We start from the raw sequence: 70,102 nt of genomic DNA on the forward strand, positions 1-70,102 counted from the left end.
AGATGAGGCTTTCTTCTCCTGTAAAGATTTACAGCCTCGGAAATCCTGTACAGGGTTGCTATGAGTCGGAACCGACTCCATGGCACATAACAACAACAACCCAATCATTTGGTAGGAGTTAAGAAAACGTTTGATAGAAAAACCATATCAAGTAATTTCACAGTACCACGATATCACATACAAGTAAAATTTTGCTGAAGGTAATTTAAAAATGGTTGCAGCAGGGTGCATCAATAGGATGGCGCAGATTAAGGCAGGTCAGAAGAGGACATGGAACTAGAGATATCACTGCCAACATCAGGTGGATCTTCACTGAAAGCAGATAATACCAGAAAGATGTTTACTTGTGTTTTGTTGACTACACAAAGGCATTCTGCTATGTAGATCATAACAAACTATAGATAGCATTTCCAAGAACGGATATTCCAGAACACTTAATTGTGCCCATGCAGAATCTATACATAGATTAACAGGCAGTTGTTCAAAGGGAACAAAGGATACTGAATGGATAGGTGTATACCAGGGTTGTATCCTTTCACCACATTTATTTAATTTATATGCTGAACAAATATTCCAAGGAGCCGGATTATATGAAGAAGAATATGGCATTAAGATTGAAGGAAGATACATTAACAATCTGCAATAAACAGATGACATGACCTTGCTTGCTGGAAGTGAAAAGGACTTGAAATACTTACTAATGAAGATCAAACAATTTAGCCCTCAGGATGGACTGCACCTCAATGTAAAGAAAACAAAAATCCTCACAACTGGACCAATAAATAACATCATAATAAACTGAAAAAAGATTGAAGTTGTCAAAGACTTCATTTTGCTCGACCCACAATCAACACTTATGGAAGCAAAAGTCAAGAAATCAGACAGCATAATTGTTGCATTACGCAAACCTGCTGCAAAAAAACTTAAAAAAATTTTTTTAAAGATATCACTTTAAGGACTAAGGTGCATCTGTCACAAGCCATGGTATTTTAAATCACCTCACATGCGTGTGAAAGTTGGACAACGAATAAGGGACACAGTACAAGAATTAATGCACTTGAATTATGGTGTTGATAAAGAATACTGAAAGTGAGTCCCCACTGAACAGTTGTCATCTTGTCTAGATGGGTCTGGTAAAAAGAAATGGGGATAAGATTCTTATGATTCAGTAGTGAGTAATTGTTATCATGACTAATTGCGCTTGTCACAATTGTAAAGGTGGAAGATTTGTAACAAAAACAGGGGATTAGTTAATCTTACAGTCCAGAAATAAAGGACACTAGGATCATCAAGGAAGAAGAGTACAAGTGGAATGCAGGACCTTATCCAAAGAAGCAGCGACACCAGAGATGGATGCAGAGATGGGGACATGGAGAAGGGGAGAAGCTGAGGACTCTAGATTCATGGGAAGAGAGGGACTGAGAGCTGGTGGCCAGGAGGCAGACTTGCAGAATGTGCCCTTTGGTGGTATAAATTATTATATATGCCTGAGTGTTTAAAAAAAAAAAAGCTAAAATGAATAAAGAGAAATACTGTTAAATGATGGTACATGGCAGGGATTATAATCATTGTAATAAAACAAGGTGTATGATTTGTTGAATGTAAAACTGATGATCTGCCCTGTAAACTTTCACTCAATTCACAATAAAAACATTAAAAAAAAAAGAATATTGAAAGTATCATAGATAGATGTCCTAGGCATTAGTGAGCTGAAGGACTCCTGATATGGTGCTGTAGTATCACAAGGTAGGCAGTTCAAACCCACCAGTTTTTTCTCAGAAACCCTATATAGGGTTGCTATGAGTCGGCACAGTGGCAGCAGCGATGAGCTCAGGTGTAGCAATGATTGTGAGGGTTACTATGAATTGGTACCAACTCGATGGCACCTAATAGCAACATGAGTCAGAACTGACTCAACAGCACTTAACACCAAAGTGAGCTGAAATGGACTAGGATTCACCATTTTGAATCAGACAACCATATGGTTTATTATGCCAGGAACCACAAATTGAAGAGGAACAGTTTCACATTCATGTCAAAAAGAACATTTCAAAGTCTATCTTGAAGTATAATGCTATCTGTGATAGGATAATATCTATAAACCTACAAGGAATACGGAGTCCTAGTGTGGCGCTGTGGTTTAGTTAATGCGCCAGACTACAAAGCTGTTTGAACTGCAAGGCTGGCAGTTCAAGCTCACCAGCTGCTCCTTGGAAACCCTATACAGGGTCACTGTGGGTCAGAATTGACTCGACAGCACTTCACAACAACAAGAAGGAAGGCCAGTTATTACCTCTACTATTCAAATTTACACATCAACCACTAAAACCAAAGATGATGAAATTGAAGAATCTACCAATTTCTTCAGTCTGAAATTGATCAAACATGCAATCAAGATGTATTGATAATTACTAGTGATTGGAATGGGAAAGTTGGAAACAAAGAGGAAGAATCAGTATTTGGAAAATATGCATTGGTGATAGAAACAATGCTGGAGAACGATAGAATTTTGTAAGGCTTATTCCTTGCAAATACTTTTTCAACAACATAAAAGGGGGCCATACACATGGACCTCACCAGATGGATTACACAGGAATCAAATTGACGACATCTCTGGTAGCGCAGTGGTTACGAATCGGGCTGCGAACCGCAAGGTCAGCAGTTCGAAACTACCAGCTGCTCCGCTGGAGAAAGATGAGGCTTTCTGCTCCCGTAAAGATTTACAGCCTCGGAAACCCTGTACAGGGTCGCTATGAGTCGGAATCGACTCCACGGCACATAACAACAACAACAATGTGAAGGAACGATGGAGATGCTCAATATTATCAGCCAAATCAAGTCCAGGGGTTGACTGTAGAACAGAACACCAATTGCTTATATGAAAGTTCAAGCTGAAGCTAAAGAAAATTAAAACAAGTCACCAGATCCAAAATATAATCTTGAGTATATCCCACTTGAATTTAGAGACCATTTTAAGGAATAGAGTTTATGCATTAATGACCAAAGACCAGAGGAGTTGTGGGATGATATCAAGAATATCATACATTAAAAAAAAAAAAAAAAGGTCATTAAAAAGACAGGAAAGAAATAAAAGAAAAAAAAAAGGATGTTAAAAGGGTCTGAAACTTGCTCGTGAATGTAGAGAAACTTGCTCGTGAATGTAGAGAAGTTTTGTGGTGTAAAAGAGGGGAACAGAGAATTTCAAAGGGCATCTTAAGACAAAGCCAAGTATTATAATGAAATGTGCAAAGACCTGGAGTCAGAAAACCAAAAGGGAAGAATATGCTCAGCATTTCTCACGTTGAAAGAACTGAAGAAAAAATCCAAGCCTTGGGTGGAATTCTACAGACAAAATGAACTTCTGGTGTGGAACTGTAGGATTAGCACTGGACTGCGAATCACACAAGGTCAGCAGTTCAAACCCATAAGCTGCTCCTTGGAAACCCTATACAGGGTTTCTGTGAGTCAGAACTGACTCAGAGGCACTTAACAACAACAACTTACACAAAATGTTGAAGTGTTGATTGTGGAAACATCAAAAGAAGATGGAAGTAATACAGAGTCACTGTGCCAAAAAGAATTGGTCTATGTTCAACCATTTCAAGAGGTAGTTTGTGATCAAGAACTAATGGTATGAAGGAAGAAGTCCTAGCTGCACTGAAGGCAAGGGCAAAATACAAGGTTTCAGGGATTGACCAAACACAAATTGAGATACTTCAATAAATTGATGCAGCACTGGAGGTGCTCTCTAGTCTATGCCAAGAAATTGGGAAGACAACTACCTGGCCAACCAATTGGAAGAGATCCACATTTGTGCCCATTCCAAAGAAAGGTGATCCAATGGAATGTGGAAATCATCAAACAATACCACTAATATCCCATACAAATAAAATTTTGCTTAAGATAATTCAGAAGTTGTTGTAACAGCTTTTGCCTCTGGTCTTTTCTGCGACCAGCAGGCTGCGTGCTCAAGCCCACGAACTTGGGTTCCACGTCCAAGCAGCAGTTTGCAGGAGGCTGCACCAAGGCAGAGGAGGCGGGGCCAGAGGACGCGCCCCACGTGGTAGAGGAATCACAGCTGCTGTACGGTGCCTGCGTCTGGAAGTGGTTCAACGTGCTTATGGGGTTTGATTTCCTGTCCATGACTGCTCAAGCACTCAACTCCCCCGATTGACATCTTCCTGCACCAGCGCAAGCTGCTCAGGGAGGGCTTCCGGAGCCTGGAGGAAGGAAAGGCAGTGGAGTTCACCTTTAAGTTCACCTTTAAGGGCATGGAATCAATTCGAGTCATGGGACCGGGTGCGGTGTTCTGTACTAGGAGTAAAGACGGCCAAAGGGGAAAAACATGCAGAGGCACAGGTCAAAAGGAAACAGGTGCTAAAACTGTGGCGGTCTAGACCACCACGCCAAGGAATGCAAGCTGCTTCTGCCAGCGCATCAGCCCTATGGTGGCCTCATGACCATTGAAGGCCCAGCAGGTCCCCAGCTCATAAGAAAAGCTGGGGGAAGAAGAAGAGATCCACAGCCCTGACCTGCTCCCAGAGGCCCAGAATTAAGCAACAGTGTGTGGGAGGGCTGTCCTTTTGCTATGAAGTTTCAAGGAGCAGGCATCAATTGGCAGAGAGTGGAGAAAGTGATAGGGTGGGTGGGGGCAGCTGCCACGTATCTCAGCACATGGAGTCCATAGCATCCCTCCCTCTCCTTCTGTGGGGGGAAGGAGTGAGGCAAAGGAACTCTAAATATACTTTATCCAAATACAAGTAAGAACTTTAGGAGAAATCCCTCTAGAGTCTGACAGTTTTATCTGAGTCTCCACCCTCAGAATCTCCAGCTATTGAAAAGTGACCTGGATAGGGAGGCTTTCTTTTTAAATAAAAATACATAATTTCCCATGCCAGAATATAAAAAGGTTAAACAGGAGACCAGTCTGATGGTCCAAATCCCAAAGCCACTACATCATGCCATATTTGAGAAACAGCTTTGCTGGATATGTGATTCTTGGTTGGCAATATTTTTCTATCAGAGTTTTGTGTATGTCAACCCATTACCTTCTTGCCTGAATGGTTTCTGCAGAGAAATCAGTTTGGTCTTACTGGTTCTCCTTTGCAGGTAACTTTTCTTTTTTCCTAAGCTGCTCTCAAGGATTCTTTCCTTGTCTTTGAGTTTGGGAAGTTTGATTATATTTTGTCTTGGTGATTTTCTTTTGGGATCTATTATGTTTGGGGTTTGTTCAGCTTCTTGTATGCTTGTCTTTCATGATGTTAGGGAATTTTTCTTCCAGCAACTCCAAGAACTTTCTCTCTTGCTTTTTATTGCCTCTTCCTTTTCTGAAATTCCAATCATAAACTGGTCTGCTTCATGGTGTCCCACATAACTCAGGCTTTCTTTGGTTTTTTTATATTTTTCTGATTGCTCTTCTAGCATACTAGTATTGAGAAATTTACCTTCAAGTTCACTAATTCAGGCTTCCATTGCTTTGGATCGTCTCCTTTGCCCTTTCTGAATTCCTAGTATTCATCTTCTGGACTTCTAATAGAAGGTTTTGTATTGTTTCAAAATATGCATATATTTTATCTGTTTGTTCTTGCAGCATTTTCCTGAATTCTTCTAAAATTTTTAATGTGTTTTCCTTGCTTTCCTAAAACTTTCTGTCAACCGTTGAAGGTTCTTAAATATCCTTATTTTGAATTCTTTTTCAGTTAGTTCCATTACCTTTTTTCCCCCAGAAATACTTTCTGTCTCTGTATTGTGGTCATTTGTTTGAGCCATTCTCTTTTGTGGTTTTGTGTGTGTGTGTGGGGGGGGGGGGTTAAAAGTGTCTGTTGCCTCCAGGGCCTTATGAAATTGTCATATTTGTAAAAACAAACAGTGCAGCTGTTGGACCAGAGAGGAGAAATGTGTGTGGGGCTCCTGCAATTCAAGGAGTTCACAAGGTGGTTGTGGAAGGTATGTGACAGCAGAGCTCTTGGGCCTAGAAGAGTTCATATTGGACTCAGTGTTATCTATGTTAAGGCCACTCAGTCTGGAAGTGGTTTGTGGAGAGCCCTTGATGGAGCTGATTTCAATGTCTGTTTGGACCACATGGAAGCTGGGGGCAGGGTGACTGGTTAAATGCTGATATGGTGGCTCTTCAGCTTGTGTAGGTCTGAAGCTGAGCCCACCTGAATCCAGGCACCAAATGGCATACCAAATCAGCATAGCTGGACCCCACCTCACACTGGCGTTGTCTACCAACCACATGGCTCCGTACTTCTGGGAGGAGGGTTTATCTTGTTGTTATAAAATCTCCAGTGGTGAGATTTTAGTTTTCTTTACATTGGGGTACAACCCATTCCGAAGGCTGTGTCTTTGATCTTCATCAGTAAGTATTTTAAGTCCTCTTTGCTTTCAGCAAGCAAAGTTGTATCGGCTGCGTATCGCAGGTTATTTATGAATCTTCCTCCAATCCTGATACCACATTCTCCTTCATGTAATCCAGCTTCTCAGATTATTTGCTCAGCATACAGATTGAATAAGTATGATGAAAGAATACAACCCTGGTGCACACCTTTCTTGATTTTAAACCATTCAGTGTCCCTTGTTCTGTTCAAATGATGCTTCTTGGTCTATGTGCAGATTCCTTGTGAGCACAATCAAGTTTTCTGGAGTACTCATTCTCTGCAATTTTGTCCATAGCTTGTCATGATCCACACAGTCAAAAGTATTTGCATAATCAATAAAGCACAGGCAAACACCTTTTTGGTATTCTCTGCTTTCAGCAAAGATCCATCTGGTATTAGTAATGACAGCCCTCATTTCATGGCCTTGTCTGAATCTGGCTTGAACCTCTGGCAGTTTCCTGTCAATGATACGTAGTTACAGTCGTTTTTAATTAACTGTAGTAAAATTTTACTTGCATTTGATATTAATGATATTGTCTGATGATTTCTGCATCGTGCTGGAGCAACTCTCTTTGGAATGGGCACAAATATGGATCCCTTTCAACCAGTTGGCCAGGTAGCTATCTGTCTTCCAAATTTCTTAGCATAGATAAGTAAGCACCTCTGGTGCTGCTTCAGTTTGTTGAAAGATTTCAATTAGTATTCCATCAGTTCTCAGAGCTTTGTTCTTTGACAATGCCTTCAGTGCACCTTGGACTTCTTCCTTCAGCGCCATTGGCTTGTGATTATATGCTACCTCTTGAAATGGTTGAACATCAACTATTTCTTTTTGGTACAGTGACTGTGCATTTCTTCCATCTTCATTTGACACTTCTACATCGTTCAATATTTTGCCCAAAGAATCCTTAAGTATTTCAAGTTAGGGCTTGAATTTTTCTCCTCAGTTCTTTCATCTTGAGAAATGCTCAGCATGTTCTTGCCTTTTGGTTTTCTAACTTCATATCTTTGCATATTTCATTATAATACTTGACTTTGACTTCTTGAGCTGCTCTTTGACATTTTCTGTTCAGCTCTTTTACTTCCTCATTTCTTCAATTTGTTGTCTTTTCTTTCTTGTCTTTTTTAAATGTGCAAATACAAAACAAAAAAATATATACTCATTTAAATGTCCAAAGGGCACATTTTGCAAGCCAGCCTCCTGTCTGTAGGAACACAGCCTTTATCAGTCTATGAGCCTAGAGTCCTCAGCAGTTCTATTTTTTATGCCATTGCCTCTGCCACTGTCTATGCTGTTGCCACTTTTTTTTTCATTAACAATCTTTTATTATTTATGACTTTTGTTTTGCTTTATTTGAACATTGGTTTTTCACTCATCCTATTGTATTTTGTTTCATTGCAATGATTACAATCCCTTCCACATATCATCATTTAACATTATTTGTTCTATTCCCTCTGTTTTGTTTTTTTATGTACACAAAAACACTCAGAAAGATATAATCATTTAAACAACCAAAGGGCATATTCTGCAGCCTGCCTCCTGGCCACCAGCACACAGCCTTTCTCTTTCCATGAGTCTAGAGCCCTCAGCTGCTCTGCCTCTCCATGCTATCACCTCTGCCTCCATCTCTGGTGTCACTTCTTCTCTGATTAGGGTGCTGTTGTAGCTTTTTTGGATTGAATCTCATGCTACATTTATACTCTTCTTTCTTGATGGTCCTGGGGTTCTGTGTCCCTGAAATGAATGATTAACTACTCTGCCCTTTAGTTACATATCTTCTACAATTACAATGATAACAATCACAATTAATCCTGATAGCAATTACTCATAATTGAATCATAAAATCCTATCACCATCATCCCCCATCCCCTTTCACCAGATCCATCTGGAAAAAACGAAAACTAGTAGGAATTCTACCTTACCCACCTCAGTCTGAAACTAAGCACACGAATGAAAGCTTGTAAACCAGATACTTCATGCCTTTAAAGGCCCCACTTTTGATAGCCAATGTCTAAATTGCCTGCCACCATCAACCCAGTTCACTGAGGAAGCAAGCTTCTTCTTTGATATGAAGAATCCTTCTATTTTAGTTGGAATTTTCAGCAACTGAATCCATAAGCAAAGATCTAGTTCATCAAATTGTAGCAATTTACACTTCTCACAGTATCAAACTTCTTTATCTTCTTCTGATCACGTTCTAGTCAGCTAGCTATCCATGTTAGGTCAAATGGGTACTACTATCTGCAAGTTTTGGAGTTCATGCACCCTTCCCCACACTTCAATCCAGCTGGCCACTTCACTCTTAGCTCTATCTCCCAGTGGCTAGGTCAGTGTCCATGGGCTCAGGTGTTCACATATCTCCCTAAATTTCAGACCAGTCAGCTCTTCCTCTTCTCTCTGTCATCTCAAAGTCAACAGGTGTCAATGGAACATGGCCAAACTCAGCATGTCTTCACTGCTGCATTTCTCCCACTTCCACTCAAATCAGACCGGGTGGTCACCAGCAAGCATACTAGACTGTTTGTGGGTTCCCTTTGAATTTCAGTTTTAGAAGAGGGCTTCCCCTGATGGACTCACTTTTCTTGCCTTGATGCCTCCACCCCAAACACCTTGCTTGGTATTCTAACAGCCAAACCGTCTGCTTTTTTTCTGCTGGTCTTTCTTTCAAAAAGTATCTTCTGTTCTTCTAGCCATTCTGGATTGGTCAGCATGTCACTTCAAGTGGGAATGTCCCAACTCAGAAGGTTCCAGGTAGAGCTGAGGATTCCGTGTAAGGCCCCATACTCCACAAGAAGGCTATTTTCCTGGGCAAATTCTAATTCCCCATTTAGCTAATCCAATCAGTTATAGGCTGAAGACAAGCTTACAAGCTTTCTGTAATCATAATTCCTATCTGTAATATTTATTCCTATCACACTTAAATGTCTATTTTACAATAGGAGGCAGGGAAAACTAATATCCACAAGACAATCAAGTCCCTAAACTGTTTTCCCTTCCTTTACCCTTTCGGACTAATGCCTCAATCCCTGTATCACAGAACACTTTTGTTCCAAGGTTGTGTATAAGTCACTATTTACCTCTATCCAATTTAACCCATGCATACCTCCCTAAGTCTTCTATTATCTTCATTGTTCATCTTTCACCCTCCTTCTTCTTATGCATTGCCCTTTCCCTCCTTGTATGTTGACCTCCCCCATTACCCAAATACACCCCTATCTTGTATATTACTCTCCCCTCCTCCTCACCCCTGATAACTGTCAAAAATGTTTTAGTACAGAAATTGTTTCTTACACTTTTTTCTCTTAAGCTTCTACAGTAATGGTCTCATGCAATATTTGTCCTTTTGTAATTGACTAATTTCATGCAGTATAATGTCCATGTTATGAGGTCTTTTGCAGCTTCAGTGTTATTCTTCAAGGTTATATAGTATCCCATGGTGTAAGTACCAAAGTTTGTTTCTCCATTCTTCTGTTGGTGGGCACTTAGGCCATCTCCATCTTTTTGGTATCGTGAATAGTGCTGCAATGAACAATGGTGTGCATAGATCTATTCCTGTTCTGGCATGCATTTCTTATGCATATACACCAAGCAGAGAGATTGCCAAGTCATACGAGATTTCTATTTCCAACTTTCTGAGGAAGCGCCAGACCATTTTCCAGAGTGATTGAACCATTTTACAGTCCCACCAGCAATACAGGAGTGTTTCCACACTCTCACCAGCATTTGGTTTTTTGTTTTTTTCAGTTTCACTGTTAATGCTGGTGTGAGATGATATATCATTGTTGTTTTGATTTGCACCTCTCTAATGGAGTCCTAAGGAGCTCTGGTAGCATAGTGGTTATGAATCAGGCTGCTAGCCTCAAGGTCGGCAGTTCAAAACTACCAGCTGTTCTGTGAGAGAAAGATGAGGTTTTCTGCTCCGGTAAAGATTTACAGCCTCGGAAACCCTGTGCAGGGTCACTATGAGTTAGAACCGACTCCATTGTACTTAACAACAACAATAATGGAGTCCTGATGTGGCACTGTGAGTTAATGTGCTGGGCTGCAAAGTTGGTTTGAACCATAAAGTCGGAGGTTCAAACTCACCAGATGCTCCTCGGAAACCCTATACAGGGTTGCTATGGGTCGAAACTGACTCGACGGCACTTAACACCACCAATGGCTAATGATCGTGAACATTTCTTCGTATGTTTGTTGGTGAAGTGTCTGTTCATGTCCTGTGCCCATTGTTTAATTGGGTTATTTGTCTTTTTCTTGTAGAGGTGTTGTAGTTTCCTAAAAAATTTTAGAGATTAGCCTGTGTGATATGTCATTGCAAAAAAAATTGCCTGTCTGTGGGTTCCTTTTTCACTCTTTTGGTGAAATATTTTGATGCACATAAGTTTCTAATTTTTAGTATGTCCCAGTCATCTATTTTATTTTCTATTGTTTGTGTGTTTTTTGCAATGTTTGATAGTCTATGTATGCCATGTATTCGAGTCCTTATTTTTTCATTGCTGACCTTTATAGTTCTGGGATTTATATTTAGGTCTTTAATCTATGTTGAGTTCTTTTTTTTATGATTTGAGATATGGGTCTGGTTTCATTCTCTTGCAAATCAATTTCCAGTTTTGCCAGCACCATCTGTTGAAGAGACTACCTTTTCCACACTTAATGTATTTTGGTCCTTTGTCAGTGATCAGTTTATTGTATGTGGATGGATTTACTTCTCTGTTCTCAACTCTGTTCCATTGATCTATGTATCTTTCATTGTACCAGTACTAAGCTGTTTTGACCACTATGGCTGGGTAGTAAATTTTAAAATAAGGGAGTGAGAGGCCTCCAACTTTGTTCTTCTTCTTAAGTAGTACTTTGCTTATCTGAGGTCTCTTTCCTTTCCATATAAAGTTTGGCATAGTTTTTCCATCTCTTTAAAGAATGTTTTGGAATCTGGATTGGGATTGCATTAAAATCTCTAAATTCCTTTGGGTAGTATTGGCATTTTCACAATGTTAAGTCTTCCTATCCAGGAATATGGTTTATTCCTCCATTTTTGTAAATAATTTCTTTTGGTTTTGTAGTAGTGTTTTGTAGTTTTCCTTATACAGGTCTTTCGTTTCTCTGGTTAGATTTATTTCTAAGTATTTCATCCTTTGGGTGGCTATTGTAAATGGTATTGGTTTCCTAATTCCTTTTCAGAGCTGTCTTTATTAGTGTAGAGGAAAACAACTGATTCCCCCCCCCCCCCCCCCCAGGAACAAATCTAAATTTACTACACAGCCATAGTGATACCTAACCTATTTGATGGTAATTAACAATAAAACAAGTAAGTGAGGGTGCAAAGGGCAACTTTTGAAGGGTGCTGTTGTTGTTAAGTGCCATAGAGTCGGTTCTGACCCATAGCGACCCTGAACAGGGTTTCCAAGGCTATAAATCTTCACAGGAGCAGAAAGCCTCATCTTTCTCCCGCGGAGCAGCTGGTAGTTTCTAACTGCTGACCTTGCGATTCGCAACCACTATGCTACCAGAGAAACAGCTTCCTTTGCTTGTCCTCCAATTGTGTCTGAAGGTAAGGTACCACTGAACATTGAGTTTGAAGTAGCACAAAGGACCTACCTTGCCCTATGCTGCAAATTTTGGAATCACAAGTCAATTGGAAGTCTGCGAGATTTTTAAACAGTGAGATTCATAAAAGTAACTTGGACAAAGCAACATGATTAAGCGATGTTAAAACTTAAAAAAGGGGCCTTATTTTTACTTACGGAATCTTCCTATTAGACTTTGAACGCTAACATTTCTGGAGTTGGTGGGGAAGCGGCCAGGGTTCAAGGATAACCTTCTAATAGTTACATTTCATAAAAAGAGTGAAACATTTTTTATCACAGAGGAAGTCTGTTCTCAGGATTATCTTCGTAGTGATGCTTTCTCCTCAATCTCTCGCTTTCTCTTGTCACAGCTCTCTTCTTTCTTCTCCTACATTCCTCCCACCCTCCTCCTTTCGCCCCCATTGTCTCGACCCATTCCACGTGAGGCATGTTGGGTAGTGTAGTCGCCCTCACGGCTGACTGGGCCGGTTGAGCGGAAGGCCGTATCAATTCCGTATCCTTACATAGCTCAATAGATTTTAGGAAGTAGAATAGAGATTGAAAGATCCAGCCCGCTTAACCGAGGAGCAATCTGGGACCTGCACTTTCTAGAGCGCAGTCAGCCTTAGGGCAGAGTTCTAGGACATCAGCCTTTAAAGTGCCGCGCATTCTAATGACGTCAGACAGGCCGGAGGCCCTGGGATACACTGTAGTTCTTAAGGAAGGGCTTTGCCTCGCCAGCCGCTGCTCCGCTTTCGGACGACACTTCCCAGGAGTCCTCGCGAAGGCGCGCCGCGAGCCTCCGCAGGCCGTGATTGGCTGGCGAGCCGGCCGCACGCGGAGGAGCAAAGGAGGCCGCTCTGTTGCGACAGAGGCCAAGCAGCAAGGCCCTGTGAGCCGTGGAAGGGGCGCTGGAGGAAGGGTGCCAGCTGGTGAGAATGAGGGCAAGGAGAAGGAACGGGGTTGGCATGAGGAGGCTTCTGGGGAGAAGAAAGGATTTAGGGAGAGAGAAGCTGATGGGCGCGAGTAAAGGCTCAGGTTAGCGAGCGAGGAGACCTTTGGGGGACTCCTGTGGGAGGACGCGTGTTGCCGGGAAAGAGCCCGGGCCGGGGGGCTGAGTAGTGTGGAGGGGGCACGAGGGAAAGGAGGCTCGAGCCAGGGAGCTAGGAGGCAGCCTGAGTAAGTGAGACGGCCGGCTTGGTGCGGAGAGCCAAGTTACGGGGGAACCGGAGATGGGATCCGTGCTGAGAAGCAGAACGTAGTATCTAACTGGAAGTCCCGAAAGAAGGAGCGTTTTCAAAGTGAGACAGTGTATTGAGGTTCTGTGGACAAAGCCTGAGAGAACAGTTGCTAAGTTTAGGAGAGCGCTTAGGATCTCCGGAATCGGTTCGAGAGAACCTGACAAAAGTTGGGAGAGACTAGGCAGGGGCGGAGCTGCGTGCTGACACCAATAGGAAAATCCCAGAGGCATGGAGTAGAGGCCAGGCTTCCTTAGCAGTTTGTCTACAGTTTGGAGTGTCTGTTTGCCTTCCTCCAGGCTCCGTGAAGGAACAGTGACCTATACCTGTGGCTCATCACCATGCCCTCTGACCTGGCCAAGAAGAAGGCAGCCAAAAAGAAGGAAGCTGCTAAAGCTCGACAACGGCCCAGAAAGGGACACGAAGAAAATGGAGATGCAGCCACAGAACCACAGGTGGCAGAGGAGAAAAACGAAGAGTCCAATGGCAGTGAGACCACAGGTGAATTAAGGGAGAGGTGGGTTCTTGGGATGTTTTCTACCTTTTGCTGCCCTTTCTTTGCAGAGTAGGAATACCGATGCTGTGGCAATGGAGACTATAATTGGCTGCCACCAAACTTTTCATGCTAACCAAACCAGTAGAGGCAGAGGTGTGCCACCCTGTTACTGATCAAGAAAACTCAACACAGGACTCTTAAAGTCATTGGCAAGCAATTATGGAAATTATTGCGCTGCCTTATTAGATCACAAGGAGTTGGGTTTCCCCTACCCTTTGCTCAGTTTCACATGGCAGCTGGTGTACCAGGCTCTTTGCCATATTGTGCCATTGTTCTCCCAGTGACAGTGACTATATTAACGGAAGTAACGTTATTGTTAAGTGTGGTCAAGTTGGTTCCGACCTATAGTGACCCTGTATAGGGTTCCCAAGGAGCAACTGGTGATCTTGAACCACCAACCTTGCGGTACAAACCAATTAACCCACAGCGCCACACCAGCCTTTTTGTTATTTTTATTTTGGAAACTATTGAGTATTTCTCAAGTGTTGGGCATCGTGCTATACACAACGGCCTGTCCTTAGATAACAACAATGTAGATGGTAAATATGGTAAAGAATGTTCCAGACCCTTGACAATCCAAACCCATCCTTCTAATCTACCCACCAAAAACTTACTGATGGACCTTCTGCTCCATCCAGATTATTAATTGCCCCTCAGATAGTCAGCATATTTTTATGCTTTCCCAGTCAAACCCAAATTCAATATTATTTCTATTCTTTCTACCTCTCAACTCTCCTCACAGTAATTCCTATACTGTCATATATAAGGGACTTCAAAAAGTTCATGGAAAAATGGAATGAAAAGATAATGTAATTTTTCCGTGAACTTTTTGAAGCCTCTCCATATGTTACTTAACCTTTTTAATGTTGTGTCATTTGTTTTTTTAATTATTATTCATTTAAATTGTTTTATCTTTGAGTGAAAAGATCTTGTCTTGGGTAAATACCTTTTTTGTATGACCAGATTTGGTAGGTAGACACATAAATAGATGCATTGTCCCCTGCAGAAAATTCGTAATATAAGTTATGATTGTTGTTGTTAAGTGCCATCGAGTCGGTTCCGAACCATAGTGACCCTGTATATAGGGATTCCAAGGAGCAGCTGGTGATCTTGAACCACCAACCTTGCAGTTCAAACGGCTTTGCAGTCTGGCGCATTAACTCACAGCGCACACCAGGACTCCAAGTTATGATGTCAAGTGCAGTTGAGTTGATTCTGACCCATAGCAACCCTGTATAGGGTTTCCAAGGAGCAGCTGGTGAACTTGAACCGCCGACCTTGGAGTTCAAACAGCTTTGCAGTCTGGCGCATTAACCCACAGTGCCACACCAGAATTCCAATACTTGTACACCTCCTTCAAGCTGGAATCGAACCAACGATCTAAGGATACCTAAGCACATCTTGTCTACAGTCCTTCGCTCTACCAGCTGAGCTATCAAAGGGGATGGACCATTAGAAATTGAGAAAAGGGGGAGTTAATAATTAAGAGGAAAGAATTGAACGTTAGAAATTATTTCTAAAATAAGGGTTCTGGAGAAGGCCAGTACAAAAAAAGTCTATGGGGAAGTTTTATTCCTGGCCCAGGAACTTAAGATTGATGGGAATGGCTGAGCAGGATGAGTAGAAGTGGAATAGTGGGGTCCACAAAACTCTGATCAAGTTTACTCCAGATGATTTCAGTTAGGTCATGTTGTTATGTGCTATCAAGTCAGTTCCAACTGATAGCGACCCCTATATAGGATTTCCAAGGAGTGACTGGTGAGCTTGAACCGCTGACCTTGCAGTTCAAGCCAACCTTGCAGTCCAGTGTGCTATAAACTAGAAGCGAGCAAGAGAATATGATGCATAACTTTCCCTTAATTTTGAACTTCCCTTTGCCTAAGCAGGTGGAGATATTTAGACCAGGGGCCAGAAAACTCTTTTTGTAAAGTAAATATTTTGCTACTAAGGGCTTTATGATCTCTGTCACTTTCAACTCATAGGGAGCCTGTATAGGGATTCCAAGGGTGGCTGGTGGGTTTGAATTGCCAGCCTGATAGTCAGCAGTTCAGTGCTTATCCTGCAGTGCCACACCAGGACTCCTATTACAACTACTCAACTTTGCCTTTGTAGCAGAGAGCAGCCATAAATTATATGTAAATGATAGGTGTGGCTGTGTTCCAATAACAGATCATAAAGCCCTCAGAGCCAAAACATCTTTATTTACAAAATCAAGTAGTAGGCCAGATTTGACCTGTTCCTTTGTTTTTGTTTTTTAAGCCTTCCCAAGGAGTCCTGGTGTGGTGCTATAGGATAAGCACTCAACTGCAAGATTGGTTTGAACCACAAGGTGTTGTTTTTAGGTGCCATCGAATTGGTACCGACTCATGGCGACCTTATGCACAGCAGAATGAAACACTGCCTGATCCTGGGCCAACCTCACTAGTGTTGCCACGCTTGAGTCCATCGATGCTGCAATCCATCTTATTGGAGGCCTTCCTCTTTTTTTCTGACCCTCCACCTTACCAAACATGATATCCTTCTCCAGTGACTGGTCCCTTCTGACAGTGTGTCCAAAGTATGAGAGACGAAGTTTGGCCATCTTGGCCTCCAAGGAACACTCTGGCTGCACTTTTTCTAATACAGATCTGTTGGTTCTTTTGGAAGCCCATGGCACTTTCAGTATTCTTCTCCAACAACATAACTCAAAAGCATCAATTAATTCTTCTACGGTCTTCCTTATTCACTATCCAGCTTTCATATGCATATGAGGTTATTGAAAATACCATGGCTTGGGTCAGGTGCACATTAGTCCTCAAGTTGACATCTTTGCTCTTCAACACTTTAAAAAGGTCTTGTGCAGCAGATTCCCCTAATGCAATACGTCGTTTGATTTCAAGTCGTCTTCACTTTCAGTAAGCAGGGTTGTACCATCTGCATATCACAGGTGGTTAATGAGTCGTTTTCCAATCCTGCTGCCACAATTTTCTTCATATATAACCTAGCTTCTCAGATATAGGTTGCTCAGCATATAGTTTGAATAAGTATGGTGAAAGAATACAACCCTGTCGCACACCTTTCTTAATTTTTAACCATTCAGTGTTCCCATGTTCTGTTCAAACAACTGCCTCTTGGTCCAGGAACAGAGATTCCTCATGAGCACAATTAAGTGTTCTGGAATACTCATATTCACAGTGTTATCCATAGCTTGTCATGATCCACACACTCGAAAGTCTTTGCGTAGTCAATAAAGCACAGGTAAACATCTTTCTGATACTCTCTGCTTTCAGCCAAGATCCATCGGACATCAGCAATGATATCGCTCGTTCCATGGCCTCTTCTGAATCTGGCTTGAACCTCTGGAAGTTCTCTGTCAATGTATGATTGTAACTGTTTCTGTATTACCTTTAATAAAACTTTACTCGCATACATGATATCAAAAAGATGGTCTGAGGACTTCTGCATTCTGTTGGGTCACCTCTCTTTGGAATGGGCACAAATATGGATCTCTTCCAATCAGTCTGCCAGATAGTTGGTTTCCAAATTTCATGGCAGAGATGAGTGAGTGCCTCCTGTGCCACCTCACTTTCTTGAAAGATTTCAATTTTTATTCCATCAATTCCTGGTGCCTTGTTCCTTGCCAATTCCTTCAATGCACCTTGGACTTCTTTCAGAATCATTGGCTCTTGATCTTATGCTACCTGTTGAAACTGTTGAACGTTAATCATTTCCCTTTTGGTACAGTGACTCTGTGTATTCCTTCCATCTTCTCTTGATGCTTTCTGCATCATTCAATAATTTTCCCAGAGAATCTTTCAGTAATGAAAGTGGAGGCTTAAATTTTTTCTTCAGTTCCCCAGCTTGAGAAATACTGAGCATATTCTTCCTTTTTGGTTTTCTGATTCCAGATCTTTGCACATTTTGTTGTAATATTTGGCTTTATCTTCTTGTGCTGATCTTTGAAATTTTCTGTTCAGCTCTTGGACCTCCTCATTTCTTCCATTTGCTTTACCATCTCTACGCTGGAGAACAAGTTTCAGTGTCTCTTCTAACATACATTTAGACCTTTTCCTTCTTGTCTTCTCAGTGATTTTTTGCTTTCTTCATGTATTATGTTCTTGATGTCATCCTTCAACTCTTCTGGTCTTTGGTTTTCAGTGTTCAGTGTATCAAATCTGTTCCTCAGATGATCCCTAAATTCCGCTGGGATATAATCAAGATCATATTTTGGCTCTCGTGGACTTGTTTTCATTTTATTCAGCTTCAGTTTGAATTTGCATATGAGCAATTGATGGTCTGTTCCACAGTCTACCCCTGGCCTTGTTTTCACTGATGATATGGAGCTTTTCCATCGTCTCTTTCCACAGATGTAGTCAAGGTAGGTGGTTCAAGCTCACCAGCTGCTCTTCGGAAACCCTATACAGGGTCACTATGGGTCAGAACGGATTCGATGGCAGTTGACAACAACAAACTAAGAATGGTTCTTAAATTTTTAATGGTTGTGTATACACCTATATGGTTGCCATAGTTTCACCATTTGGCTCACAAAACTTAAGTTTTTTACAATTTTGCTTATATAAAAAATTTACTATAACCCCTGATCTTGACCGTAAGCTCCTCACTACTCTCCCTTCCTAGCGGCTGAACAAAGTGGGCTGTGGTATAGAAAAGACTTACTTTATCTCTTCAACTTGACCCTTATATGCCTTTCAGTCAAAAAGCACTCAGCAAGCACTTAAAGCACTGTGCTGGGATTGGAGGTGGATAAAGAGGAAATGTACTTTGGCTGCCATCTGTCTGGTGGTACAATCTCTACCCTCAGACCTGGCTCCTTGCAGGCAGAGTATGAGGCCTCATGGCAGGCTCAATAATGCTCTTACTCTGTCAATCTCCTGACAACAGGATGTGCAGAGCATGACCTAAGGCTCACCGTGGCCACACACTCTGTCCCTTGAAGTTGTTCTACCCAAGACTAGCTGTGCACCCTCTTCCCTTTACTACCCCATGTATCTTGTTCCTGAGGACGCACATACAGATTTTTCTCATTTTAAGGTTTCTACTCTAATCATTGCTCCTTGGAAACCCTATACAGGGTCGCTATGGGCCAGAGTCGACTCAATAGCACCTAACAAAAACAACAACTGTAATCATGCTGGTAATGTAGTGATTGCGAGTTGGGCTGTTAATCTCACTGTCAGCAGTTCAAAACTGCCAGATGAGGCTTTCTGCTCCCATAAAGATTTTCAACCTTGGAAGCCCTATACAGGGTTGCTGTATCACTATAATCCCACTATCACTATATTCACTGGAGTCCTGGTGTGGCAGGATAATGTACTGAACCACAAGGTCGGTTTGAACCTTAAGGTCTGTAGTTCAGACTCACAAGCTGTTCCTTGGAACCCCCTATACAGGGTTGCTAGGAGTTTGAAACTACTCAATGGCACTTCACAACAACAACTATAACTACTGAGGAAAACAGATAAGGATAAAAAGAATAGTGATAAATGACAGAATGCTCACAATAGTGGAACCTGGCATGTAGTTTCTGATCACCTTCCTTTTTGTACAAAGCTTATCAAAGTTTCCTTATCCCATTTCTGTTGCTTTGAAAGTGCTTTGTGGGTACTATCCTTTATGTAAAGGTAACATAGTAAAATAGTTAAACATACAGCTTTGGTGTTAGACAAACCTGGATTCCCATTTTGGTTCTGTTGTGTACTGGCTGTTTGACCATGGAGTTGGTTCCAACTTGTAGCAATCCTGTATAGTTTCCGAAGCTTGTAAACCTTTGCGGGAGCAGAAAATCTCATCTTTCTCCTGCAGAGTGGCTGTCAGCTCAACCCACCGACCTTGTGGCTCATATAGTCCAGTGCTTATCCTACTGAGACACCACACTTCCGCGTTTTGACCCTGACTCCATTATTTAGTCTCTTCATTTGTAAAATAGGGTCTGTGAAAGGGTGTGTTTCATAAGGGTTATGAGGATTAAATTAGATAGTAAAGCATCATGTAGCATAGTCCCAAGCACAGCAAATTCAATAAATATTAACCAGTAAATATTAGTCATTGATGTCAATAATTATTCCTAGCCTAAAGGTTGAAGGCATGCCTGAAAAATCATAGAAGTAATCCCCTATCTCACATGGTCAGTTTGCATTTCTGTAACCCTCTCAATTTGGGTATTTTTGGTTTTCCTGTCTGTGTGTTGTACATTTTCTCATACCCATTCCTTCTGGGTGGCATAATAAGTTGTTGTTGTTTTTCTCATTCCCCTCATGAATTCGGACCTTTGTTTTTGGCAGGTACTGACATTTTTATTTCAAACAGTTGGGTGGTTTTGCCTGAGGTATTCCTCACAGGTAGACGGTTCACTTTATAGCCTCCGGGATTGGGTTCAGATCCAGGTTTGAAGGGTGTCTAAGGGCCATAATACTGGAGGTTCCACCAGTCTCTCAGACTAGTAAGTTTGATCTGTCTGTGATTTTAATTTGTGTCCATTTTTCTCCTACTTTGTCCAGGACCTCTGTTGTGATTCCATTCAGAGTGGGCAGTAGTGGCATCCAGGCACCATCTATATCTGCCCTTGAGGTCATGGAGCCTGTGGTTTGTGTGGACCTTTAGCCCTTTCGACTAATTATTTACTTGTGTCTTTGATTTTCAACATTCTTCTTTGTCCAGTAAAAAGACACCAATAGTTGTATCTTAGATGGGTACTCAGAAGCTTTTGAGACTACAGTCTCTACCCACCAAGGATATAGAACATTGTCATCGTGGACTGCGTTATAACTTCTTGAAAGCACCAACTAGAAGCTCTTTATGTCCTGGAACAAAATAATTGTATCTCTGTAGTATCTGCTTTGTCTTGGACTTTAAAGCTAATTCTTTATCACATACTCATAGAGGTTAACGTAGGTGTCTAGACATTTCCCTTTTGGTATTTATATCATCTAAGAAAAAGAATTTAGAATGAAAAAGACAATTTGCAAAGTAAAAGTGTTTCAGGAAACATATTAGGGAATATATGTACATAACACGTATTTTGTTTAGAGCTTGTTAAATATTTGTCTGCTCAACATGATCTCAAGCCCAGGTCCTTTAAGGATGTATCTGTTTGTGTAGAATTGACTCTGTTTTACAGGCCTTTTCTCAAAATGCTTTTTTGTCCCCAGAATTGGATTTGCTGACTAAGGAATTAGAGAACTTTGAAATGAAGAAAGCTGCTGCTCGAGCTGTCACCGGTGTCCTAGCTTCTCACCCCAACAGTACTGACGTCCACATTATCAACCTTTCACTTACCTTTCATGGTCAAGAGCTGCTCAGTGACACAAAACTGGAATTAAACTCAGGCAGACGTTATGGCCTTATTGGCTTAAATGGAATTGGTGAGGCCCTTGGAAGGCAAGGTGGGAGGTATCTCTCCTTCACTTCTCTGTCACTCAACAAGTATTTATTTAGTACCTGCTGTGTTCAAAGTAAGGAGTTTACAGTATGAGTGGGAGATCAGATATGCCCAGGAAAAAGAAAGTAACAATGTAGAGCATTTATAATAAGTGCCAAGTAAGTAGGTACAGAGAATAGGTGCTGGAGGGGCATGGTGGTGCTGTGTGCGCTTTCACAGAGGAGGTAGGACAAAACTTGGAGGAAAGTTGGGGAACTCTTCCCATAATGGGGGTTGGTAACATTTGAATGAATGAAAGGAAGTAAGGGTACTCAATCAAGATGGTAGAATACTGGAATTGGGTCCTTGCTATAGGGGAATGGTGGGAACCAATGGTGTTTCCTCTTCTTCATTTCTTGCTTCCCCTCTCAGGAAAATCCATGCTGCTCTCGGCTATTGGAAAACGGGAGGTGCCCATCCCCGAGCACATCGACATCTACCATCTGACTCGGGAGATGCCCCCCAGTGACAAGACACCCTTGCAGTGTGTGATGGAAGTGGACACAGAGAGGGCCATGCTGGAGAGGGAGGCTGAGCGACTGGCTCACGAGGATGGTAGGACTCAGAGCCAGGGGAGGCAGGTGCAGGCTCCTCCAGGGAAGGCCCAGGGGAGGCTCATGGTCCTCTGCTCCCACAGCGGAGTGTGAAAAGCTGATGGAGCTGTATGAGCGCCTAGAGGAGCTGGACGCTGACAAGGCAGAGATGAGGGCCTCACGGATCTTGCATGGACTGGGCTTCACACCTGCCATGCAGCGCAAGAAACTAAAAGACTTCAGTGGGGGCTGGAGGATGAGAGTTGCCCTCGCCAGGTGAGTTCTTCCCTCCTGCCCACAACACTCCTGGCAACATTCCCATCTGTTTCAGGGTTGAATGCTCATTCTAGTGGAATAGTTTAGAATGGGGTCAGTGACCAACACGTGCCAAATGAGGGAGCTTTTTATGAGCACAGACATGGACAAAGTAAGAGGGTGGTAGGAGTGTACTGGGTGGTGAACTTTCTGCCAGAAGTGCTCAGGGTGGGTTCTTTGGGTGTCTAGCACAGTGTATTATAAAGATGACCAGACTGGTAGAACCTTGAGGCTCTGGCCTTTGGTCACCCGTCATGTCTGGAAAATGGGGCTTACCCACATTTTCAGACAAGCAATAGATAGGTATATGAGGGGGACAACACTAGTGAGAGTCATCAAAAAAATGGTTAGCCGTTCAAGATCAAAAGGGCAGTAGCATTCACCCAGGGACAAAGTTCAGAAGGATTGGAAAAGAAGGAAGAATGGAAACAAGAATCACAGAAAGTGGGATAGTGACGTTACATTGAGGGAGGATTGAGATAAATTGTATGTAATTTGTTAAATGTAAAAATGATGATCTGCTCAGCAAAGCTTTGCTCAGTTCACAAAACACTTTTTAAAAATAGCAATATTAGATGACCCGTACAATGACTTGTCTTTTATATCCTCTGGGACTGGGACCCAAAGTGAGTGCCATAATCCCCCAACCTGGCTAAATAGGTGAGCCAACATAACCTTATGCTTTTGGAAGGGTACCTGTATGCCTTACAGCATTGGAGCAGTAGTTCCTAAGTGCTACCAAGGATTCACTCACTGTGTCAGCTTCACCTGGGGATTTTTAAAAATCCCAGTTTCTCAGGCTGTCCTACAGACCTATTAAGTTAGAAATCTGAAAGACAAGCCCCTTCCGTTTATCTTCCTCATGGTCCCCAACTTTACTGTCAAAGACTTGCAGACTCCTAAGGACCTTTTGTAACCTTGCCAAACTAAATCATCCCCGTGCCTCTAAAACCATTTTTCTACCCTTTAATCTCTTCTTCAGCTCTGGTTTCTCACAGAGTTATCCCTTTCCTTTTGAAGTATAGAATCCAGTATTGATACCAGAGCTTCCCTAGGGCTTAAGTAGAATTTCATGTAGCAAGCAAATTGGTCCCTTCTCAGCACTTTTCAGACTGAGATGGCTTCTGTTTCCTTTCCTGTCCCTCAGAGCCCTCTTCATTCGGCCATTCATGTTACTCCTGGACGAGCCCACCAACCACTTGGACCTAGATGCTTGTGTGTGGTTGGAAGAAGAACTCAAGACGTAAGGAGGCACAGGGATAAGGGATGGGAGTTCGGAGATTCTGAGGGGCAGCTGAGCAGAGTCCAAAGGGAGTGAATACCCAGAAGTCACACTGATGACTAGAACCATGAGAAAAAACTGAAGTACGGCGAGAGTGAAGGCTTGATTAAAAAAGTGGTCAACACCTAAAGCTTGACATTTTTTACATTTTTTGTTTATAGTCTGAAACATTACTGACTTTTTTTTTGTTACCCTGTACTTAAATGGAATCCTAATGTGATAGTATAGGATAAGCACTTAACTGCTAGTCCCACGTGGTTGACAATGTCAACCCACCAGTCATTCCTCAGAAACCCTATATAGTGTTGTTATGAGTTGAAACCAACTCAACAGCACTTTAACAATACCAGCAACATACTTAACTAAAACATCTTTATTGAGCACAACTTTATTATTTCTAACTGGGTTTATATACATCACATAAAGGGAAACTATAATATACTTCAATAGAACATCTTTATTGAAAACAACCTTGTTATTACTGTGTTTACATACCTGGCACAAAGGGAACTGTAATGTAAGATTACATAATGACAAAAAAATAGCCTTGATGGTGGCAGCCTTTCTTTCTGTAGCTACAAACTATATTGTACCAACTTTTAAAGAAGCTACAACTACTCTTTTTCAAAAAAGCCTGGTGTCCTCTGTTGTGCTTGTGCGGAGCCTTCCCACCACAGTTTTGTGTACACACATGGATATATTTATGTACAGAATTTTTCTTTTGACCATCTGACCTCTCCTCCATTCTGTTGGAAATTGAAAAGAAGATCAGGGAAACTCTTTAAGACTGTGTCTTCACTCTTTGAAAGGCATCAAAGCATCCTTACAGACAGATTATACACTGTGGCTTCAGTTCTTATTGAGAGTTGGGAATTGGACAGTGAAGCTTAAAGATACTCAGGTTTAAGGAGGAGAAAGGATGGAGACTTTCTGAGTCTGACTAGGTTCACCTGTTGTGATATGTCTCTTGCTTGTGAGCATTCCCCTGATTGACTCTTTGGCTTTGCAGTTTTAAGCGTATCCTGGTCCTCGTCTCTCATTCCCAGGATTTTTTGAATGGTGTCTGTACCAACATCATTCACATGCACAACAAGAAACTGAAGTACTATACGGTGAGTAGACCCAATAAAAAGAAAAAAAAAGACAGCCCTTTTCTACTCTGTCATATAAAAAGATATGGACAGGAGTCCTGCAGCCTGTTTTTGTGTTAGTCCCAAAGTAATTGCTTTCAGATCATAGGCCATAGTCTGGCAGCCTGTACACATGTATGATGTGTGTTCACCCTACAGGCTAGCCTAAGGATTTGACTTGGATCCCCACTATGGCCAGGTTTAGACTGAGAGGCAAAGCATTTTAAAGGCCTCAGATTTTAGGCCATCTCCTAAATTCCTGAATGCATACTAGGACTGACACATGGGCTAGAGCTGCTGCCTCACCCATCCCACCCCCTACCCTGCCCCTTCGTGTGTTCCCCTCAGGGTAATTATGACCAGTACGTGAAGACACGACTAGAGCTGGAGGAAAACCAGATGAAACGTTTTCACTGGGAGCAGGACCAAATTGCTCACATGAAGGTAATGTTGGATGAGAGTATTTGGGGAGTTAGTGTAGAGGAGATTGCGAGTAAGTTATAGCCATCGTTTTTACCCTGGATTAAAGATGGGTTGTTTGGTACGCAGCACCTACCCTTTCTGGTCTCTTTCAGAACTACATTGCTAGGTTTGGCCATGGCAGTGCCAAGCTGGCCCGGCAGGCCCAGAGCAAGGAGAAGACACTACAAAAAATGATGGCATCAGGACTGACAGAGCGGGTTGTTAGTGACAAGGTGAGAGTCCATGGGTGGATGTGGTGGTCTGGTGGTACAGTGGTTAAATGCTCAACTGTCAGCACCATGGGAGAAAAGAGTTGGCAATCTACTCCTATAAAGAAGACAGCCTAGAAAACCCCACAGGGGGGTTCTACACTGTCTCATGGGGTGCCTTTGAGTCAGAATTGACTTATTAACAGCACCCAGTGGCAACCACCTTAATTTATATTTGTATCCTCTCCTTTTCCTAGACACTGTCGTTTTATTTCCCACCATGTGGCAAAATCCCTCCACCAGTCATTATGGTTCAGAATGTGAGCTTCAAGTATACAAAAGATGGGGTAAGTTTAGGCCAGAGAGTGTCTGTGTTAAAATACATGAATGATGGTGAGTTTTACAAGAGGAGCATCAGCTGCTGGGAGGTGTCTGTCCTTTGGTGACCACACATACTAATCCTCTTGTGGTAAGATGGATTTTGCAGACATAGCACCTGGGGTGCACTGGCCAGGCACTCACACTGAGGTGGCAAGGTGGATGTGATGAGTGGACTCTGCCATTTGAGCTGCCCCCTTCATCCATTTTCACCACTACCACCTCCAGTGGTGACCAGGGCTCAGGGCTCTCAGAGTAGATCAGTAGTCTGCTGTCAAGTTCACATCTCTTTCTTTACTTCCCACTGCAGCCTTGCATCTACAACAACCTAGAGTTTGGTATTGACCTTGACACACGAGTGGCTCTGGTAGGGCCCAATGGAGCAGGAAAGTCAACACTTTTGAAACTGCTAACTGGAGAGGTATGGTGCCACATTGGGGTGTAGTGACTTCCAATAATAAGTGCTTGCTTTGCCCAAAGAAGAGGCTTGCCATGCAGGGACCACTGCTCTTAGAACACTATTCCCTAGAAGAGGTGGCTGTGGGGCTGGGTGAACTCAGACACTGCTGGTTTTGTACAGCATGTTCATTCAAAGAACTCAGTAAACAGTAGTATCTGTACCTTTACAGGTAAGTATTTTAGAAAACATATATTGTGCCTACATTCCAAGTTTTTTGTTTTACAGCGTAGTGCATTCTCTGATGATGATGATGTTGTTAAGTGCCATCAAGTTGGTTCCGACTCATAGCAACCATGTGTTCGGTTTCTAGGGAGTGACTGGAGGGTTTGAATCACTGACCTTGTGGTTAGCAGTTAAGTACTATTCTACAGCATCATACCAGGACTCTGTGGTGTTGGGTGCCATTGATTACAACTCATAGCGGCCCTATATGACACTAGAACTGCCCCATAGGGCTTTGTAGGCAGTAATCTAATAGTTAATTGGGGAGTGTGGTGGCTCCATATGATACACAACTGTACTGCCAATCACAAGGCCCACGGTTTGAGTCTGTCAGCCACTCCTCGGGAGGAAAATGAGGCTTTCTGCTGCTTAGAAGATTTAAAGCCTCAGAAAACACTACACACAGTTGCTGAATTGGAACCAACTTGATAGCATTTAACAACAATTGCACATACCTTTGTCTCTTGGAAAACATATTTGGTTTATCTTCCTAATTGTTTTTAGATTGACCAGAAGAGTGGTCTGTGATTGGTGATGTGTATTCTGTTCAGGAAATTGCTAGTCTTGTTCAGAATGAACACGTTTGTTTCTCCACTCTGCCTGTGTCAGCTTCTAGGATTTCCTTTTGCGTGTGTCTGTGTGTCCACTTGTTTTTCGTTTTGTTTTGAACTTTCTATTGTGAATTGAGTGAAGGTTCACAGCTGTACATTCAACAAATCACACACGTTTCTTCTCAATGATTGCAGTTCCCTCAATGTACCGTCACTCATTTCACTGTTCTTGTGTTTCTTGTTTCCATTCCTCTCTACTTCCCAACCCTTCTGAACTTTGTCCTTGGGTAAATGCTGCCCTTTGGATCTTGAACGTCTAACCATTTTTTGATGTATGTCACTAGTGTTGTCCCCCACATATACCTATGTGATTCTTGGCTACAGGGATGAGTTCAGTTCCAGACCTGAAGGGTGACCAAGGGCCATAGTCTCTGGATTCCGCCAGACTCTTATCTGACCAGTAAGCTTGGTTCTTTTTGTTATAATTTTGCGTTTTGTTCCATTGCCTTTTTTTTTTTTTTTCCCTAGCTACTACCCACAGATGGAATGATCCGAAAACACTCTCATGTCAAGATAGGGCGTTACCATCAGGTACAGAGTTGGGAGGTGTCCAAGTTGCAGCCTACCCAGAGAGACCCCAGTCCAGTTAGCTCCTCTCTTGAATCCTGATCAAGTGCCTAGACCCCTTGGGTCACCACATTGAGGCGGCAGCAAACCCTGGGGTAAACCCATTGCTGTTGAGTGGACTCTGAGTCAGAGTGACCCTAGAGGACAGAAGTGGACCATGGGGTTTCCAAGGTTGTAATCTCTGTGGAGGCAGACTGCCATGTCTTTCTCCTGGGGAGTGACTGCTGGGTTTGAACTGCTGACCTTATGGTTGGCAGCACTGTTTCTTCCCAGCCTCTTAAGCCCTGGGGTGGAGTTGGAAAGTGTTAAGCAGGTAGCAGAGCAGGCTTCCTTTGGTGCAGCAGGACACCTGTCCTACCCGTTGGGCTCCATTTTTCCTGCAGCATTTACAAGAGCAGCTGGATTTAGATCTCTCTCCTTTGGAGTACATGATGAAGTGCTACCCAGAGATCAAGGAGAAGGAAGAAATGAGGAAGATCATTGGGCGATATGGTCTCACTGGGAAACAGCAGGTCAGTGGGCAGGATATGGGGTAGAAACTCAGATAATCAGGAAACCTTGGCATGGTGGATCTTGGGACACTGTCTTAGCAATCCAGGTTTGGAAGCAACCACAAAAGTCTGCTCCTTTTGACTGCAGCCCCTAAGAAATTGTAGATCCTTTCTGTTTCTCTTATGCTATAGGTGGGAGGAAAGAGACACCCAGGATTTAGTCCTGGACAGCTGTGGATAAGGGGAATCTAAGAGTTCAGGCTTATCTGGGTTGTGCACTGTAGTGCTGAGGTTTTACACAGGATGCACAAGGATGCTGCTGGCAGAGGGTTCTAGTCAGGAGAGCAGAAAGCAAGAGGAGCCACAGTGCATATAGGCAAGAGAGTGAAATTAAAGACTATCAAACAAATTCCTGGATTCTGATCTGGAACTGACGAACCACTGGGTTGCTCCAGTTTATTAAGACTTTTGTGCCAGGGGAAGAAGGTATGGTCTTTGTGATGGCAGGGGCTTCAGTTTCCCCTTTCAGTCCATAAGAGATGAGCGGCTATACCCCCATTTGGTCTTGGGCCTTTCTGCTCCTCACTATGTAAGGAGGCAGTAATGCTAATAGAGGAGCCAGGGTGTAGGAGACAGAGTTATGGTGTGCTCAGTGATTGTATATTTGCCATGGGTCCACCAGGTGAGCCCAATCCGGAACCTCTCTGATGGGCAGAAGTGCCGTGTGTGCCTGGCCTGGTTGGCCTGGCAGAACCCACACCTGCTCTTCCTGGACGAGCCTACCAACCACTTGGACATCGAGACCATCGATGCCTTGGCTGACGCCATCAATGAATTTGAGGGTGGCATGATGCTAGTCAGCCATGATTTCAGACTCATTCAGCAGGTAAGGGGGCCTGGCCAGGATAGGTCCCACAGAGAGCACCCAGAAGAAGACATCTTGGAGTTCCTCAAAACAGTCCTTTGAGTAGGGTTGGAGGAGGGCAGGCTGATCAGAATTCGTGTCTGATTTTTCTTCCAGGTGGCACAGGAAATTTGGGTCTGTGAGAAGCAGACTATCACCAAGTGGCCTGGAGACATCCTGGCCTACAAGGAGCACCTGAAGTCCAAGCTGGTGGACGAGGAACCCCAGCTCACCAAGAGGACCCACAATGTGTGAGCCCTCTGTCCAGACTTGGGTCAGGAGTTCCACTGGGGACTTAACAGATGCTACCCTGACCAGCCACTCAGGATGGGACCCCAGGGCTACACTCCTGCATTGCTGCAATACTGCTCCCCAGCCTCCCCTGCCCCTCAACCTGCCTTAGCTGCACTCTTATCTACAGCTGGACAGTACCTGTCCGTTTCCTGTCCTCCCACTTATTTTTGTCCATGTCTGGACTCAGCTGCCTCTTCCCTTCCAGCCCCTGGCTTACCTTACCTGGGTAGTGATGTAGCCAGAGGCACCTGAGGGATAGCCCAGGGGCCCAATCCCGGGATTTGGCCTGTGGAGGAGCTTAGGATCCTTGTTTTCTGGGTTTTGGAGATGTTGGAGGAAAAACTCCCAGCCCCACCACCATCCTTTCCGCTTCTGGTTTGGAGCTCTGGACCAGCACTTTAGTCCTGGTCAGTTTTTAAATCATTATTTAACTGTAATTTCTAGACTTGCGTGACATCTACAAAGCACCCAATAAAGAGAGAAGAAGCCATGGTACCTACCTTCCTTCTCAGGTCTCAGGAACATTCTTCCCTTCCCCTTTCCAGTACCCAACATTCACCTTCCCTTCAGTAGGAGCTGGGGTGGGAGAAAGCCATGGGATGGATGTGGACTGAAGATGAAAGGGGCTTGGTATAGAGAGTGATTGCCCAGCAGTCCAGAACATTCTCTCCTGTGTGCTAGTTTGAAACTATTTTCTTAGGGGCCTGGTCAGCCCCACTTAGAAGGCATGCTAAAACATGGATTTGGTTCTGAAGGTCTGGGATGGGTCCTGCAATTAACATCTAACTTGGTCCCAGGTGCTACTGGAAAGCCACATTTTGAGAAATCTAGAGAAGGTATGGGTAGTGGGCTGAGGCTCTCCTCACTAGCTAATGGTGCAGATCCTTGGGCTCCAGGTTTTGGGGTTCATTAGTGGGAGAGATGCAGAGATGGCTAGGAGTCTTCATTTGCACACTGAAGTTTGTAGACTGGTTCTTAGTAGAATACAGGGAGTTTAATTATTTGAGTTATTCACAGCCTTAATTTTCATTAGCACCACCCAGTTACTCCCAGGTGTCTGCACAGCTTGTCAGGTTATTTTTTAACTTGAACAGGAATGTAAAACCTCTGTATGCTATTTGGCAGACCAGTGCACATTTCACTTCCCAAACCTCAGTAGACATCCTAGTCATGACTCCCCAATATAAGACTGTTACAAAAATCCAAGGAGTCCAAGCACCCAGGAGAGCTCAATAAGGCTAAAGAAAAGGACAAAACACAAACAAGATGCTTAGATTATGATGGTATGACCCGCAGAAGTAGTCAAAAGGGAAGGAAATGAGAGCCAAGAGTTGTCCTAGGCAGAGGGGACAGCAAGAGACTTCTGGTAAGAGGGTTAAACTGAGACGCAGACAGTCGGCGTGATTAAGGTATGACATATCTGTTCCTAGTCGTTCTGACACTGCTGGGCTTTTTGGCTTTCTAGTTAAGTGATGCCAAGAGCAAAATGGCCTCAGTCAGACTGTCCTGAGTATTCAGAAAAGTGAGCTGCTGGGGTCACAGGAACAGGGCTGTATTCAGTGTGCTAGTGGTCTGGAGGTTTTCAGAGTCAGGAAGTAGTTTTATCAGCTTATTTTCCAAAAAACATAAACAACCAATCTCAAGAATGATTAAGAAGCCTAAAAGGTATCTACAAATGTCTAAAATTGAAGATCAAAGACCACAGCCTTCAGAATGGATTGCACTTCAATATAGTGAAAACAAAAATCTTTACAACTGAACCAATTGCATGGTGGTCGTGGATGGATGTATGCCACCAAGTCAGTTATGACGCCGTGATCCCTGTATAGGGTTTCCAAGGTAGTAAATCTTTATGGGAACGGAATGCCTCATCCTTTTCCTGAGGAGACACTGGTAGATTGGAACTATTGACATTGTAGTTGGCACCCCTCAAAAAGGTAATCCACTACGCTCCGAGCTGACCTTAAATAATGTGATAAATGGAAAAAGATGAAAGTTGTCAAAGACTTCATTTTGCTTGGATCCACCACTAACACTTAAGGAAGCAGCAGTCAAAAAAGCAAATGATGTATTGCATTAGGTAAATCTGCACAAGACCTCTGTAAACTGTTCAAGAGCAAAGACATCAATTTTAAGGACTAAAGTACGCCTGACAAAAGCTATGATATTTGCAATAGCCTCATACACATGTGGAAGTTGGACAGTAAGAAGACCATAGAAGAATTGATGCATTTGAGTTAATGGTGTTGAAGAAGAATATTAAAAATAGACTGCCAGAAAAACATCTGTTGGAAAAAGTACAGCCAGATGCTCTTTAGAAGCCAGGATGGCGAGACTTAAGCCCTACACAACGGATGTTATTAGAAGGGACCAATCCCTGGAGGACATAATCCTTGGTGTATTGTTATGGTTTTGTGCCATGGAGTTGGTTCTGACTCATAGTGACTCTGTACAGGGTTTCCGAGGCTGTAAATCTTTACCGGAGCAGAAAGCCTCATCTTTCTCCCACGGAACAGCTGGTAGTTTCGAACTGCTGACCTTGAGGTTCACAGCCCAATTTGTAACCACTGTGCTACCAGATCTCCTTTATGCTTGGTGGTGGTTAGGTGCCATTGAGTTGGTAGCGACCCATAGCAACCTTATGCACAGCAGAACGAAACAATGTCTGATCCTGGGCCAACCTCACTACTGTTGCCACACTTGAGTCCATTGATGCTGCCACTTGTCCAGTCCATCTTATTGAGGGTCTTCCTCTTTCTTTCTGACCCTCCACCTTACCAAATGTATCCTTCTCCAGCAACTGGTCCCTACTGACAATATGTCCGAAGTATGAGAGGTGAAGTTTGGCTATCTTAGCCTCTAAGGAGCACTCCTTCCAAAACGGATCTACTGATTCTTTTGGCAGCCCACGGCACTTTCAATATTCTACTCCAACACTGTAACTCAAAAGAATCAATTCTTCTACAGTCTTCCTTACTCACTGTCTAGCTTTCGCATGCATATGAGGTTATTGAAAATACCATGGCTTGGGTCAGGCACACCTTAGTCGTCAAGCTGACATCTTTGCTCTTCAACACTTTAAAAAGGTGTTGTGCAGCAGATTTGCTTAATGCAGTAGTACATCGTTTGATCTCTTGACTGATGCTTCCGTGAGTGTTGATAGTTGATCGAAGAAGAGTGAAGTCCTTGACAGCTTCAATCTTTTCTCCATTGATAAGAATGTTGTTTATTAGTCCAGTGGTGAGGATTTTTGTTTTCTTGACATTGAGATGTAATCAAAGACTGTGCTCTTTGATCTTCATCAGTAAATGTTTTAAGTCCTCTTCACTATCAGCAATCAAGGTTGTATCTGCATATCGCAAGTTGTTAATGAGTCTTCCTCCAATCCTGATGGCACATTTTTCTTCATATAACCCAGCTTCTCAGATTATTTGCTCAGCATACAGGTTGAATAAGTATGGTGAAAGAATACAACCTTTCTGAAAGAAAGTTCGCGCACCTTTCTTATTTTTAAAACATTCAGTGTTCCCGTGTTCTATTCGAACAGCTCCCTCTTGGTCCAGGTACAGATTCCTCATGAGCATAATTAGGTGTTCTGGAATACTCATGCTTCGCAATGTTCTCCATAGCTTATCATGATCCACACAATTGAAAGCCTTTGCATAGTCAATAAAGCACAGGTAAACATCTTTCTGATATTCTCTGCTTTCAGCCAAGATCCATCGACACCAGCAATGATATTCCTTGTTCCATGGCCTCTTCTGAATCTGGCTTGAACCTCTGGAAGTTCTCTGTCAATATATGATTGTAGCTGTTTCTGTATTACCTTTAGTAAAACTTTACTCACATGGGCTATCAAAGAGATTGTCCGATGATTTTCGCATTCTCTTGGGTCACCACTCTTTGGAATGGGCACAAATAAGGATCTCTTCCTAACCAGTCGGCCAGATAGTTGTCTTCCAAATTTCTTGGCAGAGATGAGTGAGTGCCTCCTGTGCCGCCTCACTTTCTTGAGTGATTTCAATTTTTATTCCATCAACTCCTGGTGCCTTGTTCCTTGCCAATGCCTTCAATGTACCTTGGACTTCCTCCTTCAGTATCATTGGCTCTTGATCATATGCTACCTGTTGAAATGGGTGAACATTAACCATTTCCTTTTGGTACAGTGACTCTGTGTATTCCTTCCATCTTCTCTAGATGCTTTGTGCATCATTCAATAATTTGCCAAGAGAATCAATAACGGAAGTCGAGGCTTGAATTTTCTCTTCATTTCCCCCAGCTTGAGAAATGCTGAGCATGTTCTTACTTTCTGGTTTTCTGATTCCAGATCTTTGCACATTTTGTTGTAATATTTGGCTTTATCTTCTTGTGCTGATCTTTGAAATTTTCTGTTCAGCTCTTGGACCCCCTCATTTCTTCCATTTGCTTTAGCATCTCTATGCTGGAGAGCAAGTTTCAGTGTCTCTTCTGACATCCATTTTGACCTTTTCCTTGTCTTCTCAATGACTTTTTGCTTTCTTCATGTATGATGTTCTTGATGTCATCCCACAATTCTTCTGGTCTTCGGTGTTTAGTGTTTAGTGTATCAAATCTGTTCTTCACATGATCTTATATTCAAAATATTCAAGGTCATATTTTGGTTCTTGTGGACTTGTTTTCATTTTCTTCCGCTTCAGTTTGAGTAATTGATGATCTGTTCCACAGTCTGCCCCTGGCCTTGTTTTCACTGATGATATGGAGCTTTTCCATTGTCTCTTTCCACAGGTGTAGTCAGTTTGATTTCTGTGTATTCTGTCTGGCACGGTCCATGTGTATAGTCGTCTCTTATGCTGTCTAAAAAAGATATATATAAATCATTGGTTTTGCAGAATTCTATCATGTGTTCTCCAGCATCATTTCTATCACCAAAGCCTTATTTCTCAACTACTGATCCTTCCTCTTTGCTTCCAACCTTTGCATTCCAATCACCAATAATGATCAATACATCTTGAGTGCATGTTTGATCAATTTCAGATTGAAGAAGTTGGTAGAATTCTTCTATTTCAACCTCACTGGCTTTATGGTTGGTGCATAAATTTGAATAATAGTGGTATTAACTGGGCTTCCCTAGAGGCACATGGATATTACCTTATCACAAACAGTGTTATACCTTATGACTGATCTGAATATGTTCTTTTTGACGACGAATGCAACACCATTCCTTTTCAATTTGTCATTCCCAGCATAGTAAACCATGTGGTTGTCAGATTCAAAATGGCTAATACCAGTCCATTTCAGCTCACTAATGCCTAAGATATCAATGTTTATGCGTTCCATTTTATATTTGACAACTTCCAATTTTCCCAGATTCACACTAATTGCATTCCATGTTCTGATTTTCAATGGGTGTTTACAGCTGTTTCTCTTCATTTTGAGTTGTGCCCCATCAGCCAATGAAGGTCCTGTGGGCTTTTGTCCCACGAGGTTTACTACAATCGCGTTATCACGGTCAACTCTACTTTGGGGAGACAGCTCTTCCCCAGTCACATTTTCAATGCCTTCCAACCTGAGGGGCTCATTTTCCGGCCCTATATCTGACAGTGTTTCTCTGCTATTCATAAGGTTTTCAGTGACTAAATATTCAGAAGTATGCCTGGTAGTGGGTCAGAAAAAAGAGAGATGGCTTGACAGTGGTTAGCAGGAGTGAACTCCCTTGTAACAATTCCAAGGATGGTGCAGGACCAGGCAGTGTTTGATTCTGTTGTGTGTAAGAGCACTATGAGTCAGCTGGCTCAGTGGCACCTAAGAACAAAAACGCTACCTTATTTTGGAATGGTAGCATAGTGGTTACGAATCGGGCTGCGAACCTTAAGGTCAGCGGTTCGAAACTACCAGCTACTCCGCGGGAGAAAGATGAGGCTTTCTACTCCCGTAAAGATTTATACCCTCGGAAACCCTGTACAGGGTCGCTATGGGTCGGAACCGACTCAACGGCACTAAACAACAACAACAACAAGTCATCTTAAAGTTTAGCATGTAAGATAGGACCAGGGACCCAGATTGTCAGATCTAGGTGAAGATGTATGTTTCATAATTGTACAAACTAGTCACTGCTCTAGGGTTCTTTATTCACAACCACCAAGAATCTGAATACACACAGGTGCCAAGACAACTTGATGTTCCCCATCTAATAAGGCCTTACCTTCCACACACACCACCTGCTTTTACAAGAGCACATCGATTTTTCTCCCAGTTCATTTCATTTGAAACCCCCTCCCTGCCAGACTCTTGCCCGCCTACCGTGGTTAAGCACTAGCCTTGGCTCCTTTTGCTCCATCCTCTGCCTTCAGCTCAAACCCCTCTGACTTTTATGCACCTTTTTTCTATCCGTTCCATTCCGAGTGATTGATTCTGGGTCCTCCCCAGTTACATTGTAGCTATCCTGCAAGACTGACTAAAAATCCCCATAATCTTAATGGAGCCTTCTCAGGTTACTCTAGCCCTCTTGTTTTGGCGTTTTTGTTTTTAGCTCTTCCTTAGCTTGCTTACCACCCCCACACCTTAGTCTTTTTTCTCTTCTCATTGTGTTTTTTCCATGCTTCCCCAGCACATGAAGTAATCAATCTTCTGGTGGTGGTATGTGAACTTTGGATACTGGTGTGGCGCTGTGGGTTAATGCACCAGACTGCAAAGCTGTTTGAACTGCAAGGTCGGTGGTTCAAGCTCACCAGCTGCTCTTTAAAAACCCTATACAGGGTTGCTATGGGTTGGAACCAACTTGATGGCACTTCACAACAACAACGTGAACTTTAAGAAGTTTATAAACACACTGAGAGGTGACTAGGTGGGAGAAGGCGGGCTGTTGAATTTCTGACCCAGAAACAGGAAGTTACTTGGAGAGTGGAAGAGCAAATGCCCAAGATTGAACTGGGAGCTCTGGGTAGGGTGGGCCTGGCCTACCCTTCTACACCAGGTGCTTGCCCCTAGCCACACCTGGGGAGGCAGCTGATTCACATAAAATGCCTCCAAGGAGGGGGAGGGAGATGAGTGTAGGAAAAACCCGAAGATGAGTACTGAGCAAGGGCGGCAGCAGCAGTCTGGGAACCGAAGGGGCCGATGTTTGGGGAATAAGAAGTCCAAAAAGCGTAGCCGACACAAAGAAAACTATTCGATGTACATCTACAAGGTGCTCAAGCAGGTGAGAGAGCAAGGGTGTGGGGATGAAAGGACACTGAACAGAAGTCTTGGTACTGAGAAAGTGGCCTTAAGCACGTCCCACCTTTTTTTTTGGAGGGGGTTAGACTTGATAATGAGAAGCCCTGGTGTGGCACTCTAGGATAAGCACCAGACCACAAGGTCAGTGGTTCAAACTCACCAGGCACTCCTCAAAAACCCTGTACAGGGTTTTAACAAGACTTGATCCGGAGGCCTTGGCACCTCAGTATTTGTTGAACATCTGATATACATGAAGTGTTGAGAACATGCTTCCCTGCCGCCTCCTCACCCAGAAGTTAAAAATGCTTTTGAACTGATGAGAATGTTGTGTGGAACATTAAGTGGGACCACACAAAAGTGCCCAACAGCCTAGTAAAGACAAGTAAGTGGGGTGGGGTGGGGGGGCGGTGACAGGGAGAAGGCCAGTCAAGCAGAGAGCCTTGGGGGCCACAGAGGCTTAAGCTTGACTCAGTCACTTGCCCTGATGGTTCTACTCTAAGCAGTGGGCTCAGGGCTTCTGTGTGTTTCCTCCCAGCCTGAGAAGCTCCTATTGTTGCAACTTAGTATCCTGAGGAACCTTCAGAGGGCACTGATAACCCATCTAACAGCAAGAGGCAGGGGCCCAAATCATTGGTCTCAGTCACTGCTCTTCATTCAGCAGGATGGATTTGGGAAAGGCAGAACCACTCAGCTCCCCCTTACTCAGGTTCTCTCCCTTTGTTATGCTAGGTCTCAGGTGGGACCAGGTCTTCAGTGTGAGTCTCACCAGAAGTTTGAATGAACTGACAGCCTAGGCCTCAGGGCGGTCCACTAGTGATGTGTGCTGTTAAAAGAGCAGCTGCAAAAGACAGACCCAACTGTCAGAAAAAGTAGAGCAGGGTGGGAGCACCTGAGCCATGCAGCTTAGCCTAATGGGAGCTCAGAAATGAATGTAAACAAGGATAGGACCCAGGAGGGAGTCATCCCTTTATCTAAGTAGTAGCAAAACTTACCTTCCCTGAGGACAAGGCTCTACTGACCACAGAAGGCATTTGAGCTCAACTAATCTGTTACCAGGAGTCCTGGTGTTGCTGTGGGTTAATGTGCCAGACTGCAAAGCCATTTGAACTGCAAGGTCGGCGGTTCAAGCTCACCAGTGGCTCCTCGGAAACCCTATACAGGATCGCTATGGGTCAGAACTGACTCTACGGCACTTAACAAAAACAATCTGTTACCAAAGGAGCTCTGGTAGCGTAGTGATTACGAATCGGGCTGTGAACCTTAAGGACAACAGTTTGAAACTACGAGCTGTTCCGCGGGAGAAAGATGAGGCTTTCTGCTCCCGTAAAGATTTATATCCTCAGAAACCCCATGCAGGGTTGCTATTTGTCTGAACCGACTCCACGGCACATAACCATCATGTTACCTAGCAACTCTGGTGCAAAGGTTAAGTGCTCAGCGCTAACAAAGATTAGCAGTTCAAACCGACTGTGTGACTGGGAAGACCTGGCAATCTGCTCTGTAAAGATTACAACCAAGAAAACCCTGTGGGACAGTTCTACTCTTACATGAGTTTGCTATGAGTGGGCTGATGCAATGGCTCCCAACAGCAACCTTGTACCACCTTAAGTTTCTTTATCAGGGACAACCAGAGGTGGTGAGAAGAACAAGGGCCTGGGAGTCAAAGGGTCCTGATACTGTCTCCACCTTACCCTGCTGTATTTACTGATTGAGTTTTGCAGTTATTCATCTCCCATTTACTGAGAAGTAATGTAAGAAGTTAACAACGTCTCCCTCACTTGCATTGTAGAGTCTAACTGGTTCTCTAGAGATCACGTAGTTTGAAAGCTTGGGTGATAGCGTAGGAGACTGAGCCTTACTGAAGGGTCACATGGTGGCTCTGTGCCAGCCAGAACTCAGTCTCCTAACTGCTAGTTACATATATGAACATGTTTTATACAGAGTAATTGGTAATTGCCTACCAAGTCACCTTCCCAGACCCTTTGATCCATCAGTCCTTCCTTTCAGAATTTAACCTTCCATGTTGTGTGGCACTGAATTGTCAAACACAAGGTTGATGGTTCAAACTCACCAGCTACTCAGAAATCCTATACAGGGTCACTATGAGTCAGAACTGACTCGACAGCACATAACAACAAAGCATGCTTATACAAGAGCCCTCAAGGATATATGATTACAAAATTAATAGAATCGAAACAGGACACAGACCCTAATGTTCATTAAAAAAGTGGTCAGGTACATCCAGTGAAAAAGCAAGATGCACACATAACCGATGCCATTTGTTCAATACAGATGCTGACAGCCCTTCCCGACATGGTCACCTCTTTTTTGGTTGTTCCAACCTGGATATAGTAGCAAATAGAAAACAAGTCCCTTGGCTTCTGGGAAGAAACTGGTGAGGAAGCCTTGCAGTGCAGTCTCTGGCTTCCACCTCCAGGCTGAGGTCTCAGGGTTCAGGCTAAGCTCTTTGCTAATACACTGGTCCTGCTGCTTCTCCCAGGTGCACCCCGACATCAGCATCTCTTCCAAGGCTATGAGCATCATGAACTCCTTTGTGAACGATGTGTTTGAGCGGCTGGCAGGAGAAGCCACCCAGCTGGCCCAGTACTCTGGCCACGTCACACTGACCTCCCGGGAAATGCAGACGGCCGTGCGCCTGCTGTTGCCAGGGGAGCTGTCCAAGCATGCCATGTCTGAGGGCACCAAGGCCGTCACCAAGTACATCAGCGCCAAATGAGCCAGGCCTGGGCATAAATAAATGGTGAACTGCTGCTGTGCACTGTGGTGGTGTGTGGAGGGAGGATGTTACCTGGGCCAACAGCATCACTGTCTGTGGCCGCTACAAGCGGGATATAATAGCATAGACTCACATTTTCTAAGAAGTGCTCTGTGTGTGTGTCACGGGCCACTTACTGAGGTAGGGCTGACATGAGGACTAACTCCTGGCTTGGCTGCAACTGTTAAACACTTTTCCAGGCCTGAGTGAAACTCCTACTTACAGTCCCCGACTGTGAGGCCATTTTTCATGTCCGGTGTAGCAAGCACTGTACTAGGCACAGTGCCACAAAGACCTTTCTTCAGTGTTCAGATACCAGCTGATAGTTGGATAGACTTTGGTGGTTGTCATCTTCAGCTCCATGACCTGAACAAGCTTCCCCTTCTAGTGGTGGCTAGCATTTGGGTGCAGTGCTATGTGCTGCCCATGGATCTGAAAAAAGACAAGCCTCATAAGGAGACTCCATGCGTAGAGGAAACCTACTAGCCACATTTCAGGCACAGCTAGAGAGAGGCAGGCCCAGGCAACCTGGTTCCTGAGTCTTGATTTACCCACCCCACCACTTGGTTTTATACCTCACCATTCAAGGCGAGGAGTCCTGGTGTGGCAGGTGCTGCAGAATAAGCACTGGGCTGCTAACCACAAGGTTGGAGGTCCAAGCCTACCAGCTGCTCAGTGGAGACCCTATTCAGGGTCCCTATGAGTCAGAACCAGCTCAACTGGCTGACACTTAATAGCTAGCATTCAAGGTGCTTGCTAACAAGCTTCCAGGTGGTGTAAATCAAGATTATCTACAGCACCTGGAAGCTTGTTAGAAATGCAGAGTTTTGGACCCACCTCACACCATCAAACCGGAATCTGAATTTTAACAAGATCCTCAGGGGATTTAGATGCATATTTAAAGTTAGGGAATTCCTAGTTCTCTAAATCCTCCTTGCTACTACCTCCCTTCCCCATCTTCTGGGTCCAGGTCATTGCAAGCATGCATGCATTTAATTAATTCATTCATTCACTCATTCATTCATAAGTCCTTATTTAGCACTGGGTCAGGCTGTGGCAGATGAACTCTTTTGTATTACCCCTGAGTCTGGAACCCACAGGTGGCTCAGAAAAAGCACAAATGCCACCTGCCATACTTTCTGATGTGTTTCGTACCTGGTAAGACCCCAGTGAGACGGGTGCTTGTGCTCACTTCCAAGGCGGGGAGGTTGTACTTAAGAACCTGAACCATCTCTAACTCCAAATCCAGTGCATTTCCCCCTCACATTGCTGCTGCTGCTGCGAAGTGCCGTCAAGTCGGTTCTGACCCATAGTGACCCTGTATAGGATTTCTGAGGAGCAGCTGGTGAGCTTAAACCGCTGGACCTGGATTAAAGAGAAGGTTGCAGTTGGGCTAATGCTCTCAGGACTATCCTGAGTGAGCAGCATGGTTTGTGGGGAGCTTTTAGACCCAGACCAATCAATTATCTAACTCCCTTCCCCTGTGCCCTGGTCTCCCTAGTCCTGCTCCCGAGTCTGCAGCCATAAATAACCCCCTTTGCTTTGCGCGCAGTCTCAAGAATGGCCTCCAAGACAAGTGGACTTCACCCTGCAACCTCCAGTCCTCTGCTCAACATCTTAGAACACTGGTACAATGAAGTAGAATGTTAGCAATCTGGCTGTACTGGCCTGGAGGTGGAGTCAGGGTAGAACCATGGGGCTGCTAGGGTTCCACAGTCAGCTTGCTTACTGAGGGCAGTGGGAGGAGGAGTGGGCGCCATGTCTGAGGGGTGAGTAGGTGCTGGAATGGGGCTCCGGCTGCACTGAAGCAGCACGGAACAGAGCTTGTTCTGTCCTATCAGGCTGAACCCCAGGCACACTGCCACTTTCCATGGGCTGCCCTTGCCTAGAGTACAGCTTGTTTTCCCCAAACTTCCCTTGGACTGTTAATTCCAGAACCAGGACTCTGCTGTGGGGACGTGACCCTTCTTTATACTCATCCCACTTCCTAATACTGACGCATCTCTGGGTGGCACCCTCACCCTGACTTCTAGAAAGTCCCTTCTTGGCAGGGAGCCCTCATCCACCATTCTTTCTCCTCCCTCACACCTTCTCCCATCTCATCTTAGGCATTCATTTGGGCTCTCTCTCATGTGTAAGCTTGACCTCACCCCCCTGGGACCCATGGCTCACTCTCTGTGAAGGGCTAATGTGTCTCCAACTCCCTTACTCTTCCCTGACTGACTCAACTCCTCGCGCTCCCCAGAGCCTACCAGAGCCTCTGGGAGTCCTCCCACGTGACACTGCAGGAACTGCTGGAGAAGGAGCAGCCCCTGCTAGACCCCGTGCCCGACCGGGAACGCCAGTCCTTCCAGCACCAACTTTCCTCGCTCTACCTGTACTACCTGGGGCTGCTGCGCCGCCTGGACACCATCTACGACCTGATGGTGCAGCCGCAGAAACGGCGGCTACTGAGGCGCCTGCTGGACGGCGTGGCGGGTCGCGTGCTGGAGCTGCAGGAAGACCTGGTGCGCGCTGACCTTAGCGAGTACCGCTGTCTGGACCACGTGCTGCAGGACCTCCAGCTCACTCCGGTGCGGAGTAGCGTCCGCACGCGAAAGCATCTAGGCGGGTCGGAGAGGGCTGAGTTCCATCCTGCCTGGTCTCTCCGGGAGGGCTTCAGACAAGGGTGCGGAAAGGAAAGGGTGCTGGAGCTCCTGGTTGGGAAGACCGGCATGCCACAGGGGTCAATGAGGAGAGTCCTCTACGTGTAGTCCGTGGAGTGGAGGTGTTTGCGTCACCTGGAGCTTGCTAGAAATGCAGGATCCCACACCAACTCAGACTTACTGACTTAAGAGCTGCCTTTTAATGAGGCCCTCAGGGGATCTGTACCCCCAGTCACATTGGAGATCACAGTATCATACCTCAGGCCTGTCCCTAGTCCTGCCTCAGGCCCCTAACATAGTTCTGCTCCAAGCCCACACCGGAAGTTTCTTAATAAGTTTCCACAGACAGTTCGGACTCAACTGTGGACTTGTAAAGACATATCTCAAAAGCATCATCATTTTGAGAGGGTCCTCTGGGGATTTTCTCAGTTGCAGTTCAGTCAGCTCAGACTCATGGCGACACCATGTGTGTCAGAGCAGAACTGTGCTCCAAAAGATTTTCAGTGTCTGTGATCTTTCAGAAGCAGACCAGACCTGGGTGGACTCCAATGGCCAATTTTTTGGTTAGCAGTCAAGCCCGTGTTAATCATTTACACCACACAGGGACTCCCTGGGCAGCCTTTGTTATTTTACAGCAACCCTGTATAGGGCTTCCAATGGGTAGCCTTAAGTTAAAATCTGTAATTTTAACAGCTTTCCAGATGATTCTGATGCACGGTGGATTCGAAACCATGGTCCCTTATCTACTTGGTCCTCCAGAACTCAGCTCCATCCAGAGAGGGGTGACATTTAGAGGAACCAGCCCATAGCCTAAGAGTTCCCCACCCAGGACGCTAAGGTTCAGGACCACTTTGCCAGAGACTACATGAGTCACTGAAAACAGCCATGAGTTAGCCAGATGGCATTAACTTTTGATTCCTAACATTCCTCCTCTCACATTGCCCAAAAGGCAGATCTAGAGGTTCCAATTCCCAAATACTTCCTATTGGAGCAGGCCAACATTCTGAAGGACAGGGGGCTGATGTTGATGGAGATCCTGTCCAAAATGGAACCAGTGTCCTCTGAGGAGGTAAGGATGGGAAACATCCCCAGACTCTTCCCACACTCCCACCCCAAGATGCAGCCTTGCAGCATACAGAGGGACCCAACTGTGTCCCATACCCACCTCAGAGTGTCCTTTCAGTGACCTCTGGCTCTTTTAATGGCTGCTCTTGGACTCAGGATTACATTCTAGTACCAAGGTGGTCAGGAGGCAGAAGGCAGGCGACCAGATGCCTGACTTTGCCTGTGGACTGGTCTTCTAGGCCCCACCTCATCTCTTTCTGTGCTTTGCCCCATCAGTTATTTCCAGGAATTCACCGAACTGAGGCCATAATCCTGCTGCAAAGGGCTGAACGGGCCCGGCAAGGCAGACTCCGAGCCAAGTTCATGCGGGAAATTCGGAGAGAGGAGGATCGAGACCGGAAGAGTCGGGAGGACGGCAGACATAAATACACTCCGGCCCAGGCATCGGTTATCATACAGAAGGTAACCTGGGATGCGGAGGAGCCTACACAGGGCCATGGTACAAGGGCTCAGGGCCTGAATTCTATTCCCCAAAACATGAGTCCAAACTCCTCATGGATAGCGGCCTTATTCAGCCCTTAAACATGTGTCTTATTTGTTTATTATGTATTCTGCATTTCCATCCCCAAGAGGATTTGGAGTGGGTATCGTAAAAGCCCCAGAAACAAACGGATCATTAAAATTAGGGAGGATGCATAACAGTGTAGCTGAACACAGCAAATGATCATTCCAGAAGCCCTACACTGTTAAAAAAATGTGCCACTCAATATTTCCTGAGCCTCCTGGCAATCAAGGTAAAGGGAAAAACTATGAGCTAAGTGGTGTTTGGTAACTCCAGCTCTGTGCTTTCTGGCCACCTTGTCCTTTAAAACCCTCCCTGTCTCGGTTCCAAAATCTCTGCAACAATGGGGAGGGAGAGCTTAGCTGCAATCTGCCCAGTGCCTCCTTCTCCCCCACTAGTGCTGGAAGTACAGAGTGGGAGTACGAGGGTTTGGAGACTCTTGCAATGTCCCATCTCTGGCCTCAGTTTCCATGTGTGAAAATGTCAGCAGTGACTAGGGGTCACCACAGCCCCTGAAGCACTAAGGTCTGTACCCTTGGGTGGAATCAAGTATGTGTTCCAAATCCCATAATGTTCTGAGAAGTGGGCTAGAACAGCCCTTTTTGGAGGAAAGGACTGCTACAAAGATTAAGCAGGGGATGAGAGTTTTGTAGGTGCACCTTGGAACACCCTAGTCCTGATGGAGAGGACCCAAGACATCCCACTGCCCACTAAGCCTCCCTAAGAGGCCTGTGCTCCTCCCAGGGCTGAGCCCAAGAACTCTGCCCTGAGCCCTGTGCCCCCATCCCACCCCCACCCCCAGGTGTGGAAAGGCTACCTGCAGAGGAAACGCACTCAGCAGGATCGGCAGGTAGAAATGGAGTTCATCGGCATGGTGAGGGCCCCTCTACATCATCCTCCACTTGGGACCTGGTGGGAGTGGGTATGAAGTGAGTGGTAGAAGGGTAGAGGGGTCTGTGGGAGAGGCCATTCCAAATTTGGTTCAGAAGTGGGAGGACAGAAAAGCCATCTCTGAGCCTCGTTCCTTTTTGCCCCTTCCTTCTCCTTTGAAGGATCTCAAAATGTGGAAAGGGAGGGACAAGGGGTAGCAACCAGGGCTCCTGGACTCTGTGCTCCTAACTGGAAGAAGAGGCCACAGGGTGGGTCCAGTGGAGGGATGAGGTCTCAGGGCCAGTTTCTGGGACAATCACCTAGACTGAGCACTTGACTTTTTTGGCCAGAGTCTTCCCACTTGCTCTGAAGTCCCCAAAGCACTTCTTCTCTGCTCTGTGGAAAGTACTGCTCAGTGTCCTCAACACCTATGATGGGATGTGAGTGTGTGGGGGTCGTGTGTGAGTCATACAAGTGTAGAGCTCCTGATGTACATGCACATGTGTGTGTGTGCATACACTTGTGCAAGTGTGCTCCTGTGTGCAGCTATATGACATGTGTGTTCACATGTGTTTATACGTGTACATGTGTGTACCTGTGGTGCTTACCTGTGAGCGTGTATGTACATGCCTGTGATGTGTAGCCTCCTCTCCTTTCCCTGACTGCTACCTGAGAGAGGTCTGCTCACTGAGGATAAGAGGTCCTAACTCTTATCTGCAGACCTGGAAGCAAAGGCCATGGCAGGATTGGGGGCCAGTCCCACCAGGTAGACCCTGGAATTAATTGGCTGATGAAGGGAACTGGGCTAGGGGAGCTAGGCTGGGGGAGCCGGAAGGACTGGAGGGGAAGGCACTACCCAAAGGCTAGCAACAGCCAGGCCTGAGACTGTGCACCTTGGCAGGGCCATGCTTGGTGTTTTGGGGAGACTTGGAGATTTTGGAAGAAAGCTGGTGGGGGCTGCTCTGCCTGAGGGGGTAGGGTTGCCCAGTGGGAGGGGGTGGGGGCAGGCCACAGCACCAGCAGTGGGTGAGGAGGGAGCGAGCTGCCTGGGCCCCTCGACAGTGTGAGCTCAGCGTTTTCAGTAATTGTCTGCGCAGAGTGATATTTAAAATACATTTGGGAGCCAATGAGGCGGGAAAGTGGCTGCGAGCACGACTGCCAACGTGGCCCGGTGGCAGGGGTGCCGGTGGGGGCTGGGCCTGAGGCTCACAGGGGAGGGTGTGCGGGGGAGTAGGCAGGGGGCAGCCCAGATGCATCAAGTAAACTCATTATTGGAGTAATTTACACAGACGTGTCTCCGCTCCAAACACAATTTCTCCCCATGCAGACTGACCTCTTGTTCTGTGCAGGAGTGTGTGCTGTAGGATGGAGACATCTCTTCCCCTCTCCTGAGCCCCTCTCTCCCATTCCCCAGATCCCCTCACCCAATGAGATGGAGCACAAGGGCACCCTGTCCCAAGCCTGCCTCGGGAAGGATGTCCGGAGGCTCCGCCAGACGGAGAAGGAGGAGGAGTTCCAGTTAGCCATGACACAAACCCATGATTTTCTAATAGACACAGAAGGGCCTGACATCAAGGAGAAGATGAAGGAACAAATTCGACAGTGGTTTATAGAGTGCCAGTTAGTGTCCTCTGTCCCAGCCAACCCAGCCCTTAATCTCTCTCTTCTTCCTAACCCCAGTTTCTCTCAGAGACTTTTCCTGCCCTCTCCTTGCACTTCTTCTAATCTCTAGTTCAGACTGGGTCCTTTTCTCTACCCCATTCCCTACGACACAGATGACATTCTTGGCCCCCAAGATGTAACCACAGTACCCTTTCTGCACATGATTCCCCATTTCCCTGGATGGAAAAGAAAGAGCTAGATAGCATTGGAAAGGCATCCATGAATGCCCCTGAGCAACCTGTCTTTTCTATTTGTAACTATTCTTTCCACCTCTCCCTCCATCTCTGTGGTCCTTTTATCCTTCTCCATTCTTCTACCTATTTGTCATCCCATCCTTCAATCTACCAACCATATATACCCATGTGTCTGTTCACCTGTCTACCTGACCATACCCACTCACCTGTCCAACAACCCATTCTTTGCCTAACTACCCATTTACCTGTCCAACCACTCATCTATCATTCCAACCACCTATCGAACTATCTATCTGCATGTCCAACCACCCATTTACTATGTAACCACTCATCTGATCTAATCATTTGATGTCCACTTAGTGCCCTTACTGGCCGTTTTCCTGATTATCCAGATGAATCTGCTGGTGGATCCTACCTGATCTTTGCAGACAAGACTCCAGAACAGGTATCCTGGGGGTGATGACAGGGGGTTTTGCAGGGCAGGCTGAGCATGAGGCTAAAGAGAGTAGTGAATAAAGCTGAGAGTGGAAGTGGGTTGGGAAGGGGTCAGCTCTGGTCTGTGGAGGCAGATGTAACCAGAGGAAATACAAGTATGTGGCTAGAAGGCTGCATGGGGACGATGAGATAGGGTGGTACCTGTCGCTGGAGAAGGTATCAATGTCAGAGGGAGTAAATATGTCGGAAGAGACTCTTTATGGCTCTGGATCTGAGGCCCAGAGAGAGACAGCCCCTCTCCTTAAACGTGACTTCACTTGTTCTGTTTTCTTCCAGACTCCGTCATCTAAACCCCATCAGTTAGTCAGGCCTTGTGGGTCCTGACTCCACCCCTGAGTTCTCCAGTTCCTATAAAACCCTCTGATCTTTGCATCATCATCTGTCTTTGGTCACAGGTGAAAATGGAGCTGGACTTGCAGGTCCAAGAGAACAAAAAAAAGGAGCAAGAGAAAACAAAGAACAAGGATGAAGACAAAAAGGAGAAAAAAAAAAAGAAGGATGAAAAGGCCAAGAAGGGGGTGAAACGCCTTATGGACATGGGGGATGAGTGGGCAGGGAGGAACAAAGTTGAAGGGAATTCACAGTAGGGAAACTGATCTAGGTATGGATTAGGTCAGAGTTTGTGGTAGGTCGAGGTGATGGGGTCAAGGTCAAAGGATGTTTCTATTCCAGGATTTGGATAATATGCTGCAAGTGTTGCCGTCCAAATTTATACCTATGATCAGTGCTGGGCATGAGGAATACATAAGTAAGAGGAGTGAAAATCTTGCTGGGAGTCGTGGGGTAACCCTGGGTTGGTTACAGGGAAAGTGGGGGCCTCCCACATGATTCAGAGGTGAGGGAATAATGTTAAAGGGAAGAAGGATGTATGTGATGTGATTTCTTGGGTGGTAGGTGTTAGAGGCTCAGATCTGACTTCTGTGGTTACAGCCCTGGGGTTAGTCTGAGCAGCAACAGTGCCAGACATCGGAATGGGGAGTCATGGATCAGTCTGGGTCAGGTCCCTGGCCTGGGCATTCTTGTGTGCCTGTGTGTGCATGTGCTAGTGTGCACAATACACATGTGTGTATTATGTGTCTGTGCATGAAGCATGAATGTGTATGCATGCTCACAGGTCTGTGTGTACACATAGGCCTAGGACTCTAACCTTCCCTCCATTGGTTTTCCACTGTCAGAGCTATGGAAGAACCGCCAAGAGAGTCCACATCCCAGTCAAAGTTTTGACTCTCATATCCTCCGACAGGAAAAGAGGAAGGAAGTGGAGGTAGAGATCCGCATACAGGTAAAAGGATCACCCTCACTCTCCCCACTTCCGTGACTGAGAGCCAGGCTCAGGATACAGACCAGGGGTTGCATGGCTGAAGGCTCCAAAGTACATAGAGATGCCTGAGCCGCTGCCCTGGCCACCTTCACAGGACTTGTCTGGCTTTTCTCAGAGATTCATCTCTTTCCTTCCATCCCTGGCTCCCTCCTCACCCCTCTGGTGTCCTGCCACTTCCACACCCTCCTGTCTCCCCAGGTGGATGAGCTGATGCGGCAAGAACTGAAGAACCTGCGTCTGGCGGTGGATAGGGAGGAGGAAAGACCCTTGAAGGCTCCAAAGGTGAGCTGAAGGGCCACGACTGGGGCCAAGAGGGCTTTTTAGGCTCCCATGGCATGGCACAGGGGAGGGAGGACCACAAAACACTCACCTGTACACTTGTGTCCAACCAGAAAAAACCTGGGAAGAAAACTGGAAAGAAGAAGAAGGAAAAAGATCTGACCATAAACAGGTATACTACCCAGCTGTGCCCCCTTGTTCTGTGAGGCAGGGCAAGAGCCATGGTCTGGCTCAGGAGGTCTGACTTAGACTTCATACCCTGGGAAGAGTGTCCTGCCCTGCCAAACTTCCAGGAGAGCTGTTGTTGTTCAGTACCATCAGGTCAACCTGACTCATAGTGACCCTGGATAGGGTTCCTGAGGAGCAACTGGAGAGCTTGTGGTTCAATCCAACCTTGTGGTCCAATGCTTACCTACAGCCCCACACCAGAACTCCACAGCTGTGAGGATCATATAAAAAAGTTAAGAAAGTATTTTGAAAATTCTAATACAGACTACAGATGCAGATGGAATACTACCATTATTCAGAGTCTCCCTCCCACCTTTGCCACCCCCCCCACCCCATACCCCACCCCCATCTGGGGCTTGCCTGTTGTCCCTTTCCACTCACTTCTCTGTACCCTCTGCCTGGGAGACTGAGGTCATAAGCATATATTCATGCTATTTAATGAACCACCCTCTCAGGAAGACTTACATCTTAAATGTCATTTCTAGGAAGAGAACAATGCTTAATCCAAATGGATGGTCTTCTCCTAGTGGGAAGTGGGCAGTCCACACAGGGCACTGGTCTTTCCTGCCCCCCTGTTGGTTAACAGAGTACGGTCATGGGACAGTGACTTGGCTTCTCCTTTGTCAAGAGTATGGTCATGGGACAGTGCCTTGGCTTCTCCCTTGTGCCTTTGATGCTGGCTGTAGTTTGACCATAGGATGTTGGCGAGAATACCATCCTCCTCCTCCTCTTTTCATTCCCTCTACAAGTCCCCACTTCTGGACCCTGCCACCCACTCTCTGCAGGTCTCTGGACTCACTGTATGAAGAGCTTGTCATTCATGGCCTTCTGAAGAAGAGTGAGACCGTGGCACTGAAGGACTATGTTGGTGAGACCACCCTTCCCCCCCACGTCTGCTCTGAGCTGAGGGGCAGCTGGCCCTGGACTACACTCTTCCCCTGCTGACAGCCATTTTCTAGATGTGGCCTGGTTCCTTGTGTGAGGGTCTCCAGTTGCCGAAATGAGTGATCACACTGCTTGCGCTCTCAGGTGACTGCCTGTATCTCGGATCCACTCTGAATGTGGCAAACAAGTTGCCCATGCCCTCCTTGTTTGATATTCGTCAGAACATTGCCTTGTACGGGATCCTCAGGCTCGGTGAGAACCTCCTGAGGGATGAAGACCCTGAACTGGGCAGGGGCTTTCAGGGCCTGTGTTCATGGCAGCTGAGCTGAGAGGGGGACATGCCCCACCCCCAGGCGCCATCTGCCTGTAGGAGGTCACATCTAGAGGAACAGCCCCAGAAGTTCGTGACCTGCTGAAGAGTCCACATTCCCAGCTCCTTAGCCAATCCACGTCTGTCCCTTTCCTGGGAAGATCAGTCACACGCTACTGAATACCAGAGACCAGGATCTCTCCGAGGCTAGTTTGTCATATGCCTTTAAATTCCACCGCTTCATAAGCCAGGAGTATAGGTATTAATGGAAATCAGAAAGAGCGCAGGGACCAACACACACACACACACACAAGACTATTGCTGTTGGGTCAATTCTGACTCATAGCATTGCTGTAGGATAGAGTAGAACTGCCCCACAGGGGCAGAAACAAAGCCTCATCTTTCTACTGTGGAGAGTGGCTAATTTGTTCCAATTGTCAACTTTTTAGTTAGCAGCTGAGCACTTAACTAACCAGAGCTCCTTCAATATCAAATGTTATTGTTGTTGTTGAGTGCTGTTGAGTCGGTTCTGACCCATAGAGACCCTGTATAGGGTTTCTGAGGAGTAGCTGGTGAGCTTGAACCACCGACCTTGCAGTTCAAACAGCTTTGCAGTCTGGCGCATTAACCCACAGCGCCACACCAGGACTCCTCAATATCAAATAGAGCCCTTCAAATAGAGCCCTACAGGCTGCTGACCACAGCGTGCACATGGGGACCTGCTCAGGCAATGGGGGAGCCTCGTGTACCTCTGGCCCAGCCCCTGTTTCCTTCCTTGCAGGCTCCCCAGATATACATGCCATGGCCCCTCTCATCCGCTCCATCCTCCTAGTAGGCCCCCCAGGCATGGGCAAGAAGATGCTGGTTAAGGCTGTGTGCACAGAAACTGGTGCCAATCTCTTTGACCTGTCCCCTAGCAACCTGCAGGGCAAATACCCTGGCAGGTCTGGTGTGCAGATGGTCGTGCACATGGTCTTCAAGGTTGGTCCCGACCCTCCCAGCTCTCCTTCTCAGTCTGTGACAATATAGCTATGGGGGCTTTATGCTGAAGGGAGGTCACCTGCCCATGGAGTGATTTGAGGAACTGGGAGGTCTCCCTACTAACCCTTGCTATGAGCTTTTAGACACCTGGTCCCTTTCTGTCCCAGAGAGGAACCTCAGACTCTCCCCACCGAGGTGTGATGAACTGGTCCAGGTGGTAGGATGCTGGGAAGGGGGTTGGGGCTCAGGTGGGCACAGTGAAGCCTACCTGACCCTGGGCTTGCCAGGTAGGGGCCCTGTCCTTTTCCAGGAGCCTCTGACACCCACCTTCTATCCTCGGCCTGGCCAGGTGGCTCGGCTCCTGCAGCCCTCTGTGATCTGGATTGGGGGAGCCGAGAAGACTTTCTATAAGAAGGTCCCCAAAGAGGAGAGGGAGGTAAGGGGTGCCAGTGACATGGGGCGAGGGCTGGGAGCTGGGGCTTTGTAGTCATTTGAATCATACCCCGCAGTGACCATGGGCATATGTCCTGCCTCTGCTGCCTCATTTCCTTGACCCTGTAGCAGGATAACAGGCCTTTGCTCTTTAGTCCCTCAGACCAGTGGGAGGTTCAGTCAGACAGGGTGGGGGTTGCCCTGAGCACTCGGAAGCCCTGCCGGCTGGTCACTGTGCGTGTACCATAGGCTCTAGAAAACCCTCTGACATCCAACTGACATGCCCACATCTGCTTCCCTCCCTGGAGCAGATGGACCCCAAAAGAATAAAGAAGGACCTCACTAAGGCACTGCGCCTGTTGAACCCTGGAGACCGGGTACTGCTGATTGGAACCACAGCTCGGCCACAACTGGCTGAGATGAAGGGGCTCTGTCGGACCTATGAGCGTATCCTCCTCATGCCCCGGCCTGACTATGCCTCCAGATTCGGTAAGGCTTGAGGCCTTGATGCCCATTCTGCGGGTGCCTCCTGTGCCCCCCATGCCCATGTCCTCCCCTTGCTTGCAGTGCTCTGGAAGCATATGATAGAGACCCGGGGAGTCCAGGTGACCCAGAGCCTGGACATCAGTTCCCTGGCCAAGATATCAGATGGCTACACACCCGGCCACATCCTCCAAGCCACCCAATCAGTGCTGACTGAACGGAGGCTCCTACAACTATCCAGGCGGCCCCTAGTGGCCTCTGAGTTTCTAGGGCACTTGGCAAAGCTGGATCCTGTTTACAAAGAGGAGGAGGAATCCCTGAAGGTGATACTGTAGGGGTGGGGTGTGGGGGGCAGCAGCCCAGCCAGGGGACACATCTTCCTAAGTCAGTCCAACAGAACACCTCGGATTCCTCTCCTTGCTCCCCCAAAGGACCAGGTGGCAGATTAAAATGAATGTGGCATTCTGCTTAGAAAGAACAAGGAATCACCAGTGGTGGTGGTTATGTGCCATGGAGTCGGTTCCAACTCATAGTGACGATGTACAGGATTTCTGAGGCTGTAAATCTTTACGGGAGCAGAAAGCCTCATCTTTCTCCTGCGGAACAGCTGGTAGTTTCAAACTGCGGTTCTCAGCCCGATTTGTAACCACTACGCTACCAGAGCACCAGATAGAAGGGCAAAAGATCAGGGGATGGGCAGAAACATCGTCTCACCTGGTTTTCCCTGAGAAGGAAGCCTGGGAGGGGCCCATGGTACAGGAGAAGCCTCCATCTGCTTGGCCCCAAGCTAGTTTCATTCCCCAAGACTCTTAAGAGATGACAGGGTGAAAGGAGGGAGTATGGTATGAAGCAGGATGTGGGAGTACATGCCTTGGTGGGGAGCAAGGGAATCTTGGGAAGAGAGGAAGTAAGGCTGTTGAAAACACAAAGTCCCATAATAAGGGAAAGGGTGACATCAGGAGACAGAACTGAGGGTCAGATCTCCTTACTCCTTTTCTTTCCAAGGACTGGTACTTCAAGACTCCACTAGGCAAGAAGAGAATGAAGTTTAACAAGGAGCAGATGGAAACTGAGGAGTCCAGGATGACAAAAGATAAAAAGAAAAAGCAGTGATGGCCAGGCTAAGCAGGCCCAAGCTGAGTTGGTGGGGAGGGGTGCTGGGCAGCGGGGGAAACACACAGGGCAAAGGGGCCAGTGGGTAGAGGTATAAATGTCCATGTGGCTTTGGGGACTGCACTCTTCTTTTGTCCAGCTCCATGGCTTCCCTCCTGTCTGTACCTGGTACCAACTCTCACCATATACCTTCCTCTTGTCCTGGCTCCTGTCCCCCCCATACCACCCCTGTGTCCTCATTTCCTTGGCATTTTCCTGTCCTGGCCCCTAGCTCCCTTCCTCCTAGAGGAGTACCTGGAGAGATCTTAGGAAGAGAGAGTAGGAAGAGTGAGAGAAAAAAAGAGAAAAGGGGAAACAGATCAATCACCAAATAGGGAAAAAAAAAAAAGCCAGGCTGAAAGTAGCCAAGTGGGGTGCTAGCCCCATTTGGCAACACCCCAGACCTTGGACCATCCTTTCTTGTCTCTGGGCTTCAGTTTCCTATCTGTGAAATGAAGAGAGGTGGGACTAGCCAATCTCCAGGATTCCTTTACTCTAAGGTTCAGTTGCTCTAACAAAAGTGTCTTGGAAGTCAGATAGGTGAATGCTCTTGGGCAGTGGTGGGGTGGGATGGTGACAAAGATGGTTCTAGAGAGAAAGGGCTACAGCAAGAGTGTGGAGGCAAATGGATGGTCTTCACCTCTCTCCTTTGACGACCCCTCCCCTCATACCCTATCTACCCACCCTCTGTGCCCCTTACTCCAACCTATAGCCCACCCCTCATAGAGCTGGCTGGAGTATAGCCTCCTGCTCTAGGGGGAAAGCCCATGGTTCCTCCCTTTGCAGAGAGAGAACAGCGCAGGGCTCGAGTAGGGACTGAGGAGAACAGGAGACAAAGATGGACCCAAGTTTTCCACAGGCCAACATGAAAGAGGGCAGGTCAAAGTGAAGGGTTAGTACTCCTCAGGTTGTAGGAGCCAATGAGAACGCCAGTATGACTCCCAGAACTGGAGCAGCCCCAGAGCCGAGGGCAACTGTGGGCCACAGGGCTGAGCCCATAGGGGTTGTTTCTTTCTTCTATTCTTATTTTTCTTATCCCTTCAAATGATAGTAATCTCCGTATCTTAATGTGATAAGACACACCAGTTGAACAGATCTGTTGGGGAGACCAGAGCTCCGTGTAGGGAGATAAGTACCAGCTGAGAATTGCCTTGCTGCTTGTATTCCTGCCCTGCCCATTGTTGCTAAGTTCTGTTGGGTGGGTTCTGATGCATAGCGACCCTGTACAGGGCTTCCTTTCTTTGGGTGGAAGTCTGTGTCTGGGGGATGAGGAGCTTGAGGATCCATCACTGTGGACCTTAGGTATAGGAGTGGGAGGTACTGGTGGATGACATTGGAAGAACAGACCAGCCAATCTGGCCTCACATTTCCTGCTTACCTGGAGGCCCAGCAGCACAGAGGAGCAAGAACCTAGGAAAAGGAGCCTGAGGTCCTAGGTTCTGATTCTGGCGCTGTTAACACACGACCCATGAAGTCTCTGGCAAACCACTCCCTTCTGGGGGCTTTATTCTTTGTGAAACGGGATAGGGCAGCATGGCCTGTGTGGCCCCTTCCCACCCTGATCTGACATAGTGGAATTCTGCGGGGTGGGTGGGGGTGGGGTGGGGATTGGACGGCTCTTGTTTTCCCGCCCCTCCCGAATTCCCACTTCTCTCCTTGGCTCTGGGCTGTGACTGTCCCGCCTGTTCTGGCTTTCTGGCACTGCCCGCTCCTCCCAGGCCGCGCCCAGCTCCCCGCTGCCCAGAGCAGTGACCCGGGCATTGCCTGAGTCCTCTCCTTTGCCCCTCTCTCCCAGAAACTAGCCATGTATGGGGGACGGAGTCCTGGGAGCCGTCCCTTGGCCCCTGCACACCAGGACTGCGGTCCCCAGTCGGGTCCCTCCCGGGACCGTGCTAGGTTGTTGCCGCTTCTGTGCCGTGACATGAGCCTACAGAACGCTGTCTACACCGGGGACCTAACGAGGCTGCAGGAGTTGTTCCCGCCCCACAGCACAGCCGACCTGCTGCTGGAGAGTCGGGCCGCGGAGCCCCGTTGGAGCAGCCACCATCCTGGTGAGGGTCTGCCTGGGGCCCAGGAGCTGGGGGGCCGCCTTGGTGCAAAGGTATCAAAAGCTTGGGAAGACAGAGAGCGGGTGGTTCTCTGCCTTGAGACTGGTCCAGCAGCCGCAGGTCCTTGGCCCACGAGGGAAGTCATGCGGAGCCCAGAATAGCTCCTGCCTGCCACGTGACCCAGTCAGGCAGTGGCCAGGCCACAAGTCTGCAGGCCCCTTCTTTCTCCTTCCTTCCCTTCACACAGTCTCCCACTCTGCCCTCATGAGCTTGTCCCCCGGAGAGAGCAGGGATCAGAGAGGGTCCCCCTGTGACAGGCATGCCCTCTGTGCCAGGCTGGTGGAGAGGCCCAGCACAGGGCCCGCAGACGGTCAGGAGGGTGGCCAGGGTCCAATCGTCACCCGCACAGCTTCTGGACCTGCCCTCGCCTTTTGGCAGGCAGTGCTTGCCGGGGACGTGGGCTCAGTCGCTCGCATCCTCGCGGATGGCAGCACAGGCTTGGCTCCTGACTCCGTCTTTGATACCAGCGATCCAGAAAGATGGAAGGATTTCCGCTACAACATCCGCGCTCTGAGTATGGCAAGCCGGGTGGGCGAGCTGTTGGTGGGCATGGGGCTCTGGGTGCTTCTGTGGGCATCACCATTTGCATGACGCCCTGGCCTTCCCCGCAGGACTCTGGTCTCTGACTTACCAGGAGGAGCTCACCACCCCTTTGCACGTGGCAGCCGCCCGGGGCCACGTGGACGTGCTGCGGCTGCTGTTGCGTCGGAGGGCCCGGCCTGACAGCGCCCCTGGTGGTCGCACCGCGCTGCATGAGGCCTGCTCAGCCGGCCACGCTCCCTGTGTCCACTTACTGCTGGTAGCAGGAGCTGACCCCGACCTCCCTGACCAGGACGGAAAACGGCCCTTGCACCTCTGCAGGGGATCCGGCACCCTTGAGTGAGTGAGCCCTCAGTCAACCATGTGCCCCAGGGAAGATAGGAGAGCCGGCCTAGTGGGCTGCGGTGGAGGTATGGGGGCTCCAGCTTGGGATCAGGATTCGATTACTCTGGCCTTGGGGACTATTCACTGGCTCCTGGGATGGAGAAGTTCCTTGTTTGGTTTTGGGGCTGTTGTCCGAAGTTTTTATGGGGAGATGGTGCCACTGTCAAGCTTTAATATTTTCTGAACTATCCTATAAACTAAGCACAGTAGTTCAACAGCAACTGATTCGCAGCCCTGCCATCAGGTACCTAGACAGGCTGCTGGCTGAGGAGGGTAACTGGAGCCCGCATGCTCAAGGTCTGGTATTCCCATGTTAGTTAGACACCCTCAGATGAATGGGCTCAAACGACTGCCACTAACAAACTCACATGAGACAGATGTTGTGGTGTTCAGTGCTGTTGAGTCGGTTCCTACCCACAGCGACCCTGTATAGGGTTTCTGAGGAGCCGCTGGTGAGCTTGAACTGCATACCTTGCTTGCAGTCTGGCGTATTAACCCACAGCACCGCCACACACATGAATATACTCAAGTTAGCATTTGTTTATTTGTAGGGAACTTTCCTTTGCAGCGGCCCAATAATTGTCAACTATGTACAGGACATATGGGCTGATGAGTCCTCATAACTATTTTGGTTGAGGCAAAGGGTGCCTTTGCAAATCTTTCCTGAACTAACTGCCTACAACTGAGGCCCCTCTTTACTTAGTGCATACCTGTAAGACTTCCCATCTTGCCATGGAGCGGCGCCAAATTTTTGATCCTAGGGTTCTCATTTTGTGTACCTTCCTCCTGTTAACCTCATTGACCCTCAGAAGAGACTCTCCATCCACCTAATCATATCACAACTGAAGACACATCTGTAGCACCATGGTCCAATGGACAGGTGAACTAGATAAGTAAAAATTTTCTAGCAGCCCCATAAAATTTTGAAAAGAAACATGTGGTGTTAATTTAAATAATATACTTGACACAATAGTTGCCCAAATGTTATAATTGCAACATATAATCAATTTTTTAAATTAAGACTAAGCTATGCCATGTTATTTTTTGGTATTGTTGTTGTTGTTAAGTGCCATTAAGTCAGTTCTGACAGTGACCCTGTATAGGGTTTCCAAGGAGCAGCTAGTGAGTTTGAACTGCCAGTCTTCTGGTTACCAGTCTAGTGCTTATCCTCCAGTTTCAAAATTGATGTGTGCTTTACGCATACAGCACCTCTTAACTGGAATGGGCCCCACTGCACATGCTCAGTACACACCCCAGGCCTGTGGCTACTGTATCAGACATCAGTTTGGGATCACACGTTTACTTCTGGCCATATCCCAGCCTGTCTCCTTGACATCACATCTGATGTTAATAATTATTTCCTTTCTTTAAATAAACAAAATTTAACAATAATTGTGGAAATTTTCAAACCTCTAGAAAACTATAAGGAGTCCTGTGATCCATTACCACCCATATCCCCAAATGTTGCCATTTGAGCGCTCTGCATGCCACCACTGTGAAAACAGGTGTTTAGGCATTGTCTCATATGCTGCGTCCAGCAACCTCAGAATGCTTACCTAGTACCAATTGACGTGGAGTTTATTACAATTCATAGCAACCCCAGATGTACAGAGTAGAACTGGTCTTCGTAGGGTTTCCAATGATTGTGATTGTTAGAAAGCAGTTCACCAGTTCTTTCTTCCAAGTTGCCTGAGTAGATACAAACCAACAACCTTTTGGTTAATAGTCAAATGCTGAACCATTTGTGCCACCTAGGGACTCCTCATAAGGTATAATTGTTATTAATTATTCCCACTAGATAGAGTCCTGGTGTGGCACTGTGGGTTAATGTGCCAGACTATAAAGCCATTTGAACTGCAATTTCGGTGGTTCAAGCTCACCAGCTGCTCCTTGGAAACCCTATACAGGGTTGCTATGGGTTAGAACTGACTCGACAGCACTTCACAACAACAATTCCCATTAAATGAGGAAATTGAAGCTCAAAGAGGCTACGTTCCATTACCTTTAATTGTGGTTCACAAGTGACTTGGACTTCCACTACCTCTATGGGCATACGAGGGGCCTTTAAAAGTTTGTGGAGAAATAGAATGAAAAGATACTGGGATTTTTTCCACAAACTTTTTGAAGTCTCCTCATATACAGTCATCCAGGGGGTACATCCTGGAGCAAAACTGATGAGTAAATTTTAGTTTTGCACTTTGCCCCACTGCTTCACTTCCATTTGTACTCTTGTCTGGTCTTGCATATCCTCAGTCCCCTTCTCCCTCCCCTCACCCCCCATGCTTGCTGCCCTGGTCTTAAATGCCCTAGCTTCTCCACTTTCTGGTTGGGAGAGGTGGGAGAGAACCTCACTGTCAAAAGGGAGCGCCCAGTTTTCACATCAGTGAAATGCAGGTGAAAAAAGAACTGGCATGCGATGAGCACTGAGTAACTCATGTAACTTGGTGTTCCTGTTCAAATTGCATAGTAACTGTTGGTTACGTCCATTGCCATGGAGAACGTAGTGAGGGTTTGCACTGTAGTATCTCGGGTGTTGCTGAGATACATAGATGGTTAGTGAAGGAGCCCGGGCGGCTCCCTTGATTCTTTGCATGGTCTGTACATACTGCATACTGAAAGTGCTGGGGAAGGCTTCTTGCCTGGGTTTCTCCTCACTATCATCTCGCCCGTACTAGGTGTGCAGAGCTGCTCCTGAGGTTTGGGGCAAAAGTGGATGGCCGGTCTGAGGAAGAAGAGGAGACTCCTTTACACGTGGCTGCCCAACTTGGCCACCTTGCACTGGTGGAGCTACTTCTAAGACGGGGGGCATGCCCCAATGCCCGGGATGCTGAGGGACGAACACCCTTGCTGGCCACCTGTGAGGCCCACTGCCTGGACGCAGACAATGCTGAGGCCACTGCCACCCGCTGTTTCCAGCTGTGCCACCTGCTGCTCTCTGCTGGTGCTGATGCGGATGCTGCTGACAAGGACAGCCGGCGGCCCCTGCACTTGGCCTGTCGCCATGGTCACACTGCTGTCGTAGAGTTGCTCCTGTCCTGTGGTGTCAGTGCCAACGCCATGGACTATGGGGGACATACAGCCCTGCACTATGCCCTGCAGGGCCCAGCCATGGCCCTGGCCCAGAGCCCAGAGTGTGTGGTACGGGCCCTGCTCAACCACGGGGCTGTCCGGATCTGGCCTGGGGCTCTCCCCAAGGTACGGGGCTGTGGGGCAGAGGGGTGGTCTTGGATGTTGCAGGGACCAAAGGGCACAGACCTATGCACCTGTTGGCTTTGGCTTGTGGTCCAGGACATGTGGGCATTCTCTTTAATTCAACAAATAAGCAGAGCCCAAATGTGGGGCAAAGCCGAGTGAGTGTCCAAACACACAGGAGGTACACGTGTGTATGAAAAAAGATAAGGGAGTGTGTGTGTGTGTGTGTGTGTGTGTGTGTGTGTGTGGTGTGTTAGGCAGGATGGTGGGTGGAGGGCAGTAAGCGCAGGTCATAAAAGATATGTAGAGATGAAAGGAGGAATTGAGACTAAGATGGTCAGTGGGCAGCTGTTTAAGGTCTTCATGGAAGCATGAGGAGATGGAACAGTGTTCTTCTGGCTCACAATAGGGTCAGTTAAGTGAGGGACACTCTGGACATAGAAGTACCCTCAGGGCAAGCGTGATATACTAGGCACAAGATTCAGGGTCCCGAACCTCTGCAGACAGGTGCAGGTAGGACTCACATGTCACAGCCCAGCTGCCTGGCACCTGGGCAAAGGCCTTTCCAAGCTCATCTTCAATCTCGATATTATTTCACTTGATTTTCCTGAGTCCAGTCGACTTGAAGTCCTCAGTATGCTGCTTCGCAGGCCCTTGTTAAGTGCTTTCCTGGAGTGGAGGCAGGGCTGTTCTGTGGAGGTTGTTGCTGTCCCGGAGGAGGACTGTGATATGACAGCCCAGCAGGCTTCTGGGCTATGGGGCAGGAGGAACACTAGGTGTGGCAGGTGTCCCTTTACTCACAGACAGAAGCATCTGTCTTATTGGTAGGCAAGACCAAATAATTAAACAGCCCAAGAGTTCGGCAGATTGGTCTCCCCTTTGGGAAAATACAAGAAAATCAACAATTAACACTAATTAATCTCCTATTAACACCAGATAATTAGGAGAGGAGCAATTCCCTGTAATCTGATGAAGGCTCTGACAGCTAATGATTTCTCCACGGGGCGGGGCGTGAGGCAAAGGCAGTGCAGTAAAGGCGCCTTGCAGACCTCCCACAAGGGCCCTAAGCCCCGCCTGCCCACCCAGTGCACTGCCCCAGCCCCAGCCCAGGTGATCAGAAAATGCAGCAGGCACTCCCACCCAGTTCCTGGTCAGTAGCCCTCCCAGAGAGGGCCCAGAGGCTTCCACCAACTGCCGGTGACCAAAACACCACCATCATTCCTTGGGAAGTTCCGTAGACCTGGGTCCAGGTGGTACAACTCTGGGCGAATCACTAGAATTCTTTGAGTACCAGGTCACTGGCATGTGACACAATGTGTACCTAATAATAAGACTGATAAGGCGGTTGTTGAGAGCACTGAGTTGGCATGACCAGCTGGCCTGCCCGCACAAGGCTGGCAGTAGCTTAATCATATTAGCCCTGTGACCTCCGGGCAAGTCTCTGTTCTCTCTGGGCTTCAGTGTCCCCTTGGTAAATCAGCGATAACAGCATGTCTGCCTCAGAGGGTCTGTGTGAGAATGATGGGAGTTACCCTTTACAGAGCCCACAAGTGGGACAGTCCTAACTCATAGTGCTCAACACATGTGAGTTACTATTGTTCTGAAGTTAAGTAACATGCTTCTAAGTGTTATCTGAACACAGGGTCTCACTGGGCACAGGAGAGAGTGATACTGACTGGAAATGCTATTGAGGGCTTCCTGGAGGAGGAGGGACTTGGAAGGGAAGGGAGCAGGCATCCTATGTAGGGTGAGCACTGTGGACCAAGTGCGGAGACCAAAGTCTACCAGCTACTTAGGAAAAACAAAGGTTGGTCTGACCTCAGAATAAATGCTGCAGCCTGGACCTTCCCAATTCTGAGGAAGATGGAGGGAAAAGACTTGTCCAACAAACTCTCTTCAAAGGGTGGCCACAAACAGTGGCCACAGAGGAGAAGGGGACAGCTCAGGCAAACTCTGCCCCAGAGGCAGGGCAGGAATTCCAGGGCCTCAGGCATGTGAAACGCTTTCCCACCATTTTTTGGATGAGGCCTGACCCCTTTACTACTCTCCACCAGCTTCTAGCCCATGAGGCCTTTCCAGGCAGATTTTGAAACCTGTATAAGTTGTGCATGTGGTTAAGTGTAAGAATGCTGTTTAGGGGTGTGCACAGCTTGTCTCCGGTTTTAAAAGGTTCTGAGGCCACTGTTTGTAGTTTGAGCAGTGTAGGTAAAGAAGCACAGGGATTACATGCAGGGCTGATGGCACATGCTTAGGCCAGGCCCTGCTTAGCTGCCCTTTTAGAGCTGTCATGCAGCATAGCTCCCATCCCAGGCCCCGGTATCCAGGCCTCTGCTCTAGGTTGACCAGACCAATCACACTCACTCAGCTCCCTAGCACTTGACACACACACTTTCAGCCAATGTTTGTTGAATGACAGAAAGAGCCTGCCCCACCCCATCCCACCCCACCCCAGCATTACTCCCATCAGGCCCTTCTGTTGTTAAGTGCTGATTCATAGTGCCCCTTTATAGGGTTTCCAAGGAGCAGCTGGTGAGTTTGAACTGCCAACCTGCTGACTTTGTGGTTCAAACCGACCTTGCAATGAAGTGTTTTATCCAAGGTGCATCCTACTTTGGCCTTTGGCTGTCGTGTCTTTCTTCCTGTGTCTGACTTCTGCTAACCCTCACAGGCCTGCCCCACCTCTGTGAATCCTCCTCCTCCTTCTGTGTACCCCTACTCTAGCTCTCTCCACTTACTTCCTGTGCACCCCCACTCTAGCTCTCTCCATGCACTTCCTGTGCACCCCTACTCTAGCTCTCTCCACGCACTTCCTGTGCACCCCTACTCTAGCTCTCTCCACACACTTGGTGTCTTAGTCACTTAGTGCTGCTGTAACACCAGTACCATAGGGGGCTGGCTTTAACAAACAGAATTTCTCTCTCAGTTATGGAGGCTAGAGGTCCACATTTAGATCTTGCCTTTGGGGAAAGGTCCTTGTCTACTTTCAGCATCTTTGGAGATCTCCATACAGCTTGGCATCAATCTTCCCCTGGATCTAGGAGTTTCACAGGGTGGGACCCCACTCCAAAAGATGCTTCCTACTCCTGACTCATTCTGAGTGGTAGTGGGTCCCTCTGTCTCTGTTCCCCTTTCTTCTTTGATCCTCTTGTAAGAGAAAAACGTTGTAGGCCATACTCCTGGGAAGCTCCCTTATATCTGACCAGCATTGTACTGGAATTGAGGGTACTGTATGTAGCCCACCCTTACTCCTCTTATTGGGCCATCAAATCAGATCACATCATGGGGCGTCATCAGAGTTGTGCCAAACCACTGAGAATCATTACCCAACCAAGTTGACACGTATTTGGGGGATACAGTTCAGTCTCTTGACACTCAGCATCGGCAAACTCTGCTCTGTGGAGACTATGTCTTCCCATCTGTTCAGTATCCAGAGTCACAGACAAGCACAGGGTTGCTACAGGCTGGCAGCAGAGCTGGGCCCTGCAGTCACTGAGAGAAGGAGCCTCACTGTTCGCCTTAGTGGTTGGAACTACAGGGTCAGATTCCTATGCCTCCCTTATCTCTAAAATGGGTATGTATAACTGGAACAGTTCCTACCCTATAGGGAGGGAGTCCTGGTGTGGCACTGTGGGTTAATACGCCGAACTGCAAGGTCGGTGGTTCAAGTTCACCAGCTGCTGCTCCTCAGAAACCTTATACAGGGTTGCTATGAGTCGGAACTGACTCGGTGGCACTTAACAACAACCCTGTAGGGATGAGAATGAAAGGGCTAATGCGTGTGAATTGCTAAGACAAGTATCTGGCGTGTCTAGCTTGCAGTACCGAAGAAGGAGCGTCAGGCTGACACAGTTCTCCCATGCAGGTGCTGGCACGCTGGTGCACGTCCCCTCGGACCATCGAGGTGCTGATGAACACGTATTGCGTTGTGCAGCTTCCTGAGGAGGCTGGGGACCTGGTTCCACCGGAAATGCTGCAGGTCAGTCCAGCATTGTTCTAGGAGACCGCTGATCCCTTAACTCAGAACACTCAGACAACACTAAGAGACACCCCCTCCTACAGGGAACCCCACCCCCCCACCCCCACTGCCCAGCAGTCACCCAGATAGAAACCACTCACGTCCCACTGAAAGAAAGCCCGACACATTCAGAAGAGGGTGCCCACTGACTCTCTGTTCCCAGGAGCACTACCATTTCTACTCGTCGCTCTTTGCCCTGGCGAGACAGCCGAGATCCCTACAGCACCTGAGCCGCTGTGCGCTGCGTGCCCACCTGGCTGACCACCTGCCCCACGCCCTGTCCCGCCTGCCCCTGCCACCCCGCCTACTTCGCTACTTACAGCTGGACTTTGAGGACGTGCTGTATTAGAGAATCCTGCCTTAGGGGACCGGTCAGGGCACTGGCCAGCAATCAGCAGCCTCCCCGACCAGCTTCCTCTGACCCTACACCACTTCTCCACACCGCTGCCTTCTCAAATCTGGGAGTCAATGCTCTGGCTCTCAGAGTGCATACACCTGATAGGCCATGCCTGAGTGTGAGCTACCAGAGGCAGACAGCCGGTCAGCAGAAGGTCTGTGTCCACAGGAGGAGCAGAGAGGCCACAGCAGCAAGCTGGGTCTGGGGAAGAGAGCGAGGACTGTGGCAAGAGATACATCCCCCTTGGACGTCTCTTGGGCTTTTTACTCCTAATGTCCCTCCAAGCCCAGTCTGTGCACATTGAAGCCTCCAAGCCCTTACTACTTGGGATGTCTGAGCTAGCCCTACCACAGGGGAGTCAGAATGGGAAACTGTGGGTGGGCATATGTACAGGAAGGAGTCCCTTCCCCTGGGAGATCTGCCAGCTGGTAAGAGACCCTAGGCAGCCTTCCCTTCTGCCTCATGAAGTGATCAGATGGCCACCAGGTGGAAGAGTGTCAGGAGAGGACTAAAGGAGAGAAGGGGATGAAGTCATAGCAGGGTGGTGAAGGGAAGCTGCAGGTAAGGAGGTGAGGGGGTGGTGGCAGGAAAACTAATAGGAAAGGGGCAAATAGATGGGCCAGGTGAGAAGTAAGGGCCAGGTTAAGGAAAATAACATAAGATTATCTTGTTGCCTGAGAGCAGGCCAGGGAGCGCCGCTTTACACTAATCTCTGCCTCTCATGGATTCTCCCTTACATAGGGCTTTGCAGGAAAGGATTTGGAAGTGAGAATTGAAGAGCAGGATTCTAACCCAGCCCCACTCTTAACTTGAAGGACATAGTGTCTGGGCTCAATGAGAGACAGAGCAAGGGTCCCTGAGAGTCTGCAGCACTGGAACCCACAGATAGCCCTATACCAGGGGCTGACCTGCAAACCCAGGGAGGGGAACTGGGTTTGTGGGGAACTAAAGCAGCCAGCATGCATCAGGTCTGTTGATGTCAAAGGTTGTCAAGGAAGTGTCCTGTGACCAGAATGGGTGATAGGAATGTGGGGGAGGAGGAGTGGGGATGGGGGCCTCACAGGGCTTGGGCTGACACTCTTGTTTTGGATCCTAGGTATTGTGGCTCTGTTATAGACTAAATTGTGTCCCTCCTCTATATATGTGTTGGCATCTTAGCCCCTATCTTTTTGGATGTAGTCCTGTTAGGAAGTAGATACACATACACACACACAGGGATGGAAGATGCCACGTGACGATCGCCAAGGATTCAACAAGGAAAGAATCCTGGCTTGAACTTCTAGCCTCCAGGACTGTGAGAAATCCGTTTTTGTTCATTAAAGCTCTCATTTGATGTATTTCTGTTTTAGCAGCACAAGGAACGTAAGATAGACCCAGCTTGAGTTGAGGGCCAGAGGGTGGCTGTCTCTAGAAAGGGACCATCACCTAGTAGGAAGGTCCAGGCCTGGATCCCAGGTCCCCAGGCAGTTGGAGCTGTGGCTTTGTCCCCTCAGCTATCAAAACTGAGGAAAGCCATAAGCCACACCTGTGATGATCAGCACCTTGAACAAGTGGAGCTGGCTTATCACAGGATGTGCAATGGGAGATACGAGCCCAGAAAAGGTTTGCCATGAGACTTCTACTGCTGAGCTCTGCTCACTATAAAGGCCTGCTCAGAGCCTGTCTTAGTTAGCTAGTGCTACTGGTATAGAAGTGCCTTTAGTAGAAATTTCTGCTTTCACAAACAGAAATTTACTCTCACTGTTCAGGAGGCTAAGAGTCTGAATTCAGAGCATAGACTTGGGAGAAAGGTCCTTGTCTCCTTTCGGCATCTATAGGCCCATTATTCCTGGGAGATCTCCATGTGCCTTGACAGCAATCTTCCCCTGGATCTGGGAGCTTCACAGTGCAGGGACCTCAATTCAAAGGACTGGTTCCACTCCTGGCTCTTCTGTCTTGATGGTAGTAGGTGTCTCTCTCTCTCTGCTCTCTTCTCTCTCTTCTTTTATCTCTTGTAAAATAAAAGATGTTGCAGGCCTCTGGGAAGCTCCCTTCCATTGGATCATGGTTATGATTGGATTAAGGATATTACCCAAAAACCCCACTGCCATCAAATTAATTCCAACTCATAGTGACCCTGCACAGGGTTTCTGAAGCTGTATATCTTTACAGGAGCAGAAAGCCTCATCTTTCTCCTGGTGGGTTTGAACTGCCAACCTTGTGGTTAGCAGTCCAGTGCTTATCCCTCTTAACATTTATTGGTTTATCACATCAGATCACCTCATGGGGAACTATCACATAACTACCACATTACATCACTATCAAACCACTGAGAATTATGATACAGCCAAGTTGATAAGTATTTGCGGGGAACACAGTTCAATCTATGATAGAGCTCAGATCTGTCTTGTCCTAGGGTGGGAGTCCTAGGGAATATGCCCTATTATTCATTCATCTACTGAACACCTATTGAGTGCCAATGTATTCTGGGCACTGCAGATATAGGAGTACAAAATCCTTGCTCTCTAGAACCCAATGAAAGTTCACTGAAATAACAGATAATTGTTAGTACTGTGTAGAGAAATTTTAAAGGGTGATGGGACAGAGTGACAGATTCTTTTAGATTGGATGACAGGAAGTCTGTTCTTTGAGGAGGTGATATTTGCCCTGAGATCTGAAGGACAAGGGATGTAAGGCATGTGACACGTGGAGAAAAGCAACCAGGCAGAGGGAACCCGGATTTGGGAACAATCACAGGGTTCCAAGTAGGGAGTGACATTAACTGATTTATTAGACAATAATTTAGGACTGTATAATCCCACTTTTATGAAGAATAGGCAAAAGCATAGAAACAAAAGTTTATTAATCATTACCAGGAGCTGAGGGAGGGGCAGTGGGGAACAACCACTTCAGAAGCATTGAATTTCTGTTTGGACAGAGGGGGAATCATTACCCAGGTGAGGAAGCCTGGGAGCGGTGCTGTCAGAAAGTCTGTTGTAGACATAGTAAATCTGAGAGTCCTACTGGTCATCACCACTCGTCTATCAGTTTGTTGTACTGGGGTGACTTTTGTGTTGCTGTGATGCTGGAAGCCATGCCACTGACACTTAAATTCCAGTAGGGTCACCCTTGGTGGACAGGTTTCAGAGGAACTTCCAGACCAAGATAGTTTAGGAAGATGGAGAGGGGGGCAGTTCCTGAATGGTTATAGTCATTGGAAACCTTATGAATAGCTGAGTAACATTGTCAGATATAGTGCCAGAAGATGAAAATTAAAACAAGCCTGCAACAGCCAAATTTGACCTTGAATATATTCCCCCTGAATTTAGAGACCACCCGAAGAACAGATTTGATGCATTAGACACTAATGACCAAAGACCGGAAGAGTTGTGGGATGGCATCACATAGGAAAAAAAGCAAAAGGCTATTTTAAAAACAAGAAAGGGGGAAAAAAGGCAAAACTGAGTGTCAGAAGAGATTCTGAAACTTTGTTTTGAGCATAGAGTAGCTAAAACAAATGGAAGAAATGAGGAAGTAAAAGACATGAACATCTCTTTCGGCCTCACTCCTAAATCGACCTGTTGCCTTGGGCCATGTAATCTGTGGGCAGAGGAAGGAAGCCGGCTCCGTATTCTGTGTACATGTGACACACTGTAAAGGTGCCCAGCCATTGCCTGCCATGGACTTTGCAGAGGGACCTGCTCTTCTCATAGGTTGCATGAAAGACATCATCCACAACCTGGACCCTGGGGCACCCATCGCCAAGGTGGTCTTCTGGGACCCACACTGGTTTAAGAAGTGTACAGAGTTGTTCATTGCAGCTGAGGGCATACACACAGGTCAATTTGTGTACTGTGGCTAGAAGGCTCAGCTCAGTATCAGCTGTGGGGACCATACCTGAGGGCACCATCGTGTGGCTCTGGAGGAAAAGCCTAGAGCTGGTGCAATCTGGCTTGGACCTCTGGGAATGACTCCACAGTCATTTCTCACAGCCCCCAGATCAAGAAGACCCATGTGAAACTGTCTCAGGGTTTCAAAAAGGTCATCGCAGCCTGGAGAGCTGTAGTTGATGTGATGGCTGTGTTAGCCACACTGACAAGCCCATCCTGAATATAGGTTGTGCCTACCACAAATACAAGGCCAAGAGGAACTGCTGGCCTCATGTGCGGGGTCATCATGAACCCTGTGGAGCATCCCTTCAGAGGTGGCAAGCACCAACACAGCGGGAAGCCCTCCACCATCCTCTGGGGTGCCTCTGCTGCCTGACAAGCTGGTGTTATTGCTACTTGCCACAGCACTGGCCAGCTCCGGGGAACCAAGACTGTGCAGGAGAAAGAGAACTAGGGCTAGAGGGGCTCAGTAAAGCTTTTCTCCCAGAAAAAATAAATTGCTGAACAGAAAATGTCAAAGGGTAGCTGGAGAAGACAAAGTCAAGCATTGTATACGCAGACGGGGAGTCAGAAAACCCAAAAGGGAAGAACATGCTCAGCATTTCTCAAGTTCAAAGACCTGAAGGAAAAATTCAAGCCTCGGCTTACAGTAATCTATGGGCAAAATAGTGAATGATACAGAAAGGATCAGAAGACGGGAAGGAGTATATAGTCACTGTACAAAAAAAAGGAAGGGTCGATGTTCAACCATTTCAAGGGGTAGCATACGATAAGAACCGATGGTACTGAAGGAAGAAATTGAAGCTGCATTGAAGGCACTGGTGAAAAGCAAGACTCAAGAAATTATGGAGTACCAATTGAAATGTCTAAAAAAAAGATACAGTACTGAAGGCACTCACTTGTCTATGCCAGGAAATTTGGAAGATAGCTACTTGGTCAAGCACTTAGAAGACACTCATTTGTGCCCATTCCAAAGAGGGGTGACCCAAGAAAATGCAGAAATCATTGAACAATATGGTTAATATCACATGCAAGTAAAATTTTGCTGAAGATAATTCAAAAATAGTTGCAACAGTACATTGACAGGGAACTGTCAGAAATTCAGGCCAGTTTCAGAAGAGGACATGAAAACAGAGAATGCCAGAAAGAGGTTTACTTGTGCTTTATTGACTATGAAAAGGATTTTGACTGTGTGGATCATGACAGACTATGGATAACATTGTGAAGAATGGGTATTCCAGAAAATTGTGCTCATGAGGAACCAGTTCATAGACTAAGAGGCAGTTCCAACAGAATAAGGAGATACAGAATGGCTTAAAATCAGGAAAGGTGTGCACCAGGAGTGTATCCTTTCACCATACTTACTCTATCTGTACATTGATCAAATAATCTGAGAAGCTGGAGTCTATGAAGAAGAAAGTGGTACCAGGACTTTCTAACAATCTGAAATATACAGATGTTATGTACCTTGCATTCTGGAAGTGAAGAAGACTATTTGCTGATGAAGATCAAAGACTACAGTCTTCAGTATGTATTGCACCTCAATGAAAAGAAAACAAAAATCCTTACAGCTGGATCAATAAATAAGATGATAAATGGAGAAAAGATTAAAGTTGTCAAAAACTTCATTTGGCTTGGATCTGCAATCAACATTCAGGGAAGCAACCGTCAAGAAAATCAAACAATGTACCGCATTAGGCAGATCTGCTGCAAAAGACCTCTTTAAAGTGTTTAAGAGCAAAGATAGAAGTTTGAGGACTAAGGTGTGCCTGACCCAAGCCATGGTATTTTCAATCACCTCATATGCATATGAAAGTTAGTCAATGAGTAAGGAAGACTGGAGAAAAATCGATGCATTTGAATTATGGTGTTAAATAAGAATATTGATAGTAGCATGGACTGCCTGATGAACAAACAAATCTGTCTTGGAAGATGTGCAGCCAGAATGCTCTTTAGAAGCCAGGATGCTGAGACATTGTCTCTCATATTTGGATATATTATTGGGTGGGGCCAGTTCCTGGAGATGGACATCATGTTTAGAAAATGGAGGATCAGGGAAAAAGAGGAAGACTCCCAACAAGAAGGGCTGACACGGCGACAGCAACACTAGGCTCAAACATAACCACAGTAAGGATGGCCCAGAACCAGGCAATGTTTCCTTCTCTTGTGCATGGGGCTGCAGTGAGTCAGAAATGACTTGACAGCACTGGGCATCTCAGGAGCCCTAACAAGGCACTGGTTAAAGCCATGGCTGGTAGGCAGTTAAAGCCAGCATCAGCCCTCTGAGAAGAAAGATGTGGCAGTCAGCTTCCTATGGAGTAGTTGGACTCTGTGCTGAAGGGCGCTAAGAGTCAGAGTCAGATTTGCCTGGAAGGCAGTGGGTTGGTTGGCTAGATTGGTCATTTCAAAGAGGCTGTGTTTAAAGGTCATTTGGATATGTGAGTTTGGGGATGGAAATGCAGAGAAGGAATTTAAAGCCTTGCTCTAAGAGTTCTGAGAGAGTCATGTTTCTGACTCTTTATGACACTTCATTTCATCCCATTCCTCCCAGATCCCAGGTTGTAGGCACTGGACATAAGACTGTCAATGATACACGTTCCTGCTTTCTGCAGGCCTCCATTCTAGTCTGAGAAACAGGTGTGTGGACAGCTAGTTAGAATGCAGGACCAATGAAATGAATGCAAAAATAAATGTGACTGGTGCACACCTTAGAACAATCAACCATTTGAGATCAAAGGGCAGCTTTTACCAAGGACAAAGTTCGGGAGGCTTCAAAAGGAGGAATGGAAACAAGGAAGCAGGGAGCAAGTAGGATAAGTGATGTTTCATTGTGGGAATTGCAATTAAGATGAAACAAAATGTCTATGAATTGTTGAATGGAAAACTGATCTGCTATGTAAACCTTCAACTCACAATAAAATGTTTAAATAAATACGGCAGCGGAAACGCTGAGGATAAGAAGAAGGACTAGGGTCTGGGAAGACCCGAGAGAGAAGACTGACTCTCCTTACAATGGTAGGAATGTAAAGTGGTGAGAAGAAGGGAGTTTAGC

The 70,102-nt window shown here is 46.5% G+C and overlaps 3 protein-coding genes, 1 non-coding gene and 2 pseudogenes across 4 annotated transcripts; 5 read left to right on the forward strand and 1 right to left on the reverse strand.

The window, feature by feature from the left end:
- The first annotated feature begins 238 nt into the window (after positions 1-238).
- LOC102842438 lies at positions 239-4,556 on the forward strand (annotated as a pseudogene).
- Positions 4,557-12,640: 8,084 nt separating this feature from the next.
- LOC102830047 (ATP-binding cassette sub-family F member 2-like) lies at positions 12,641-38,974 on the forward strand. Its single transcript, XM_006873678.1, has 16 exons — positions 12,641-12,834; positions 13,480-13,681; positions 20,885-21,097; positions 21,526-21,708; positions 21,791-21,962; positions 23,149-23,244; positions 24,293-24,395; positions 24,762-24,857; positions 24,989-25,108; positions 25,342-25,431; positions 25,773-25,883; positions 27,224-27,286; positions 27,706-27,834; positions 28,496-28,699; positions 28,835-28,968; positions 38,706-38,974. Exons 2-16 carry the CDS (start codon positions 13,522-13,524, stop codon positions 38,740-38,742), a joined length of 1,911 nt encoding a protein of 636 aa, XP_006873740.1. The 5' UTR covers positions 12,641-12,834; positions 13,480-13,521; the 3' UTR covers positions 38,743-38,974.
- Positions 15,089-15,178, reverse strand: TRNAY-GUA. Its single transcript is given in 2 exon segments — positions 15,089-15,124; positions 15,142-15,178. It is a non-coding gene; the product is annotated as a tRNA-Tyr (tRNA).
- IQCA1P1 lies at positions 38,748-52,506 on the forward strand. The gene is made up of 19 exons (XM_006873705.1): positions 38,748-38,923; positions 41,227-41,554; positions 42,576-42,695; positions 42,968-43,153; positions 44,056-44,127; positions 45,538-45,743; positions 46,549-46,630; positions 46,870-46,992; positions 47,147-47,222; positions 47,650-47,756; positions 47,994-48,077; positions 48,188-48,246; positions 49,088-49,170; positions 49,332-49,439; positions 50,279-50,478; positions 50,828-50,914; positions 51,222-51,399; positions 51,478-51,716; positions 52,399-52,506. Exons 1-19 carry the CDS (start codon positions 38,748-38,750, stop codon positions 52,504-52,506), a joined length of 2,622 nt encoding a protein of 873 aa, XP_006873767.1.
- A 2,351-nt stretch (positions 52,507-54,857) lies between these two features.
- On the forward strand, positions 54,858-63,133 carry ASB10 (ankyrin repeat and SOCS box containing 10). Its single transcript, XM_006873679.1, has 5 exons — positions 54,858-55,167; positions 55,265-55,532; positions 58,253-58,772; positions 62,632-62,745; positions 62,948-63,133. The coding sequence occupies exons 1-5, from the start codon at positions 54,858-54,860 to the stop codon at positions 63,131-63,133; spliced, it is 1,398 nt and encodes a 465-aa protein (XP_006873741.1).
- A 3,580-nt stretch (positions 63,134-66,713) lies between these two features.
- Positions 66,714-67,504, forward strand: LOC102810684 (annotated as a pseudogene).
- Positions 67,505-70,102: the final 2,598 nt, after the last annotated feature.

Source organism: Chrysochloris asiatica, unplaced genomic scaffold (assembly GCF_000296735.1).
Source record: "Chrysochloris asiatica unplaced genomic scaffold, ChrAsi1.0 scaffold00249, whole genome shotgun sequence".
Lineage (NCBI taxonomy): Eukaryota > Metazoa > Chordata > Mammalia > Afrosoricida > Chrysochloridae > Chrysochloris > Chrysochloris asiatica.

Excerpts from the sequence above, each read along its gene's own strand:
- IQCA1P1 (XM_006873705.1), top strand. The coding sequence starts at position 38,748 with ATGAACTCCTTTGTGAACGATGTGTTTGAGCGGCTGGCAGGAGAAGCC. Across the intron at positions 43,154-44,055 it reads CATCGGTTATCATACAGAAG|GTGTGGAAAGGCTACCTGCA; the intron begins GTAACCTGGGAT and ends CCCCACCCCCAG. Across the intron at positions 47,757-47,993 it reads AGGTAGAGATCCGCATACAG|GTGGATGAGCTGATGCGGCA; the intron begins GTAAAAGGATCA and ends CTGTCTCCCCAG.
- LOC102830047 (XM_006873678.1), top strand. The coding sequence starts at position 13,522 with ATGCCCTCTGACCTGGCCAAGAAGAAGGCAGCCAAAAAGAAGGAAGCT. Across the intron at positions 21,709-21,790 it reads GCGACTGGCTCACGAGGATG|CGGAGTGTGAAAAGCTGATG; the intron begins GTAGGACTCAGA and ends CTGCTCCCACAG. Across the intron at positions 28,700-28,834 it reads ATTTCAGACTCATTCAGCAG|GTGGCACAGGAAATTTGGGT; the intron begins GTAAGGGGGCCT and ends TTTTTCTTCCAG.
- ASB10 (XM_006873679.1), top strand. The coding sequence starts at position 54,858 with ATGAGCTTGTCCCCCGGAGAGAGCAGGGATCAGAGAGGGTCCCCCTGT. Across the intron at positions 55,533-58,252 it reads AGGGGATCCGGCACCCTTGA|GTGTGCAGAGCTGCTCCTGA; the intron begins GTGAGTGAGCCC and ends CGCCCGTACTAG. Across the intron at positions 58,773-62,631 it reads GGCCTGGGGCTCTCCCCAAG|GTGCTGGCACGCTGGTGCAC; the intron begins GTACGGGGCTGT and ends TCTCCCATGCAG.